At 40.0% G+C, this 72,089-nt stretch overlaps 4 protein-coding genes across 8 annotated transcripts in view; 2 read left to right on the top strand and 2 right to left on the bottom strand.

The window, feature by feature from the left end:
• Nucleotides 1-15,515: 15,515 nt before the first annotated feature.
• On the bottom strand, nucleotides 15,516-29,310 carry Lamtor3 (Late endosomal/lysosomal adaptor, MAPK and MTOR activator 3). The gene is made up of 6 exons (XM_076191507.1): nucleotides 29,191-29,310; nucleotides 24,462-24,496; nucleotides 21,065-21,123; nucleotides 20,479-20,612; nucleotides 19,516-19,664; nucleotides 15,516-16,882 (listed from the first exon to the last, which is right to left on the bottom strand). The coding sequence occupies exons 1-5, from the start codon at nucleotides 29,197-29,199 to the stop codon at nucleotides 19,530-19,532; spliced, it is 372 nt and encodes a 123-aa protein (XP_076047622.1). The 5' UTR covers nucleotides 29,200-29,310; the 3' UTR covers nucleotides 15,516-16,882; nucleotides 19,516-19,529.
• Nucleotides 29,311-31,539: 2,229 nt separating this feature from the next.
• Nucleotides 31,540-45,599, bottom strand: Plap (phospholipase A2 activator protein). Its single transcript, XM_076191506.1, has 6 exons — nucleotides 45,327-45,599; nucleotides 43,222-43,409; nucleotides 42,527-42,738; nucleotides 37,825-37,985; nucleotides 36,298-36,459; nucleotides 31,540-33,921 (listed from the first exon to the last, which is right to left on the bottom strand). Exons 1-6 carry the CDS (start codon nucleotides 45,455-45,457, stop codon nucleotides 32,460-32,462), a joined length of 2,316 nt encoding a protein of 771 aa, XP_076047621.1. The 5' UTR covers nucleotides 45,458-45,599; the 3' UTR covers nucleotides 31,540-32,459.
• A 9,539-nt stretch (nucleotides 45,600-55,138) lies between these two features.
• The window catches only part of LOC143029088 (uncharacterized), a 24,652-nt gene continuing 7,701 nt past the window's right edge, over nucleotides 55,139-72,089 (top strand). Inside the window, exons 1-2 of one of the 5 annotated variants that reach the window (XM_076191495.1) lie at nucleotides 55,139-55,168; nucleotides 61,258-64,028. In XM_076191495.1, the coding sequence (XP_076047610.1) occupies nucleotides 61,284-62,483 (1,200 nt within the window). In that variant the 5' untranslated portion in view covers nucleotides 55,139-55,168; nucleotides 61,258-61,283 and the 3' untranslated portion in view covers nucleotides 62,484-64,028. Of the gene's footprint in view, nucleotides 55,169-55,416; nucleotides 55,485-55,535; nucleotides 55,885-56,104; nucleotides 56,173-61,257; nucleotides 64,029-72,089 lie in introns of those variants that run through there. The other 4 variants (XM_076191494.1, XM_076191498.1, XM_076191493.1 and 1 more) reach the window with 4 other exon arrangements.
• The window catches only part of LOC143029091 (uncharacterized), a 1,449-nt gene continuing 321 nt past the window's right edge, over nucleotides 70,962-72,089 (top strand). The window contains exon 1 of the mRNA XM_076191505.1: nucleotides 70,962-72,089. This exon is cut by the window's right edge and continues 17 nt beyond it. Coding sequence (XP_076047620.1) covers nucleotides 70,989-71,705 — 717 coding nt within the window. The 5' untranslated portion in view covers nucleotides 70,962-70,988 and the 3' untranslated portion in view covers nucleotides 71,706-72,089.

Raw genomic sequence — 72,089 nt, 5'->3', positions numbered from 1 at the left:
TGACGGTACTGACGGTAGTGGTGGGCAGCTACCGATAGTTACGGGTTTTATCGGTAACAACCTTGACGGTAGCTTACCAGCAAAAATTCTGCTACCGTTAAGGCTCCGTTAACCGATAAGCTATACCATAACATTCAGAGAGCGGTAAGCACGTCTCGGCTTGATGGTACTGGGTGACAATACTGACGGCCCACTGTACCGCTAATTTTACTGGTTAAACTTTTACCAGCAAGTATGTACCGCTAAGGTCTCGGTAATTATTTTACCATTAAAACAGTTTTATTTTTTGGCATTTTTGTCAATTTCTCAATAGAATTAATGTTATTTCTGTGATCAGCATACGAAATTATATTAATTGTGAAAGTTTCATCGAAAAATTCCGCGTGTCGCCAAATGAACTCATATATGTATGTATATATGTATATATATATATATGCTAGTGATGAAAATGCCAATATGCTTCTGTTTCTAAATAAGAATATGAACTAATTTGTATGAAAAGATAATTGAGGAAATAAATAAAAAATATGCTAACAATGAAATCTAATATATCCTTGAGTATTCACCTTGGTCTTTGGATCACGTGCTGGGCTAATTTGTATGAAATAAGTGTTAAAACAAGGGAACATTAAAAGCAGTTTTTAGGAAAACATCTATTACAAATTAGTCAGTTTAGGTTAGTTTTTAAGAAAACATTACAATTTAGTCAAAGCTTTATATGTGTGTGTGTGTGTGTATTAACAAAACTCCCACTCCCACATGCACCCTCCAAACATACCCATGCATGCAGAGGCGGACAAAAGTTTATACAACACACCCACCCTCAGACACCCTCCTTTCACTCACTTGCGCGGTAGATAGCATACTAAAGTAGCACCAATTAAAGTACGACTTTTTCCCTTTACAATGACATAACAATCAAAACAATATGTAAAATAGAACCAGACATATAGCTTATTAAAGGACAAAAACATTGATTTTTCAGGAGAGACAGTTAAACTGGGAGGCTGGATACTGTAGATAGGCGGCATGCTTCTGCCTCTAACTTTGATAACGCACTGACATCTATAAAATTCAAAATCATGTGTTTACTGTTGAGAATCATAGCTTGCTTCCGATTGGTGCGAGGAGTTGCCTGATATCTCCATAAACACAATATCGTAAACAAAATAGAACTGGCTATCGATTTTTTTTTTTTTACTTTATTTCAATATACAGAATATGCAATGGGGTTGTGACTACACACCATAGTAGGATGAAATTTGTTTAAAGATTTAAGTCATAAAGGCGACTACTACCTCACGAGTCTTACCGGTAAAATACCGGTAATTCCGGTAACGGCATTGTTTACCGGTGATTCCGGTACTGAGATTAGCGGTATTTGCCCAGCACTAGTGCCAAGGAACTTGAGCATTCTGGACCAGAGATCAGATTCGAACTGGGAGCCTCTGTCGGTGATGGTGTGGGGGGCGCCGAATCTGGATATCCAGCCGGAGAGGAAAGCACGGGCAGTTGTCTAGGCAGATATACCCGGGAGAGGGATCGCCTCTGGCCACCTGGTGTACCTGTCGACGCACGTGAGCAGGTAACGCATGCCACGGGACGGTGGAAGGGGGCCTACAATATCCACATGGACCGCGTGGACGTGGCGCGTGACCTTTGAAGATTGGCAGGGAAGACAGGTGCGGGTCCATTCTCTGACGTCTTTGTTGATGCCTGGCCAGACGACCCGATCGTTGAGGAGACGTTGTGTTGCCTGGATACAAGGATGACTGTGGTCGTGGAATGCCGAGAACACATCCTTACGATGACAGGCAGGGATGTACGGCCGGGGTTTGCCTGTAGAGATGTCACACAACAATGGTGCAGGAGTGTTGGGGAGCTGCAGGGAGAAGGTGCCATTCAGGCGTAGGAGACGGAGTTCTTCGTCGTTACCTTGGGAGGCGGCGATGCGTGCGTAGTCGACGTGGTGGTGATAAGGGAGGATGCTAGAGGTAATCCTGCACAAGGCGTCGGCCACTTGGTTATCCTTTCCCTTGATATACTCAATGTGAGTATCAAATTGGGACAGGAATGACAACTGCCGAGACTCTTGGTGAGTGGTGGTCAAAGATCCTGTCCAGTGCATGGGTGAGCGGTTTGTGGTCGGTAAGGATGGTAAATGGCCGGCCTTCTAAGAAATAGAGGAAGTACTTCACGGCTGAAAATGTGGCCAGAAGCTCTCTGTCGTATGCACTATAGCGCATTTGAGAAGGGTCCAGTCGTTTGGAGAAGAATGCAATTGGCTGGAGCTGTCCGTGGACCCCCTGTTGGAGGACTGCGCCTAACGCTGTGGAGGAGGCGTCGGTGGTAAGGAAGGTGGGGGCGTGGGCCACCGGGTAAGACAGGCGGGCAGCCACTGTAATTGCAGTCTGGACCTGCCCAAATGCTTGGGTAGCTTCAGGAGACCACTTCACGGGTACGACCGACCGCTTGGAACGGTTCTTGGTGAGATACTTCAGTGGTGCGAGTTTGGCGGCTGCATCGGGGATGAATCTATGGTAATAGTTGACAATCTCTAGGAATTGGCGCAGCCTCTTGACGGGTGTTGGCTGTGGGAAGTCTATGATGGTGTCCACATTCTGAGGGAGAGGGTACAGGCCTGCTGTTGAGATGCGGTGTCCGAGGAAGTCGAGCGATGACACTCCTAGGAGGCACTTAGACGGGTAGATACGGAGGCCATACATTTACAGTCGGCGGAAGAGAAGGCGAAGGTGGTGGCGGAGTTGGTCGTGATTGTCAGAGGCCACCAATATATCATCGATGTAGACGGTGACAAAATTGAAGTCTCTGAGGGCGTGGTCCATAAACCGCTGGAACGTTTGGGTGGAATTACGCAAGCCAAACGACATCATTTTCCACTCGAAAAGCCGAACGGCGTGACGATGGCTGTCTTCTGGATGTCCTCTGGTGCCACAGGAATCTAGTGGAACGCCCTAACAAGGTCGATCTTGGAGAAGACTTGCTTCCCAGAGAGCTTGAAGTGGAAGTCTTGGGAGTGCGGGATGGGAAAGAGGTCGGCCTTGGTGATGCGGTTAAGTTGGCGATAGTCACCGCAGGCCCGCCATTGGTTGGGTAGTGGAGGTGTCTTGGGGACCATGTGGAGTGGCGATACCCACGCACTCTCCGATGGGCGGATAATGTCTTGGTCAAGGAGGTCTTGGAACTCCTGTTTGGCGGCGACCAACTTCTCTGGGGAGAGGCGTCGAAGCTTGCTGTAGACCGGCGGGCCGATTGTTTGAATGTGAAGCACAATGTTGTCGGGGCGGGTAGTGGTGGCCTTGCATGGAGACGTCAGCTGGGGAAAATCTTGCAGGATACGTGTGTATTCGCCAGCTGGCTGAAGGGAAGATACTTTAAGAGAAGTGACATTGGCGGTAGTTCCTGGTATGCGTCTTGTTGCATGGTACAAGCAATTATCCTTGGCGCTGACTGTCATTTTGTAGTATTATAGGAAGTCGTAGAATAGAATGGGTTGACGGACATCTGCGATAACGAAGGTCCAAGGGAACTTGCCATTCTGGAGGTCCAGGACGTTGTAGTGGCGATGGGTGTGCTGTTGTCTGCAAGCAGGTCGTACGATGGAAGGCTTGTACCTTGGCTCGGGTCTCCCGTCGGAGGCATGATGCTGACGGCTTAGCCCGTGTCCACCAGGAACGATAGGCCAGTACGGCTATCACGCACCGAGAGGAAGGTGTGGGCACGGTTAGCGGGGGTGGGAGTGCTTACCGACCCTCGCGTCTGGAGTTTCCCGACCAGCTACAAGGTTGTGTACACTTGAGCGCCTTGTTGCCGAAACGGGTATGGTACCAGCAGGGGCCACTATCCTGTCCCGGGACAGTGCTTCATGGTGTTTGATGGCGTTCCTTTTCGTCCAAAAACCGACTCGGCAATTTCTTCATGTCGGTGATTTCCTGCCGTAGCTGCTGCACACTTTGATCCTTGGCATTGTACGATGAAGGAGTGAGTTGGCTCACTGCACTAATGTCTGGGGGACAGCTGGTTGGGGGGGTTGTAACCGTGAATCCCGCGATCCCTAGCATCTGGTTTCTCACTGCGCACTTCACTTATATTATTTATCGCATCATCACTGTAAACGATGGTCCTCGCAGGGAGCGTGGCCTGTGTCGTAGCTTGTAAGGACCTATGGCACTGGTACATCCTGTCGGTGATGGAGCAGTAGGCGTCGTCGTCCTTGTCGGCGGCTAGGGCTTCCAGATTTAACTGGAGGGCCTCCGGCATCTTGGCGAGGTGTAACGACCTTGGGCAACTGCACCCTTGCCCGTGCGTTAAGGGTGGCAATTCTCCTGAAGAGTTGTGATGGTCGGTCGCCTCCGAGTTCGTTGAGCTGGATTTCCTTGTACAGCTCGTTATCGGGCCTGGCGTGGTGTTTCCTCAAGGCAGTCTTGAGGGCTGCACACTTGTTTTCCTCCGGTGGTGAACTGGCGACGTCACGGACGAGAGCAATGACGTCCGTCGGTGGTGCGGCGATGTCTGCTCCGAAGGCTTGCTGGTCCGGCACGTTGTTCTGGGTGGCTAAGTACGCCTCGGCGTTAACTAGCCAGCTCTCCAAGTCATGGGAGAAACTTGGAAGTTTAACCTGTGTGCTTGCCATCTTCCTGGTTGTCCTCACTCGGGGTCACCACTTTGTCGTGGTATGGTTCGGACAAGCCAGGGAAATGAAACTCACAATAACGCTATGGCACTCGGGTTTTTAATTAACACTAAGCTCGAAAGGGAAGGTCGTAGTCTGAGAGCGAAGGGGAACTTGAAGCTTGGAGAGGAGTGAGGTTTGGAGATGTCGTGCCCTGGAGTCAACTGAATTCTGAATTCCTAGGAAAGACCACACGCTTGCACGGGATCGGTTTCTGTGGGAGGGGAAGAATGTCTGTAAGAAAATGAAAAGAGCGTATAAAAGAGGGCTATTGTCACCGGGCGAATTATCGAGCGATTTGGGGCAGTTGGTGGTCATGGCTCGGGAGAAATGGACTGGGAGCTTGGACGGGGGCGCCGACGCCGGGATTAGGATCACCAACGAAAGTTTAGAAAATGGTAGGAGGCGTAGTAGAGAAAGGTGGAAAAACGGAAAAATCTTTAGTAGGAGGTAAACTGAAATGAGATGTAGTAGAAGAGAAAGTCAACTGCTCGCCTCGGCTTTGTTCCCCTCCTTTTAAAGGAGGCTGGTGGGAACCCGGCGAACTTTCCGAGTTCCTGACTGGCCGAGTCTGGCTGTGTATGGACGTCTTTGATAACTATGCTTGCCAACTACAGCTGGTACATAGTCTCCAGCGAGCTTTTCGAGCTCCTGATTGGCTGGTCTGGCTGAGCAACTACAGCAAGTATATAAGCCTAGCACAAGTTGTGTGGCAGTCAGTCTGGTTTTGACCAGCGGCGCGCCACTTCAGTGTACAAATTTGTTAGTGTCATAAAATTGGTCGCTCATACACAGTAATGAAAAGGTGCCATAACGATAAAAATAATGGCCTGAGGGAAACTAGAAAGAAGGAAATGTGCTACCAGGTACGGAAGGGGTCAAACAGTAGCTATCTATAAACAAGTAGGTTTCTTCCACCTTACAAGGTAGGTAGTCAGTCAAGGCCTACACCTACCTCCACCGATCCCACTCCCACCCATCAATAATTTCCCTATTATATTAGCAGTGGCAGATACAAGGTGGGGGGGCTTAAGCCTCCCCCCCAAAAAAAAAAATCTTTCATTGTCATCACCTCATTACAGTGGTTGAGAAACCTGCCTCGTGTACACAGTATGTAGCAAAAATTCGTACTAGTGGCAGATTCCCCCCCCCCAGCATTTTATGAAACGCTAGCAAGAACTGGAATAATATTCAACTCATTATTGAGGGTAAATCTTTAAAAAATTAAGATTAAGTATTGCTTTTGACCAATTTAAACTAAATCATGTGAGAACACATACTTCAGTTTATATTCAAAATCATCACATTTGTGCTACAGAGTACATCTGTTGAAAAGCATCATCTGTATTTACAAAGCTTCATCTATATTTACAAAATTCAGGTTAGCCCTCCAAAACACCTACATTTCCTGGATCCACCACTATATTTGTTCCTCATGATTGAAGGGTCATCCCTGCCCTTTACCCGGGTCAGAAGCGATGCAACAGGACACTTAATAGACAGCTACACAAAAACATGTTAAGACTTAAAACAGCATGATAAACAGCTTATTTCATCTCTTAAAAATGACAACAGAGAAGTAAAAACCATGTGATACTTGCTTTTACCAATAGTGGCGGAGGGAACCTAAGACTGGTGAATTTTATGATGAATTGCACTTGCACCTCTGATATAGAATGATAATTCTAAAAGAGCAGTGAGTATTCACTTTGGATCTTGATCGAGAAATGAAAAAATATATGTATATATGCAAATGGCACTACTAAGCTACCAGACGAGGCTGGATGACCGCATTGTGAACAGCTGCCCAGGGTGTAACATTTCACCCCATACCATACAACACATAATGGAAGACTGCATTATACACAATCATGCATGCAACACTACACTCTATAAAGGATTTGTGGGAAAACCCAGTTTCGGATGTGGCATCCCTTGGGTCCCATCACCTATTCTCTAATTATATTATCTTACCTAGCCTCAAAGTCATGTAGAGTTCCAACTTTATCTATATCCTCAAAGTTATGTACGGTTCCAACGTAATCTATATCCATTTCTAATTATCATATTTATATTTGAACTCGTGTATTGTTTGAGCTTGGACTATATCACTTCCTAAGCTATTCCAGGTATTTATGCACCTATATAGAAAACCATTTCTTCAGATCCTTTCAACATGTGGTCTTAATATTATCGTAATTAGATCAACAAAACAGAACGTTAGAGAACTTACCTGAATGAGTTCTCTAACAAAAATCGTTAGAAATATATATATGCTTGAGACTTCGATGGCTAGTTCCTTGCCGAGGTTTTATCGTCCTTTTGGAGACACGGTTAAAGCTTGTCACGGTACCAGTGTTGAAGCTAGTCACCGGGACGAGGGTTGCAGCTAGTCTGACGTACCGTGACAGCAAGTTGGTCTTGTTCGGCAGGAGTTTTATTGAGCCTTCAAAACGGTTTCGAAGTCACGGGACAACAGATACTTGACGTAAGTTCTCAAGTTCCCGATTTGTTAATCAAATTATGACATAGGTTTAAATAAATAATAAAGAAGGAGGGGAGTTTAATATTAATTAGAATTACAATAGTGTGGTACGAAGTTACAGGAAGATTCCCAATTCAAAAATTAAACGAGCTTTCGGGAAATTGCCGTAGCTCCAGGTAAACAAAGTCATTCCCGTAACCACAATTACCACAGCCTCCCCAACAACAAAAAGAAAGTGTTTAAAAAATATAACACTTTCGAACAAAATTTATAACAAGTTATTTCTTGCAAGGGACCTTACTAGGTCTCTAGAGGCCAGTGCAGTCCCACGAGTCGGCCTCACAGAGAGACACAATCGTCTTGTAAAGAGTCAACCTCCTCTGCGTCTGAGACCTCTTCAAAGGGTTCAGACTCTCTAGCCTGAACATTAGGAACCCCAGGGGATTCATCCTCAAGACTGAGTTTCCATCAGGCTTAACGACAGACTGTACGTATCACCTTGTCTTGGTCCGGAAAAGTTTCCACAATACGAACTAAGGGCCAAAAGGGTCTGGTCTTGAAGGGGAGTTTCAAAAAGGCAATATCTCCCCTTTCCCATTTTCTCGAACTGTGATATGCAGCTCTATCCCTTTCCTTTAAGCTGACCAAGTACTCTGTCAACCATCGTTTCTTGAACTCTTCATAGAAATAATCCCTACAGTCCATAACCAAGTTGAGAAGAGAAGGGTAGTCTTCTCCTGATTCCCATTCAGGGACTTGTTCCAAGTCTCCAAACATCAAGGAAGGAATGGTCCTTCCAATAAGAAAATGATTTGGGGTAATAACATCTACCTCATTTTCACTTGAACGATAAGTTAGTGGTCTGTTGTTCAAATTTTTTGAACATCAGACAAAAGAGTGGTAATCTCTGCCAGGGAAGGAACAGACCTACCCAATACCTTATACAAACATTGTTTCACTGTCTGTATTAACCTTTCCCAAGTGGCACCATACCAAGCAGCATAAACAGGAATGGTTCTATGCTTAACAGGGGAAGTTTTAAATTTCTCTTCAAATTCTGAAGATAAAAGTTGTTCAATAACATTTCCTGCTTGAACGAAAGATTTAGCATTGTCAGAATAAACAGCAGAAGGAATTCCATATCTGTTAGCAAACCTAACAAAAGCCAAAATAAACTCAGGAGTGGACATAGTATTCACAACTTCCAAATGAACTGCTCTAGTATTGAAACATGTAAAGATAAGAATGTATAACCTTCTCTCCATTCCTGTCTCTAACCCATAAATGTCCAGTGTAGTCTACACCAGTATGGGCAAAGGGCACACTAAAGGCCTGTCTACACGAGCGGGCCTGATCGGCGGGTTTGCCCGTTAACGGGCAAATTCTCGCGGGCCTGCCCGTGAATGTTGTCCACACGACCGAAGTGATGAACAGCTGGGCCTGCCCGACGATGTTGCCAGTAGCGGGTGGAGTGCTGTACGAGAACCATGGTGCCTAGCATTGTCAAGAAAAAGATTTTGTGCTCTATGATAATAGCTGTGTGTCTCAAGAAGAAAAAGAAGAAAAGGATATGGTTCACGATATTATCTTGCGTCTGGCAGGGTAGAAACTCCAGCTACCGGGCACCAGCTCAGTGATTTCGCTCGGCGGCCTTTCGGGCAATTTGATCGTTTGCCCGTCAAATATGCCCGTTAACTGGCAAGCCCGCCGATCAGGCCCGCTCGTGTAGACAGGCCTTTAGATTCACCCTAGAGGCAGGTAAAGAGGAAGGAGAAGGGTAATTAACTGCACAGGAATTGTATTTCCTACAAACTATACAATCCTTCAGAATGCTTAAAACAGCTTGTCTGGCCTTAAGTATCCAGAATCCGTGCATACGAAGGAAATTAAGTGTGGCTTGTAGTCCCATGTGCATAACCTGACAATGAACATAGAAAATTAGGATCTTAGTTAAATGATGAGATTTGGACAAGAGAAGGGGATTGACAACCTCATATTTGAGGTTAATGTTCTTGTCAATTCTGCCCTTGGACCTAATCAAACCGTTCTTGTCCAAGAACAAGTTCATTTGACTTACCAAAGGAGGTATGTCATTACTGTTGGAATTCTGCAAATAAGCCAATTCATCAGGAAAGGAATCCCTTTGCATAATACTCATCAAATAATTAGATTCAGCCTTAACAGGGTCAGCATTAGACTTCTTGAACAGAAAGACAGCCTTAAAAATCAAAGATGTGTGATGAAGTTTACTGTAGGAAGAAAACTTAGAGACATCTATCAGAGGAGGAGTGTCAACTTGTACAACAGCAGCATTGACAATGTCTCCCTTGAAACAGGAGGGAATACATCCTAAATGACCCTTTGGCCAAGTATGAGGAGGCCACAACAACCATTCAGGCCCAAGAACCCACCAATCAAATTTTTCCTTGAACACCTTAGCACTACAAGGTTTAGTTAGGAAATCAGCCATGTTATGTTCAGAAGGAACATAAGTAAAGGAAATGGGTGTGAACTTGGCCTTGAAAATTTCCAAAAGATTGGAAATTTCCTTCAATCTATTATTGACAAATATATTTTTCTTAGGAGCCTTGTTGGTCAGGATCCAAGAAAGGGCAACTTGACTATCAACAAAAAGAACCACCGATTCAACCAGTGGGGCAGACACCAGTCCTCCCTCAAAAATCGTGTTGAGGCCTTCAAAGATAGCAAGGTTGCCATCAGCTCCAAAGATGGCAAAGTTCTCTGTTTAATAGGAGCCATCTTGACCTTGGCAAATAGAAGAGAGGTATTAGACTCCTGTAATTCTCTTTCTTCTTGCCCTACATATATGGCACATCCATAGGCTTCTTTGGAAGCATCAGCAAATACAAACAATTTAATGGGAAATTCTGTAGAAAAGGTTTTCCTGTTAAAGGATAGGTTATTAACCTTCTTAAAAATTTCACACAACTTGTTCCATCTAACAAGTAACTCTCTATCCAATTTCCCATCCCAATCCACCATCTTTTGGCACATCTCTCTAATAAGGATTTTTCCATGCAAGAGCACAGGAGAGAAAAACCCTAGAGGATCAAATACAGAAGACAAGGAAGACAAAACTTGTCTTTTGGTCGATGCATTTTGGTCAAGGGAAACATCCTTGATTCTCAAAGTATCATGATCCTTATTATAAATATAACCCAAGACTTTAACCTCCTCTTTATTGCAAACTACTTCTTGATCAAGAACAGAAAGAACAGAAGTCGAATTGCATGTCCACTCCCTGAGAGGTAAACCTCCATTGAGCATGATCTCATTAATCTTCTCGACCATTGCAGGGAGGGAACAAAGCTCGTTAGTAGTGTAGACCAAATTGTCTACATAAAATTTATCCTTTATTAAGGAGGCAGTTAGAGAGTCAGGCTGCAAAGAAAGATGGTGTTGGATAATGAAATTTAGAATGAAAGGAGAGCAAATGAAGCCAAAAATTATAGTATTATACCTGAAGGGTATATACTGGTCATTAATCCTCCTAAAGAAACAGAATCTGTTTCGATCAGCTTCATCCTTCAAACGGATCTGCAAGAAGGCTTTCATAACATCTGCCAAAATTACATGATTATTGGTCCTGAAATACAACAAGAGAGAAGATTGTTCATCAAGTCAACTCCCGGGAATGCAGCTTCATTTAAGGAAGGAGCTTTTCCTACTTTGAGAGAACAATTGAAAACTGGCCTTATTCTAGAAGTGGAAAGATCATCATCCTTCAACACATGTCTATGGGGTATAAAGATTTGTCCAGGGACTCTTAGTTACTGGCTCGATAATACCCAAGGCCTCTTGCTGGTCAAACACAGCTTCATAATCCTCTCTAAGCCCCTTTTGCTCAAGTTTGTCATAAACCCTTTGAGCTACAGCTAGAGATATCTTAAGGTTAGAGGGAACAAGATCCACCAAATCCCTTTTCCACGGGATCTTCACATAGTAATGTCCATTCTTGAAGGAAATGGACTTTTTAAATTCATCTAAATCATCAATATCTGGGGTCAGTTCCTCTTTAATACCGATGGACTCTAAAGAATAGAAATTGTCAAGACCATACTCAACATTAGAATTAATAAAAACTTCCTGCAAAGGATCAAATTGAGAACTTACAGGTTCTAAACAGAAGTTGACAAGAAACTTTTCCTTGCCTAACCTTTTGGGAGGAAAATATTTAACAGTCTTACAATACTGAGTAAGGGAAGAGCCTCAGTTTTCTTTAGAGAAACTCCATTGGTCTTAAAAGAAGAATTATAGAAAACAAGTGAATCTCCATGATATTCCTCTAAGCAATTATAAGAATCCACTCCAAGGTCAGAGTCTGGTTTTATCCTCAAAGGCCTCTCCTTGCATTTGAAACCATCAACATCTTTGATTTCATTAGAAGGCATTTCAGGAATCCCCCTTATTTTCTTTAAGTAGAAAGGCTTCTCACTAGGAGGGATATATTGGGCCCCAGTCCCCAATGGAATGTAACCATTAGCAAGTTTGATAACCTTGATTGACGGGCTACCATACAAGGGGGCACTTTCTATTGAAAAAGTTGAGAAGTTTTGAATATCGTTCCCGATGATCCCCAAAACGTTCAGTTGGTCTCCCTTCACTTTTGGAAAACTTGGCGAGACAAAAAATTGGTGATTATTCATACTAAGTAGTATAGAAGACAAGGAAGGAATTTGTAAGGACAAGTTGAATCCTTCAATGGCAAAGAACAAACTAAACAAATTCATCCCTGAAGGGAGTTTTAAGTTAGCAGTGTAGTTAAAACCTCTTTTATTCATTAGAGGTAAACCAAAGGAAGAAACTAACTTGTCCATAGGAGGACTTAAACAAGGTCCAACTTTGTCCTCTACAAATTCCTTATTAATGATAGAAAACTGTGCTCCAGTGTCCAACAAAAAGACATGGGGCAGTTCTTTTTCCTCTGCTAATAGGAAGGGAGACCAAAGGAACAATGGAATCTGTTGAATTAAAAAAATTAAACACCTTCCCTTCAGAAAGTGGTGTCTTATAAGTCATAGGACACATGGCTCCATGGTGCTCGGGTTTGTTACAAACAAAACATTTATAAGGCAGAGCAGCCTTTAACCCAGGGCATTCCAAAGAACCATGTCCATGATTTAGGCATCTATTGCACAGTCCTAACCGAGATGCTCTGACTTTCCTGTGTTAAAGGGATTTATAAGAAGTACACTTCGAACTAGCATGGTCGGAAGCGGGGCAAAATTTACATCTACTTATAGAATTTTTAATGGGATTAGAATTGGCCTTAAAGCAGCCATAACTCCCTTACTGGAATCAACTGGGTTTTTTTTCAAGGAAATTTCCTTGAAAGCAAGGGAGCTGGTAGTAAGGCTTCTTTTCGGTTTGACACCAAGATCATCTGATCCCATTTTGAGTCTAACCAGAACTGACTGGTAAACTTCCTTGATTTGGTTAAAATTGGGGTAATTAGAATTAATCACCCAAGACAATTCAATAAGAAAAAATTTAGGCAATTTAATTAAAATTAATTTGCTTATTAAGAGGAGGCCCTCGCTTCCTGGCCTAGTGAAATCTACCCCAATTCCCTTAGGGTCTTGTAACTTTCAAGGTCTCTCATGAGCGAGACCTCCGGTGCATTGATAGTCGAAATCAACACCTTATCAAGAATTTCTTCCTTGTTGAAATATAATTCATCAAGAAGATGGAAAGCAGAGTCAAAACTTAAATCATCCACTGGAAGGTTCTCTACTAAAAGGAAAGCTTCCCCTCTGAGGTATCCCTTCAAATAAATTAATTTCTGACTATTGATCAGATTGGGGATACCAGCTAAAGCATTCAAAAAGCCCTTTTTAAAGTTTAAATAGGCAAAGGGATTGCTAGTTATTCTCGAAATGTTGAAGAATAATAGGAAGAGGAAGTTTTACAGAATTATCAGCGGACTTTAGTTTTTCACCCTTTTGAGATTCAAGAACTCCCTTCAATTCTTGTCTTCGTTCTTTATACGGAGACAATTGAAGAATGGACAGGCGGTAAGTTCTAGATGTCTCGATATCCTCGTCCTTTTCTTCTTCGGGGAGCATCTAGAAGATTTCCTCGTCATGATCTTGTATTTTTGAGAGGAAATTCTCAATCTGATTTAACATATCGTCAAGGACGGAAATAGATAAAGAGTCAGACTTGGCATTTAGAGCCTTAAGGTCCTTAGAGATAAGCCCCTTTTTGTGAGCTCTGTCTTCGGAGTTTTTGTAAATCTTCCGAATCGGACAACGTCTTATCGTGGCTAGCCTTAACGACTCCAACCCAAACGATTCGGCACAAATACACGAGCAAATAGTCGTGCCGAAAACAGTCTTATGGACTAAGCACAACGAAGACAAACTAAGTAAAAAATTATTAATTTGATTTAAATATTTGCTTAAATTAGATGAAGGCAACGGATCAAAAGAAACCACGACAATACAACAATAGAGGCCACCAAGAATAGAGAACTATTCGGAAATTTCCGAATGTTCACGAGAAAAACAAGGTACCAAAGCCGGCAGAATTTCCCGAAAGTTAAGTGTCCTCAAACGAGGAAATTAATAAAACCGAACAAACTCGGTATAAAGAACAGGAAACCGGACTTCGTACACACACTATCGTAACCTTATGAATGGAAACGCGCTTACGTAGCGGCTTACGACACAAAGGGGGAAATAAGTTCAAGTCGAAATCGACTTCTAAAGTTAAATGTTAAATTTTAAGTAAATTCTCATATTCAGAGATGAAAAAACTAAAGCCGAGAATTCAGATTAGTTGAAAAAAAAGCTATAGTAATATAAGACTGATCGGAATTCTCGATTTTTGTTAGAATAAAACCTATATCGTAATTAGATCAACAAAACAGAACGTTAGAGAACTTAGCTGAACGAGTTCTCTAACAAAAATCGTTAGAAATATATATATGCTTGAGACTTCGATGGCTAGTTCCTTGCCGAGGTTTTATCGTCCTTTTGGAAACACGGTTAAAGCTTGTCACGGTACCAGTGTTGAAGCTAGTCACTGGGACGAGAGTTGCAGCTAGTCTGACGTACCGTGAGTCCGTGACAGAAAGTTGGTCTTGTTGGGCAGGAGTTTTATTGAGCCTTCAAAACGGTTTCGAAGTGGGGATCATCGTAAGTTCTCAAGTTCCCGATTTGTTAATCAAATTATGACATAGGTTTAAATAAATAATAAAGAGGGAGGGGAGTTTAATAATATTAATCAAAATTACAATAGTGTGGTACGAAGTTACAGGAAAGATTCAAAATTCGAAAATTAAACGAGCTTTCGGGAAATTGCCGTAGCTCAAGGTAAACAATGCCATTCCAACAGTTACCACAGCATGGAGCAGAAACATGGAACATAATAGAGGAGTTTGAATATGTTTGAAATGAGGTGCCTGAGAAGTATGATAGGGGTTACTAGGCTGGATAGAGTGAGAAATAAAGAGATAAGGAGAACAGGGGTGGAAAAGGAGTTGGTAGATAGGGTTGATGAAAGAGTATTGGGATGGTTTGGACACATGGAAAGAATAAGTGAAGAAAGATTAGTAAAAGAGGTGTGGAAGGCTGAGGTAGGAGTAAACATGAAAGGACAACCCAGGATGAGATGGATGGATGGGGTTAAAGGGGCATTGGGAAATGTCTGTTGAGGGAAAAGACAGAAGATAGGGGTGAATGGTTGTGCATGACTGATGCGGTGATGCATGAAAGGGAGTGGGTGGGGGATGATGGGGTGAGGGAGTATGTGAGAAAAATAATTTGACACAGCCCAAAGAGAGTTCTCCCCGTCTTCTCTTTTTCTACTGCTGATTTAATGAAGCAGCCTTGCTGTGGATGTGCTGTGTCTTACAACACTGCTTCTGACCCAGGGCAGTAGGAAAAATGTAGGGATGACCTATCATCCAGGAGGACCCAAGATAAGAGGGAGGGAAGGGGGTGAATGGGAGTGGAATATGTGGGATGGGTGGGAGTGGATTTGCCTTTGTTTTTTGACTCCCTCCCTTGTAAGTGGGAAAAAGCCTTTGGTATATGTATGTATGCCTCCCTCTTTCTAGGTAAAAGGAAAGATGGCGAGTGGTTGCAAGACCTTGAAATGAGATTAATAGCAGGTAAAGTAATGTCCCCTTCTGTAGGAGGCCTCAATGTACTTCCCTACATATACTTTACCTTCATGCACACTTCAGCTCACTGGGAATACTTTTCTTTCCAACACAATCCTTAATCATGACCCTTTAAGAAATTTTCTTACCACAGACAAAATTTCACTCTAGTGGACGGCCTTCCTTCTAGAGTGGAAAATGAAACAAACTTGTCAAAATATAATCTTTCTTTATGCATTCTGATCTACATGTCTGATGATTCCTTTCATATTCATTTCTGCATAATTTTTCACTCACGCTATAATAGAATGGGTATGTGACCAGCAAAGCACATGTGGTAGAATGGCAGTTTCAAAAAACCTATCCTACAGATACTACATTAAAAAATACTCTTGAAACTTCAAAAGATATTAAATACCAGCATGTCTTCATAACAGTAGTTTAAACATTTCTAACATGACTAAATTCATAAGTTTCAAATATTCCACAAGAAACTGAAAATTTGTTTCAAATATCTGACTACAAAGTCCTATTTCTTAAACTCTCAGGCATTCAGTTAATTACTGCCTCGCGTTTCTCCAAATGTAAACCCACTGACCACAGTAGCCAGCAAGGGTCCTCAAGTCCACCCACAGATTTTTTGGGAAGAAATGACGGGCTTCTGGCTATGCTGTGCAAGTGCGGGTTTATTTCAATGCCATTGGCTGGAATCAGGTGGGGATTAGTCACCAGTTAACAGCTCTGTTTATGTGAAAACAAGGTGAAAAAATTGTGTAAGATGATAGAAAGATCTTGGCCCCAGCCTTGAGACTGAGCCCTAGCCCCTTTGGAGGAGGGTGAGGATGTTGATGGATTTTGGAGACAGGTGGTAGGATGACTTTCAAATGTCCAACTCACTGGACTACAGTGTGCAGGTATCCATCGCTTGTCCTATATTTTAGGCATGTAACCTAACATGTAACTTGTAAATCTATTCTTACTAAAAAAAAAAAGAGAAAGAAAAAAAAAATATATATATATATATATATATATACATATATATATACTATTACATGTGGAAATGCAAGGCTTGTTCAAGACAAAAAGGTGAACTACAATACTGTTTTTGTGTCAAGATGTACAAACTGAGGATGGTAATACATATATATACATATATATTTCCTCTACAAGGTAACCGAGTAATAATATATTATGTCATGTAAGTAATACAAGTAAAGAAAATTGTCACCATCACTTAAGGTAGAGTCAATTTCTTTAAAAAAGTATACAACTTTATCTTCCGTTTTCCCTACCCTATATCTTCCTATAGTTGTGAAAAAAATCACCTAGTTATGCATGCAATAATATGGAAGTACAATATAAACACTTGCACTGTATACATGAAATACCATTAAATTCATCTGCGTATATTTACTTCAATATACTTTGACTGCATCTGTATAAAAATATGACACTAATGCCCTTTAACAAATGTTATACACTTCTCTAGTTCAGATTAGCATTATAATTTTGAAATAAAGATTTTACATTAAATATATATAATTATTGTCTGGTAGAAACAACAGGTATCAAGGAGCTGGAAGGAAGGTTTTATTGACTTAGTAATCTGTGAAAAAAAGACAATCCAAATCCAATTATAGTACAAAAAAACTATTTTACACAAGAAAGAATAACTTAGTACAATATTTGAACATAAATATTAGGCAAGATATTGAGACGTACAGCCACATTTATACTTTCACCTGTTATTACTGAGGTACAACACCATGATGCTGATTTCCTTTTGCAGCTTGAATTCATCTATCTTTTTCTACCCACTGATGACCCAATTCCTCTTCCTTTGAATGTTTTGCCTTAGAATTTGTGCAGTGAAATGACATTTGACCTCCCAGTTCTTTCATCCAGTAAAGGTATCTGTGTTTCTAGACTTTAAATATAACAAACTAGTCTTAAAACCTGTTAGGCAATGTCTGAAATCTCTCCAATTTTACTATAACCTTTAACTGACACCAAACTAGATGAGAGGCAGTAAGAATCTTGTATTCCCATCACACCTTTGCCTACAATTTTTAGAACAACTTTTGCATCCAACAACAAAGCATAACCTCTTTTCATTAAAATACATATTTACTTGGTCTCTCAGTTACGTGTTTCTGCTGAAAACTACCATCTTTTCTTTTCCCTTTACTCTTAATTTAAGTACATTTATACTCTTAATTTAAGCATGGAACCTTCATTCACAAACAGCTACAACAAAAGGAAAATGTGAGATGGATGGGTGTGGAATAGGTGGGAGCAGGTACATACCTCATATGGCTACCCCTCTCATAAGAGGGAAGAAGGCTATTGGTATACTCTTAGTTCCTTCCCCTTCTAGTTTGTATCCCATTCCCTATTTCTACACTCCTTTGTATAAAATCATATATTTGTTTGCACCATTACTTTTCCCAGAAGGAGGAGGAAGGGGTGGTGCATGGGAGTGGAGTATGTGGGGATGGATTTTATGCCTTTGTTTTTTTGGCTACCTCCCTTGTATGGGACTGTTTTGCCCAATTTTGCCTCACCAAAAATAAAAAATAAGGGACTTGGGAAGGTTAAAGGGCCCAATACACACCATATCTATCTATACACCAAAAGGCTTCATCCCACCTACGAGGCATACACTCAACACCCATATATCCAACACTCATTTGCTTCCCTCTCACCTTAGCTCCCTTGCTGATGAAGGGCCATCCATGCCCTCACACACACAGTACTAATTTGACATATGGGTACTTATACACATGAAACAGAGTAAAAAGTTGGAGAAAAATGTGATAATTTGAAGAGCAACAATGAAATAATTATATACAAAAACATTCTTGTGATATCTTGCATTGCCTTGCAATATGAAATGCAAACACCTTAGCCAGTCCAGTCAAGTCCTAGATGCTAGGGATAATGTATGTCACTCTATAGGACATATATGCATTTTTCTACATTGCAGTCTTATTTTTCATGCAAGATGATAGGGAGGAAGTATACCATCAAATTCTCATGAAAACACATTAGAGAAAAGCAGTAATGAAGAAAATCAAATTAGCAATTCTCCATTCCGCTCCTGGATGTAATCCATCTTTGTTCCCAACCCGCAGACCATCACCCGGCTTTTCTACCATGCTAATCAGCATCCAGCACGGTCATCCATAAGCCTATCCAATATCAAATCTTTTTTTAATAATTTTCTTGAAACACAATGGCATTACATGTTTTGTCTAATTACTCTGTCAATTCTTAGTCAATTTATGTTTTCATTAGTGCCAAAAAAATATTTCAGAATATGAAAAACAATTATCTCACTATACCTCCAAAAGTATAACCACAGTAAGAAAAAAAAGGAGTCTCCTACATTTTATTTGATCATCGAAAGGCTTTTTTTTCTTATATTCTGTATAAAATATTACTACAAATGAGCATTTGAATCTTTAACATTCTTTTTGAGTGTCTGGGCACAAAACCTTACTTTCCTATATGTTGACCATTACATAACTGATTGTCCTGCGATTGGTTTTCCCGGAACTGCAAACTGATCATATAACAAGGTTTGTCTATGTGGTGTACAAAACCCAACCTACATTGTTCTTACCTGCCTTCCTCTTACAAAGTCACTTTAAAACCTCAACTTCGATACCTTTTCCACAGCTGCCTCTTATATGGTGCTTGTTTCCAGTTTCTATGTATTTACATACCTTTTTTTTTTATCCAAATATACAGGTGCTATGGGTCACAAAAGTATCAGTGCCAAATGTTTTCCATAAATTTTCAACAACCAATGACGTTTTCAGTGTCCGTTGTTCTGCAATGTCATAATATTCCACACATAATGCATATGTATACATTTGTGACCCATAGTCAAAATTAACCAAATGGAATGCACTCCCAGTAGAAGTGTTACACACTCAAATGATAATGGATTTCAAATCTGCATGACATAGTCCCACAATTTTTAAAAATAATCAAGACACATACTAGTGAGTACAGACAAGATTTCATACTATTCATTTACCAAATATTCTCAGGTATTACTAACCAACTATGAATACATAATTTTTCATCTTGCATAAGGCAAATAGCATCATGGTATCAAATTCCAGCACCACAATACATGAAATCACAAAAATGGCTGACATCCAATGAATACTATGATTCAACACACAAGAATGTTGCTACCTCAATGCATTCAACTAGACCTCAACCACACCAGACAACTGAGATACTAGTGGGCTAAGATGACTCTCCAGGTCCATAAGAAGCCCCGTGTTGGCCGACTCTGTGCCGAATATGCTTATCACCAGTGGAAGATGATTCAGGTGAATTACCTTAACAGGAAGAAGAAAAGAGTTGGTTGCAATCTAAAATCAAAGACAAACAGAAGTACAAGTTCAAGGTGGGACACTCCCTTGGTTTGTGCCCTGAAGAAATCTTACCCTGATGAAAAGAATGACAAAACAGAGAAGTAGAAACAAGATGATGTAAAATTTTAATCTGATCATACTAAAAACAATGTCTGATAAACACACACACACTATCTATGCCAAGGCTTCTTCCCCTTTATATAAGAAGTAACCAAGTCAAGGCATGCACCCACCCCCTACCCACTCCACTCCAATCCACCACATCCATTTCTCTCTTATCTTAGCTCCTCGTGGATGAAGGGGCTTCCCTGTCTCCTGCCCACTGCCTAGGTCAGAAGCAGTGCAGCATGACCTAGCACATCCACAGGAGGGCCACTTCACTTACATGATGACCCCTTCCCTGTTCCCTCGTGCAGTAAACAGAAAAGATGTGAAGATATCCCTTTGGGCTGCATCAAAATATCCTCACTTATTATTCCTTCCTTGAGTGACTTGCAGGCCAATCTGTCAGTTGCTGTCCGTTACCCTGGAATCAAGGGTCTTCTGCAAGAGACGCCTTCAGCAACAGATTGATTAAATGCTCGTTAGACATTCTTCTGTAATTAAGGGGATACTCCATATTTCCTCCTTTAGAGATTTATATCACACTGACCCACTTACAATCCTAAAGCACTATGCTTTCTTCCAATGTTGTGTCAGTGGTGTGGCAGATGTGAATGATAGTGTTTGTAATGATAGCAGATGTCACAATGATAAATTAACAATCTGTGCCACCCACCTGATAATTTCCATATATGCACACTATCTTCTTGTTTTTCCCCAGCCCCAGCTTTCCAGCCTGATCAGCTGCCATACCAAAAGTCGACAGATACCCTGGGCGCATACCCAGTTCAGGTGCATTTTCTGTCGCAGCTGTAGATGAAAGTTAATTTAAATTGTAAAAGAACAATAAAAAAAGGTTTTGAGAGATAACTATATGCAACAATAATTCAATAACAGCTACAACAATGAGGGAGGAGAATGAAAGAGAGGAGTGAGCATGGCTTTGTATTAGAAATGACCTATGAAAGACTTACAATAATAAATGTTCAGTAAAAATGATTATCTTATGGTGAAACTCTGACATACTAAGAATAAATGACATCTTGCATTAGAAGAAAAAATCCTTTGAAACACTAAAGTGTTGAGAGGATTTGCCCTGTGAGGTTAAAAATATATTTCACAGATGACATCAACGTCTGATGCTATCAATATTATTATTATTATTATTTTTCATTTTTAGAAGGTACCATACTAGAGGGTTACAGTAGAGCTTACAAATTATCTTCTTTGTGTATCTGGACCCATTTCAAGGCAACCCTTACCTTTTAAGAGTGGTACTCCATCCCTGTCTGTAATCACAATACCAAGGAGCCCATCCACACTGCAAAAATCAAATGTTAATATGAAAAGCATCAAAGTAAAGAGTGATCTAGAAAGTTCAAGTTTACGAAAATTAACCCCTTTAACCTATCAATAGTTAATATATTTTGTTTAGACTAAGGCCTGGCCATAGATTCAAACTGCATTAGATGCAACCACCATACAGAAAACACAGAACATTTAATATGCAGTACGCTAAATCCCTAGACAACAACACATTATCTCTTTTCTAAGTGACTTATGGTCCTGACCAAAGGCTGTTGCCAGTTTCCTGGAGGCTGCAGGTCTTCTACAAGAGACACCAGGGGCAACTGACTGATTGATTGTTCAAACTAATATCAACCAATTTTATCTAATTACAGTTCTGCAACCAATATGGTGACCAAGGCAGCACTCACCTCTTCTAAAACAAAGATTGGAGAAATTACATCTGTCAACACTGGAACAGAGAAGAGAAAGAGGTGATTTGTTGACCATTTACAGAATTATGAAAGGGATGGAAATTCTCGATAGAGACGTCTTATTAAAGTGGGACAGAAGAGAAACAAGAGGACACGAAAAGAAACTAAAGAAGGACAGTTACAGAAGAGACCTGAAAAAGAATAGCTTCCCACATAGAATGATTGATGTCTGGAACAAACTAAATGGAGAAACAGTGCATGCCAAAACTATACATGATTTTAAGAATACACTGGACGCAGAGATATATGAAAATGGGTCACTACGAGCATAGCTCTTGTCCCGTAAAATACAACTAGGTAAATGCACCTGGTGAGGAACCAAAAACAGGTACTTACATGCAGTGGCCTGCAAGACATGTCAGAGTGAATTAAACCCCTGGCATATTTTCAAAACCCACCAAGCCATTCACAGCAATCTGGAGGAGCAGCCCTGAGGGGCTAACACCGTCTTTGGACTGGGCCCAAAATCTCTTATCAGATTCAACTACTCTTACAACTTCTTCACACAAGGAGACTTGACAACTGATGGTTGTTCCCCTCTTCCTGCTACAATAAGCTAAAGATATAAAAGTCTCATGATATACACCAACAATTGCTCAATGTTCTTTTCTAGTGAGATCTATGGGACATCCCAGAGACCACTACTAGTTGCTCTAGATTTGCAGATTTCAAGTTCGTGAAACCTATGGCAGGAATTGTCATCATCCCTGGTCATCCCAAAGTGTTTCAGAAATTTATTGCATATTAGTTAAACTGACTATATATCAAAACCAGCAATTATATGATACCTATTACTTAAGATATGCCTATTAACATTACAAGTCTTTTCAGTAAAATCTACATACTGTACATACATACACCAAAGGCTTTTTCCCCCTTATAAGGGAGGTAGAAAAAAAGCATAGAAACCACTCCCACCCTACATACTGCACTCCCCTCCACCCTCTTCCCTCCCTCTTATATTGGCACCTCCTGGATGACCGGTCATCCCTGGATCTTGTCCACTGCCCTGGGTCAGGAGCAGTGCCGCAAGACACAGCACATCCACAGCAAGGCTGCTTCATTAAATCAGCGACCCCCCTCTCCGTCCCCTCATGCAGAAAAGGAGAAGACGAGGAGAAATCCCTTCAGGCTGTGTCAATTTATTTTTTGTACACACTCCCTCACCCCCCATCCCCCCAAACACTCCCCCTCATGCATCACAACAAAATCTGCATCGCAAATTATTTTAGCAGCTACTCTTGAATTTTGTTCTGCTGATGAAAACCCAAACAACATTCAAAGTATTAAAACTATTTCCATAACACCCAATCATTCTGGCTAATGCCAAATAATCTCACTGAGCTGGAAGAAAATTCTACTACTACCAAAGTAAAGTACAGTAGATAGTTCTTTCTACAGGGAATCTATAAAATTAATAAGTATCCAATACTCAGAATGAAAAGTTGCATATTCTATATAATTCTGGACACCAAAGTAAGGATTTCATTTTCAGATTTCATACACTTGGACAAGGTATTAGGTTAACAAGCCCTGTGGTGTTTGTTCCAAATATACGAATTACAAGTGAAGTTTTCTGGAGACTGTCAAAAGATTTCGTACTGGTAGGGTATAAACTCCCTTCCATGCATCACAGCATCATACATACACAACCATTCTCCACTCACCCCTATCTTCTGTCTTCTCCATTCCTTCCTCAACAGACATTCCCCTCTTTCTCAATGTCCCTTTTACTCCATCCATCCATCTCATCCTTGGTCTACCCCTCATGTTCACTCCTTCCACCTCTGCCTTCCACACTTCTTTAATAATATTTCTTCACTCATTCTTTCCATGTGTCCAAAACCATCCTGATACTCTTTCATCAATCCTATCTCCCAACTCCCTTTCCACCCCTGCTGTCCTCCACACCTAATTTCTCACTATCCAGCCTAGTAACCCCTACCATACTTCTCAAGCATTACATCTCAAACACATTTAAACTCTATAAATTAAGTAAGACTATATCTCTAAAGGGTGTGAAGAAATACAGCTTTCCATGGAGATGCATAATTACTGGGATTTCTTGATTTATGCAAGGGATACGTTCCTGAAGGGATCCCATAATGTAAAAATTGCATAAAGTGAACAGTGAAGTTTTACTATTGCTTACTTGATTTTTTACATTGTGTTATTCCAAAATCGCATATTCTAAACACACATAAGTCCAGAAATTCCCAAACTTGGAATAACTAAGAAGACAAGTTAACCCAAGCTGGAAAAAAAGTGATTTCAAATCTAAGTATGATAACCGGAAAACAAGGACATAGCCCAAGTTGGAATCATACCTGAATTTGAGGCATACATACATACATATACCAAGGCTTTTTCTCCCTTACAAGGGAGGTAGCCAAAAAGGAAAAGGCATAAAATCATTCCCACCCATTCCATCCCTGAATACACTCCACACCCCTCCACCCTCCCTCTTATCTTAGCACCTCCTGGATGACGGGTCATCCCTGCACCTTGTCCACTGCCCTGGACAAGGAATTTGAGGCAAAGTATGAAAATTGGAGAGTAAAAGACAGGAACACATAAGTGTTGCTCGTTTCCTGTACACCACAATTCAGTAAATACACACCCCACTGTGGATGTCTTTCTCTATGATATTTTTTTACAGTCTAGGAATTGTATGAAATACCTTATTTATATTGGTAAAACCCAAGGAAACAATTGTTTTTATTCTGCTACCCCCAAAACATTTTAACATCTGAAGAACTACCTTCATTTATACATAAACAATTATCTTTAAAAATAAAACAAAATAATGAAATAATATCATGTGACAAGCACAGGAAGAAGTACATGGTTAATTTTTCAATATGATCAGACAACTTACCTGTGGAGAAGACTCTGAAGATATTTCACCATTTCCTGTAATCAAAGAAATTAGAATTAGAACTAAGCACGCTATATATGAATCAGTTACAGTACTTCAATAGGAATGAAAGGGCTGAAGATGTCCCACTCCCATTCTAGACGACACCTCACTTTTTGGGAGAATGGGAAACTGGTTAGAGAAAACAAGATAAAATTAGTTTCTCACAAGTATTAACTCATGAACACAATGAAAAATGTGACATACTATTCATTCATTTTTTGTGAGAACCGTTTCACAGCTGACTGAATCAACTAAGATCAAAGTTCTTTGTTTAGCTAAATAAAGTTGATCATTTCCACAACACAATCTATCATGTATGCTATGCTCTTGAAGGGGTTAATGTAATGGTTGATCTTATTTTGGTTAACCTATACAATATTACAATTAGTTATTAGGTTAACATATAGTTAAGCCTTTATCAGCAGTAATGACTGAGTCCACGTATAGACTTTACCCTGTATGAGTACGGACTGCATAATTCTTATGCAGTCCTGCTACTATGAAAACTACTGCACTGCAAACGTTAAATATTTTGATAAAAAAAAAATATAATAGGCACCATATACTGTTTCAGGTAAGATTATAATCCTTTGCAGTAGAGTTTCCAATATAGAGTACTAACTAGATAAGTTTAATGCCGCCTTCCTGTGGATGTGCCGTGTCTTGCTGCATTGCTTCTGACCCAGGGCAATGGGTGAAATGCAGTGATGACCCATTATCCAGGAGGAGTCAAGATAAGAGGGAGGGAGAGAGGGGTGGTGAATGGGAGTGTAGTGGGTGTGGATGAAATGGATGGGAGTGGAATTATGCTTTTTGACTTTGGCTACTTCCCTTGTAATGGGGAAAAAGGCCTGTGGTATATGTATGTAATATTAAAGACTTTAGTGACAGACCCACTGACCATCTGCACAGCATTCTTTTATGACTAGAGATTAATCTCCACTCAAAGAATGTTGATCACTTTTAATTTCTACCATCACTTCTTCAATCTCTCCTTTACTACCTCAGTGACTCCATCCCTTTGGCCAATTTTCAGTAACATTACTATTCAACATTTTTATGCTACAGAAACAGTCAACCAATTACTGAATTTTGCCTCACATGTAATATCAAATGCTGGTATTTGATCCACTTAAGTAAGTCTAATTGAAGAAGGCTGTACATAATTATAAAAAGACCTATCATTATAATGACCTTCTGTCAATATCTGATGTTGGGATGTAAATTATATTGATAAATTTCAGAAATTGTTACCAGATGTCATGAATATGGAGAGTGAGAAGACTGTGATAACAAGACCTGTAGCAAAATGTTCAATTGATTACCTAGATTTGAACTTATATCAATCTACATCAAATTTTACCCTTTTGTTCAAGCTCACTGAGAGCAATGCCAAAACAGCCGATAATCTTGTGAAAGTCAGCAAGAAAACAATTGGAGAGCTCTTTTTACTCCATCTTAACCAGACCAGACCAGACCTAACCTACCCTATCATGCATGTTACCTAATCAGGGGAGTGCCCCCTAGCTCCCAGTGAGGTGTATATATTTGCAACCCCTGGAATGTGTATTACATTTTCAGGGGCAAAGCTCCCTTAAACCCCCTAGTAGGGTGCACATCACTTAACTGGGAGGTAAAGCCAAAGTCCATGTTACCTAGACACCCGCACACACCACACCAAGTGGGGTGTGCATTACTTAGCATGGTGGAAAATATACATGACACTATTTTCTTAATAAGAAGATTCCACACTATACAGCTCTTGCTCTCTCTGGAGAATAATAGATGAGGGAGTGGTGCTAAAATCAATTTCCTCCTCCTACCCCAATAGGGGAATTGAGATTTTGGGTGAGGGAAACAAGTATGATTTCCTGTATCCAATGCACCACCTTGGAGGGAGATCTTTGCAAATACAAAAAGCTATTCTTACCTAATCGAGAAACAGAGAGGAAATAAGAGCTAAACTTCTTGTCATGATCCCCACCTCTAGGATTTGTTAGCCAGTTACTGAATCAATTCTATGTGTCTGTCCTATCAATTTTAAAAGAGGCTAACGAGGGTGTGGTCACTACACTCTCTGGGAGTGTATTCCAAAAGTTTACCATTCTTGTGGCAAACCAGTTACCTTTCAAATTCGTTCTGCAGTGTGTGCGTTTGGACAATGTAAGTGAGTGACCCCTTAAGTTGCTTGTATTAAGGGTAAAGAACTTGTTGAAGGGGATGTTGTCAATGCTGTTTGGTTTGGTTAGGTTACGCATTACTGGATATATAAATTTGATTTATGTCAAAGTACAAACCTGACTGGCTGAAATGAAATAATGCAATTCATATATGCAAAAGAAGCAACTCCATGTGACAAAATCATGTGACTTGCCGTCGGCCAATTGAGAAATGGGATAGAGCTGTGGTTTGTAAATATGCAACCACATGCACAATTTGTTCCACATGAAGAACACACAGTACAGTATTTATAGAATTTTAAGCAGTAACCATTTCCATCATCTCTTTGTTATACTCTTAAGAGATTTATTCTATCTATACAAACTCTAAATAACTTATTGTAAGAAACTCGTAGTAGTACTATAATTAAAAAAAAAACAATCAATTTTGTACATCACACTTCTATGACATAATTGTTTTTAACAAATAGTTTTGTCTTTACCTTTTTTTCCATCACAATTCTATCATTTTAAAGACAAAGCACCATCAAACATGCAATATTTTTTTCCAATCCAAGGCACCTTTTCCCACAACTAAGTTTTGGTGTGACAGACTAAATTTCTATTGACCTTACATACATAGACACATTTTTGGGATAGTTTTTGGGGGCCTGTGTTTACAAAATCATTGAACATAGAAAAATATTTCCTTGCCACTTTCAAAACAATAACATTGTTTTCTCTGTAGACCAACAGTAAAGAAGAATTAGTAATTCATTGGTAGTGAACAAGTGGAACAGCTTCACTGAAAATATGATTATTAGCATAAGACTTGTAAGTATATTTAAAAGTAGATATGACCAGTTTAAAAACGTAGGGCTACACAACCCCGAAAATAGATACAATTTAGATAACACGTTTTTAGAAAAATCTGAGTGCGAGAGGGACTTGGGAGTTCTGGTGAGTCCGGACCTTAAAACCAGGAAGCAGTGCATTAGCGCCAGAAATAAAGCAAACAGAGCATTGGGCTTCATTGCTAGGACGGTAACGAACAGAAGTGCAGAGGTAATTATTAAACTCTATCTAGCGATAGTTAGACCCATCCTTGACTATGCGGTACAGTTTTGGTCTCCGTCCTACAGAATGGACATAAATTCACTAGAATCAGTACAGAGAAGAATGACCAAAATGATACAAGGACTCAGAAATTTGCCTTACGAAGAGAGGCTTAGGCACCTAAACTTACACTCTCTGGAAAGACGCAGAGTGCGGGGTGATCTAATAGAAGTGTTCAAGTGGATCAAAGGCTATAACAAGGGTGATGCAAACAAGGTCATCATAATAAAACAACAGGGCAGGACTCGCAGTAATGGGTATAAACTGGACAAATTTAGATTTAAGAAGGAAATAGGCAAGAATTGGTTTACAAATAGGGTGGTCGATGAATGGAATAAACTTAGTAACCACGTAGTAAGCACTAAAACTATCAGTTGTTTTAAAAAACGATTAGACAACTTTATGGATGGGGATGACAGGTGGTGATGGATACGGAGCTGCCTAGTGTAGGCCTTATGGTCTTTTGCAGTCTCCTTTATTTATGTTCTTATAATAAGGCTGTTGAGAAGAGCAATCCCCTAACTTTAAGCTCTCTTGCCTCTGTTTACTTTCAAAGGTAAGCATACCTTTTTCATCATCTTCAAAATTTAGTACTGCTACTATTAGTTTCAAAGGATTTCTTGTTGAGAAAAATTTCTTTGGAAAAAAATAAATCTTAGAAGCAATATATAACTAGTGATTGTGACAACTACCTGAAACCCTATTTACCGAACATACACACACATTATCTGCTTGCGATGTGAGATCAGCTCACTGGATATTTTCAGCGGTGTGCAAGGAAATTTTGAAATTTTCTTGAAAAAAATTGAAAAGTATTGTACTGGTCTAAGTATCACATATATGAAAAATATCATACAAGATGTATGGACACTTTCAAATTTTATTTAAGATGATCATGTTGTATCAAGTTCAAATTTTTAATAAAAAAGAAATCCTTGCATGTGTGGTAGTTAAGTAGCCTCTCACTCTCTTTGGTTATTTTTGCCCTTTACAAATTTCACCTTAGGAAATCCGTAAAGATTTGTTCATCTAAAGATATCTTTGTGAAGAGGTTAAGATATTTTCCCACATCTAACCTTCTCATGGAATGCAATTAAAATAAAAATATCTCAAGTGTATCATTGTTCATCATATAGGCATACGATTATATTTCTGGAAATTTGGCTCATTTCCAAATCAGATGAACGCACTACTGACAAATTGAAAAAATATATTACAATTTCACAAAATTAAATGTCTGATAAGGTAATCTTCAGAACTATAACATTGCGTTCTTACCCTGATACTTTACAATTTTATTTGTTTTAATTTCCATTATCTCTAAACAATACGAACAAAAGTATAAATATGATCATTATCCAATCACTTCAGCAATATATATTAGTTTACACATTTGTATGCACTGTTTTTACCTCGGCCATTTCGCCTGCAGCAATAACAACAACGGTGACGAAACGTCAAGTGACTAGACGATGCAGACTGGAGGCGTGTTTATCTTCACTCAACTTTACGACCTGTACTTTAGTTTGAACGCGATGACAAATAAAGGAATGGAAAAAAGTGTCGATCACGGAGGAAACTTAACATACTAGTAAATCTAAACCTCATAAAATCTAATATAAGATATGAATATAGATACTAGTCATGCACACTGAACACATAAGTATTCTAAAAGTGTGTATTATATCGTTTTTTCTTGTAAGCGAGCAAAACCCATTGATGTTAGATTAGTATAAAACAAATAGTTTATGCTGCATAGAGTAAGAGTAAAAATTGAGCATGTTTCGCTTTTAACTCATATAATCAAAGGGCTATTTCCCCTACAATACGTATATAGTCGAGTAGTGTCGACCGACTACCCACATTGGCCAGAATATGGTGTAGGAATTCCACGCACAAATTACATTAGGCCTGTTTTTCTTAAATCCAATAATTCCAGAAGTCTGTACACTTTCTTCACTTCTACATTTGTGTGTTTTAATCCAATGTGATTACTCACACCTTCTATAAAATCTCTCGTATGTGGACACAGATTTGAAGCTTTCATTCATGATTCTAGTCTTGTGTTGGTGCTTCCCCAAAAAAATCATATCCTACTACAGCTTCAACATTCCGGGTCTCAATTTACTGTTGATGAACTTATGAAACATTTTTGGCTCATGTATGCATTTATCAATGATACAATTTTCAATATTTTCTTCAGGCTCTTCTATATCTAGCTTGTTTGTATTCTCTTTTTGTACTATTGGTTCCTCTCCAGCATTCCATCACGTGCCATTCGCGATTTTTTCCTTCTACTTACCCTTAGTACACTTAGCCTATAAAATCAGATAACCAATTTCTCAGTTTTCCTCCCAGCCTTCCCAAAATTATATATATATATATATATATATATATATACAGGTAAACGTTACCTGTATATATATATATATATATATATATATATATATATGCTAAAAAACTTGACTTTTTCGTCATCCAGGAGGTGCTAAGATAAGAGGGAGGGTGGAGGGGTGTGGAGTGTATTCAGGGATGGAATGGGTGGGAATGATTATATGCCTTTTCCTTTTTGGCTACCTCCCTTGTAAGGAGGAAAAAGCCTTGGTATATGTATGTATGTAAAAAGAAACTGGTAACTTGTGTTCAATTATGCAACAGTAACCAATGGGAAAGAGAAACTAAATGAAGAACGCTTTCGTATATTACATCTTCAGTGCAAAGTACATGGAAGTACAGGATTACGAGGGGATATATATATATATATGCATACATAGGAATGCAGCAAGAAAATAAGGTGAGATGCTGGTTCCCAAAGCAGGACCAGGGTCTCATCTTATTTCCTTCCTGCATTCCTGTGTATGTATATGTATATTCTCATAATTCTTTCTTTCCATGTACTTTGCACTGATGTAATATACAAAAGTGCCGTTTCGTTTAGTTTCTCTTTCCCAGTGGTTACTCATATATATAATATATTATATACATATATATATATATATATATTGCACCTCATTTTTACAAACTATGCAAGAAATCATTCCAGGTACATTGTTCCTTCGCACAACTGGGGCACTTCACCATCTCTTTATTGGTCTAATGCAGTGATGTATTGCAAGGGCTGTAAGAATTAGAAACTGGATTCATAATGGGTAAAGAAAACCTAACCTCCATGTGATGCTTTTTTTTCTCTCTCTCCACCCCAGTGTAGAGTGAGCAGAGCAGATTGTGAGTAGGGCTGCTGCCAGAAAGAATTACTTTGCATTTTCACACATGGCAAACACTGGGTCTTTGCTGCTTCCCATGTGGGTTATAATCAAGGGCATCCAGAAATCACCATCAGCCTCTACCATGCACCATCACCAGAGGACTCAACTGTTTGTTGGAAAAATGAAATTTATAGCGAGAGTGAGACTATTGGCCTCATTTGCCTCCTAACTCTTGTTACCCAGACGCATTGCTTAGAAGTGCCAAGATAGTAGTTTGCTTTCCTTCAATCCATTTTTTTTGTCCCATTTAGAGATCTTGCATCTCTTCCTAGGTAGATGCGATGGAGATGGCTCCAAGACCTTGAAATGGAATTCATAGCACTTAATTACAGTTGTTAATTAGTGGGAGAAAAGATTCATGGTAACTGAATATACTGTCTGTATCAGCCACTACCTCACTCTTGGGAACCCACAGATGGGAGTAGATCCATACTACTAGGTGGTATAAGGTGGAAAGGACCTTTATTATATCACTATCAATAGGAAGAAGAACAATTCTTATAAATTAAAAAAGACTTTATTCATTGCTAATGCACGTAAATCATGTGATGGCAAAACCATTGGAAAAAAAGCATAATACAACATTCTGCACCGGCATAAAAACTTTTTTTTGCTTTAACAAGCATTAATGAAGTAAATATATTTGTTCAACTTGAATTTTAAGCACACACATTTGTCAGATTACTTCTTTTGCCTATAAAATATATATAAACTTCACAAAATTTACAATGAATTGACGGGACTTTCTCAATGTCCCTAAAATCTTGATCAACCTTTTAGGATGAGTTGGAGGCAGTCTGTATTACCAAATCAGTACGAATACACTCAAACAGTATTTCAGCCAAACAACAGATATCCGATTTGGACAAAACCATACTGGGAGAAATTAAAGTCTTAAAAGACTTGGAGAAAGTATGTACATAGGTCATTTATCCAACTTGGTTGCAGACACCAGAACTATTATAGTTCTCAAATACATCTTTCCAATAATCTTGTTCAACTCTTTTACTCAATATCTTATCTTGATTAAAAACAATAAAAGTGTGCATAAAAGCACTTGGATCATGTCTGTGGAGAGTTGTACTGGCTTCAGATTTGCAAAACATTTTCAACATTTTGCAAATTAGTAGACCCACCATTATTCTGGCATAAGGCCAACATTCAAACCACTACCAACTCTCATTTCAATTCTGTACACAAATTAAGGTTGTACTTGCATTCCTTTGAACAAGTTAGCCAAAAGATAGTCTTTGGTATGGCTATAATGGGGAAATGTACACAATATCACATTTCTGACCTAAGCTGTATGAAAAACAATTTACTCCAAACATGCCATATCCTATGGTTTAGAGGCATTAACAGCCCTATATAAATGAGTGATAATTTTTCTATACATCTTTTAACACCTTTTAATGTTACATCATTGACACCAGCTGTTGGGCACATTTGCCCACCTTGACAGGGTCTGTGGTATTGCAGAGCAATTGCACAAGGGGCTTAAGATCTAGGTTTTTCACTAATGGTTGAACTTCTTTATCACTTGCTAAAAGAGTACCTAGTCCTACAAGCGCACGGAATTGCGCCTCAGGATCCTTACAACAAGCTAGTAGTGTTCCAAGTCCACTTGCTACTTGACATCGGTCCTCTAACTTTCCTGCCCTGAGGTAAATCACCGAGTAGTTCATAAGTAAAGTTGCCACAGCAATCTCCATACCTTTGTTGGGGTACGGAGAGATTTCTACAGCTGCTGACACAATAAGGTCTCTATTCTGTGCTAACAAGTGGCATCCATCCATATCAGCTGCTAGGTTGGCAAAACAACGAAGAGCCAGCATCTGTGTGTTGACAGTCCTTGAGGACCGCAGGAGTTGTGCCAAATGATTCACCAGAGTATCCCCTCCAATGGTCTTGATCCACAGACTGTGCATGGCAGGGGAGAGCAAGGCAAGTCGAAGAATGTCTAAGACTGGCCAAATGTGTTCTGCAGGCCACTGGAGAACTTTTTCCAAGAGCACAAGATTATCCTTTGCTGATGAATTACCACGTGTAGGGCTTTCAACAAGGTTGTCTATATCCAAATCAGACAGTTGTAATCTACTCTCTACTATCTTGTTAAATTCTTTCATTTTGTTTAAAATTCCCTGAACATTAGAACTTTCAAAAAGGTAAGGGTTATTCTGTGGGAAATATTCACTGGAGGAAGGGCCTGAACTTGTGACAGATAACACAGGGGCTGCAGCAGTAGAGCCCTGTGGTACATACCGACCCCCACCAGTAAATGGATCAGCCCCAGCTCCACCTGCAGATGTGGATGCCCCAGGTACATACCGGGATCCTCCCGTGAAAGGATCATAGTATTCTGACTGTGTTTGACCAAGGGTATGTCCTTTGGCATTCTCAATTATGAAGAGTGCTACTTGGTCTAGGAAATCCTGACTTAATTCATGCCTGTGAATAAATCTCTGAGCAGCATGGTATGGGTCTTCAGAGGTATTATAGGGCAGTTTCAGTGTACGACCTCCATCCATATCAACACTAAACACGTAGTCATATTCTTTACCCTCATACAGGACTTTTCCAGACGTGTTAACTGATCCTCCTGCACCACCAACCACTTCACCTACTTTGGTCCACTGTTTTTCTCCAGCTGACCAGCTATAGCAGAATATAGTGTCCCCATCACGAACCATTACTGTCTGGCCATCACGTTTGCCTGGTGCTAAGAGGACCTCCTTACCGGGAAGTTCTGAACGTTTGATCCCTCCCAGATCTCCAACTGCCATGGTAGACTTGGCCACACTTTCTTCATACTCTTTCTGCTCATCTGCATCACATTTTCTTTCTTCCGCCTTGGTAAATATACGGCAAACCCCATCACTGAAAACATAGAAAGCCAATAAAGTCTCAGAACTGCTTAAGAAAGAGAAACAAGCCTGACTTACACCCATCCTTTTGTTTGTTATGCAAGACGAACCTGATGGAAGTTTACATTTTGAGTTACAGTTACTCCATGAAATACAAGATAGTTTCAACTCCTGCACTTCAGCATAGGGTCATTTCTGAAAATTTCTTTTTACTCTCCCTTCGAATGAACAGAAAGCAAAGTGCTGTTCACTGCAACCTAGTGGTTGTTAAGCTGACAGTAAACATTATCTCGTGTAACAATAAAAAATAATGCGATCCCCTTACCATTTGCCACTCATTCCTCATACCCACACTCAATCTAGAGGTAGCTAGCTAGTTAGCAATGGTCCCTGGTTTCCCTTTGATTTCTCAGAGAAATTCACTGGTATTTACACTGTGTCAACATATGGAGAACATGTTCTATGTTTTCAGCATGATGCTAGCATCTGGACATAAGTTGTCTAGAGCCTGACCCATTTTGTGTTGGCATTGTTTTAGTACTAAATGCTTTCCCAATCAAAGGAGAGTAAGGGCGAATCATCAGTCTTTGCTTGTTTGTGTACATGTAAACCTCACTATTTGTGGGTTCACTTTTCACGGATTCAGTCATCTGTGGTCTCCCCCCCATCTCCACCCCTACTGGTACATTACTGTACAAAGGTGCACTCATAGCCCCATGGACAATGATTCATACAAAGTGATTCCTGCCACAACCTATGCATCATGGTGACTCGTTGCTCCCCGGCCCCTCCCCCTGCACAGTGTCAGTCTGTTCCATGACAGCCTTTCACTTGGAGTATTTTTTACCATGTACTTACAGTGACCGTTTCATTATTTTTTGCACTGTTTCTTTGTGCTCTCACATCCAGTAGTTACAGATTTAGCACCGTGTTAACACAGTCTAGTGGCCTATCTTATGCTATCTGCGAGTACTCTGTGATAACTGTGCCACATATGTGCACAAGAGTCTACCACAAGCATGGGCCCAACCCAATGCTTCCTTCCCTTGTGTCAAGTTTACCTCTAATCACGCTGACAAAATGTGGCCAATGAACCATACATGAAGATCAGACAGACATCGCATAAATGTGTTATTTGTGGTAATATTTTTGACCCATGGAGATAACCTGTATTGTACTGTATAGTCTATCTGCTGGAAATTTGGCTATCAACATTATATTACTTTTGTGACTTCCCAGGGGAATTGATGGTGGGTACCTATTAATAGTGGTCCTACAAGATACTGTAGAATCATCTTCCCAAAGTACAGTACATCTCCGAAATCAGTCAACCCTTTACCATATGAAGGTGTAGCCCCAAGGAGCTGGTGCCCTGTCTCTGTACCAGACCTCTCTATCAACTTCAACTGTACACGTGACCAACAACACTCACAGGTTCCATGTAAGTGGTTTGATTTTTATTCATGCACAATTTTGTTAAACAAGGTTTGCTTTTTATGGTTCTAGCTGCTTTCTAAGGGATGACCCTTCATTCACTGGAGTCAAGATGAGAGGCAAGAAAGGGTGGTGGATGGGAATGGAATGGGTGGGAACAAATACATGCCTTTGACTTGGCTACCTCTCTTGTAAGGGGGGAAAAACCCTTGGTATATAGACAGATAGCTACTTAGAGGTGTTGAAATTGACTTGGGTACCTTCCAGCAGTTGTTTCTTTGCCTATGGTATGGGTTTGGGGAGCCTGGAAATTATAAAGGGTCCCCTAAACTCTGCATATTTTTGGGGTCAGGTAGACTTCCTTCCTCCACCTTTTGATAGTTCTGACAACCAGCATTTGCTACCTTCCTACTTTCAGCCAGTGACAGAAATAACTCCACAATAATATAACAAGGACAACAATCCATTTTATTTTATTTTATTTTATTTTTTCTAGAGATTTATAGGAGGGCCCAAAAGAGTATTGACAGCCACTGTGGGGCTGAATTTCCAGTTTATGAAACTTGAGACAACAATAGCAATTATTATTATTATTATTATTATTATGACCTTAGATAGTAGGTGCCATGGGTATGTTACTGTCAGTAAAAACCTGCAAGTGGTGTTCTGAAAAAAACTAAAGCATGAAGCAACAGTCTCATCAAACCACTCAACTTCACTGTCAATCTGGTCCCTCTACTCCAACTGGTGGTGGAACTCTACATACTGTGTCTATGACTACTAACCAAACTAACTGGTGTAACAGATGGTTTACTATTTTTTTTCTTTTCTATCATACTGCTTAATGTACAAAAAATTAAGCAATGTGGCTACAAACATCTTGCAAGAAAGTTACTTTCATAAACGTGTTTCTAGTTACTTGTCCCTTGTAAGAGGGAAATGCATCAAACCTCACCTGGATCCAGAAGCGATGTCCCCATTCTCAAGAGTTATAACTGACCACACGGACTGTGCTGGAAGGTGTATAGTCTGTTCACATTCTCCACCCTTCCAAACCTTCAGGGTCCTGTCTTCACTGCCTGTCACAAACAAGCCAGTATCTTGGAACACGCTCAAACTGCAATGGAAGCAGATAGATCTCTATAAATTTTGTAATCTGGATTTTTAGAGGGAAAGGGAGCTGTGCATCCTCATGACATACATATATACATACCAAAGAGAACTTTCTCCCTTATGTAGGGAGTTGGCGGAGTCGAAGCATACACCCAACCCACACCTGAAAACCATTCATAGTTCCTCTAATCTTAGCACCTCATGGAGGAAAGGTAGTTCTCATCCCTCACTACACCACAACAGTACCCAACAGATGGAGCCAGTTTACCCCCCTTAAATGAGGGGTAGCCAGTCAAGGCATGCACCCACCACCCACTCATTTGGTTCCCTTTTATCTTAGCTCCTCATGGATGAAGGGCCATCTTTGCCTGGGTCGGAGGCAATGCAGCAAGACACAGCACCTCCATAGTAGGGCCCAACAGTCTAGGCTGGTTTATACCCACTGGTTCATTCAAACAATGACCCTCCCCCCTTGTCCCTCATACATAAATAGAGAGGATTACAAGAAATCCCCTTAGGCTGTGTCAATTTATCCCCCATTCACAACCATTTTGCACTCACACCTATCTCTTGCTTTCTCTCGTTCCTGCTCAAAAGATATTCCTCTTTTACCCAGGGGACCTTTCACCCAATTCATCTATCTCATTCTCGGTCTTCCACTCAAGTCCAGTCCACCCACCTGTCTTCCACACCCTTTTTGTTAGTCTTTTTTTTCACCTTTATTTTTCCACGTCCACAAGTAACCCAGTATTCTTTGATCAGCTCCCTTTCCATCCCTACTCTCCTCCTTACCTCATCATCTCTTACTCTAGCCATCCTCTTGACCACCACCATACTTCTCAAACACATTTAAATTTCTCCTTTCTGCTCCACTTATATTTCAAGTCTGCCTCATTGTCATTAGCACAATCACCTTTTCATATGGTCTTCTCTTCAAAGTCATCCCCAGATTTCTAATGATACTTTTCATTTCCCCTTACTCTACAGTCTACCTCCATCTCCACTCCTCCATTCCCTGCTACATATCACCCTAGATACTATCCTTGGAATTCTGTAACTTTATAAGAAGTTTATGAGTGTCAATATAAGATGCCTATCTGCATTGCCACAGTATTCCAAAGGTAGTTCACATTTAAATTCTATACTCTTAGACTCCAGACCTCCAAGGAACCTCACTCCAACCTGGATGTCCAGCCCTAAAGAGTTAGCACTGCCTCTGGACCAAGCTAAATCAATTAAATCATGATTGAGCAGTGCCCATAAGTTAGCTATGAAAATAAACATCTAAAGTATAACTAATTAGGATAAAACTCAAATACCATAATTTTGCTGATTACAAGCACATATTACAAAATGAAAGATATTTTACCTGTAAATGAAATTTGTATGTCCATAGTATGTGTTGATACAGGGGCCATCGATACTCCATAACCGAACTGTGGCATCATTGGAACACGAAAGGAACAGCTTGTCGGACATGATGCTTAGTCCTCGTATGCAATCCGTATGTCCCGTGAATATGTGCACCACCTCAAATTAAGGAAGCAAAATCAATTACTTGTAAACCATTGCAAGAACAAGTCATAAAACATACAAATATAGATATTTCCTTTTTTCTGTTTCCACCTTTGTAGAATTGCTGTGTTCACAAAAGATGCTCTATCTTGCCTGCCTACATCTTCTCCATTGGAGAAGGACCAAAAGATGAAGAAACTGCCTCGTTGAGTTTGAAGCAGTTTTCTTTCACAAATGGACACAAGAACTCCACTTCCACATGGGGGTGTGGCCCCAAGAGGCCGGTATCTGGTCTCTTTATCTGGCCAAGAAAATCGGTTCACCATACCACCTCTCTCCAATGCTCTCCCTCTTTTATTCCTGTTTTTCTACATAAGGAGATTACTACCCATGAGCCCACCCTTCTACACCCCATCCTAACAACCAACCACATAGAAATCAACTCAGGCCCATAAACATGTACAAAACCAAATAACCTTAAACACGTACATATTCCAAGGGCTTTTTCTCCTTTACAAGGGAGGTAGCCAAAAACAAACTGTGCCACTCCCACCCATTTCATCCCATTCACCACTACTCCCTCTTTTCTTGACTCCTCCTGTATGATGGGTCATCCCTGCATTTTGCCCACTGCCCTGGGTCAGAAGCAATGCAGCAAGACCACTTCATATAATCAGCGACCTCCCCTCTCCATCCTCTCATGCAGAAAAAGAGATGACAATAATCCCTTCGGGCTGCATCAGAATATCATTCACACATACTTCCTAACCCTCCCCCTCCTCCCAACCACTACCTTCCATGCATCACAGCATCATCCATACACAACCATTCTCCATTCACCCCAGTCTTCTGTCCTTCCTCAACAGACATCTCCCTCTTTCCCAATGCCCCTTTTGCCCCATCCATCCATCTCATCCTTGGTCACCTCCTCAATCTCATCCTTGGTCACCTCATGTTCACTCCTCCTACCTCTGCCTTCCACACCTCTTTTACTAATATTTCTTCACTTATTCTTTCCATGTGTCCAAACCATCCAAATACTATTTCAACCCTATCTCCCAACTCCCTTTCCACCCCCTTTCTCCACTATCCAGCCTAGTAACCCTTATACTTCTCAGGCATCTCATATCTAACACATTCAAACTCCTCCTCTCCTATGTTCCATGTTTCTGCCCCATACAGTGCTGTCAGCACAATCACTCCTTCATACAACCTCAACTTAGCATCCATTCCCAGATGTATTTCTCATTACACTTTTTAATCCACCAAGGTATTTACTTGCTTCTCTCAATCTACATTATACCTCCACCTCCAATCCTCCCTTTCCCACCACATTTGCACCCAAGTATCTAAAACTATCCACTTCCTCCAGTCTCTCTCCCTTAATACTCACTTCCAGTCTGCTGCCACTCTCTCCCTTTGTACATCTCATCACCTTACTTTTACCCACATTTATCTTCAACTTCCTTCTTTTGTACACCTTCCCAAACTCTGTCACTAACTTCCTCAATCCTTCCTCTGACCCTGCCACAAGTGCAGTGTCATCAGCAAACAACTAGCCTATCTTCCACTTTTCTCCATTTCCTTTAACCATCTCCAATCCCTAACCCATTACATTTGCATTTACCTCTCGTACCACCCCATCCATATATAAATTGAACAGCCAAGGTGACATAACACATTTCTGGCAAAGTCCCACCTTTATCTCAAACCACTCTCACTCTCCATTTCTGATTCTAACACAAGCTCTACTACTCTCATAAAAACTCTTGACTGCTCTTAACAGCTTTCCTCCTATCCCATATATCTGCAATACCTCTCACAGTGCCTTCCTGTCTACCCTGTCATAAGCCTTTTCCAAATCTATAAAGGCCCAAAAAGCATCCTTACCTTTTCCTAAAGCTTTCCCACATATTAGTCTTATCACAAAAATCTGATCCACGCAACCCCTACCTGTCCTAAACCCATACTGTTCCTCACCAATTACTCCCTCTGTTCCTCTCCTAATCCTCTCAATCAAAAACATCTCATAAGCCTTCCCAACTACACTTAAATTGATCCCTCTGAAACTACTACACTCACACTTGTTCCGTTTTCCTTTGTAAAGTGGAACTATACAGGGTCTCCTTCAGTCCTCTGGCACTCTACCCTCTCTTAAATATTAAATATCCTCATCAGCCAGTCCACCATCACTGTACCTCCTTTTTTTAAATATTCTAGAAGACACACAGATGAGAGTAAAAGGGAAAAGATAGGCAGTATGTTTGTGAGAAGAAAGATGGATGTGTTGGCACTGAGTGAAACAAAGTCGAAAGGGAGGGGCAAGTTTGATTTTGGAAGCATAGTTGGGATAGTCTCTGGAGTGATGAGAGGACAAGGGAGAGAAGGAGTGGCTATACTAGTAAGTGAAGAGATAGGTGTGTGGTGGAGTGGAAGGAGGTTTCTTCAAGTTTAATGTGGACGAAAGTGAAACTGGGAAGAGAGATGTGGGTTTTAGCAAGTCCATATGGGCCTGGTGGTGAAAAGAGTGTAGAGGAAAGAGGCTTTTTGGACATGGGAAAAAAAAACAAAAAAATCTGAACATACATCATTTAGCTAGGAGAATACACAAATTCAATATAGGAAAACACATGAAATACAAAATACAAAAATACACCCATCCCCTATCCATGAAGCAATTGGAGTAACCAAAGGAAAAATATCAAAACAATGCATTACTATTAACAATCACTTCTCCAAAACAAGTTTCAAACACACAACTCAACAAGTCGAAAAATAAATATAAAGCAATTCCCCAGTATTCCCGAAGGTTCGGTTTCAAGACCTGTCGCAAATGGTGAAAGATAGCGGATAGTGGACACACCCCTTTTAATGGTTCAAACCTTATTTTAAGGCTTTTATATTGTTTTATGATGTAAATAAATGAAACTTTTATTTTAGATAGTTATTTCACAAGTACAACATTAACTTTAATCAAACTATAGTAAAACAGACGTTGTACTCATCAATAATGAAAGATTGATTTAAATTTAACCACTTCAGTACAATGACACGGCATCATGAAGTGCAAGTGGGTAAATGAGGATGCTGGCTGACATCAGCATCTTTATTATATATATATTTTTGTAGTTGTACACGAGTTAGCCCCAGATTTTTGTGAACTGGTTTGATAATGTTTTCTGTGACGGAGAGGGGGGGTCGCTGAATTTATGAAGCGGCCTTGCTGTGGATGTGCTGTGTGTTGCAACACTGCTTCTGACCCAGGGCAGTGGACAGGATGCAGGGATGACCCGTCATCCAGGAGGTGCCAAGATAGGAGGGAGGGAGGGAGGAGGGTGGACGGGAGTGGAATATACAGGAAATGAAATGGGTGGGAGCGATTTCTATGCCTTTTTCTTTCCGGCTACCCCCCCTGGTAAGGGGGGAAAAGCCTTTGGTATATGTATGTATGTATCATGACTTGAAGTAAAAGAGAATGAGTAATACAGCAGTGACTTTATATTTCATAATGTGAGTAGTGTGATGCAAAGTACATATGGCAGCCAATGCTGCGCGTGAAACGCTGAGGTGTATTGAAGTGGTTAATCCTAATTCATATACTGTATATTGCTATTTTGTTCATTTGATAAGTGTATCTATAAATTAAATCATAATATTTTTCAAGCTTGAATTAATAGGCTTCACAGATAGGCAGGATAATCACAAGGATGAGGAACAGGAAGAAGAGGGAAATGAAAAACAAGAGTAAGAAGAGGGAGATGAAGAAGAAGAAAAGGATGAAGATAAAGAGGATGAAGGAAAAAAAAAGTTGAAGAAAAGGAAGCATAAGAAGGACAACACACAATACCAGAAAGACTTACAGAAGACTTGCACACTGATACCTGAACCAGATCTACAGTATAACATGGCTCTTTGAAATCTACACAAGAAGGATAAAACAAGATAGGTCTTCAAAGAACAAAAGGAGTTTTGCATATGCAAATAAATAAAATGTTTCCTAATCTGGATGCTTAGACAAACAACTTTCTAGCAAATGTAGATTCTACTCCAAGTTTGCTAAATTTTAAAAATTAGCCATAACAGACATCTAAATCAAGGTATAAAAAAATCAGAAGTATAGGCACAAGTTCATTTCAAATCCATAAGTCTCAATTATAAAGACCACTGAGGCACTATCTAATTACAGCAGGGAAGCTCATATTCAAAATTATTTGAGCAATACACAAAGTATTACATAGGCAGAGCATGCCGACAGGAGACCTTTTGGTCCATATCTAGGTCAGATGTGAAAAAAATAATTATAAATAAATGAATAAATAAAAACTATAATAATGTAAATGATAAATAAAATACATGAATAAATGCATAGGTATAGTTAAATGATAAACAAACAGGTATATAGTAATAAATTGACATAACTAATAAACGAGAATCAAGCAATAATAAATTGACATAACTAATAGTAAACGAGAATCAAGTAAATAATAATAAACAAACGGACAAATGATAAAACACATAAATACTAAAACTACATGGTCTGTAGTATGTCAACTCACCTGTCCATTTTTCCAAGACCTAATTGTTTTATCTGCAGAAGCAGAAACTATTATGGGTGCATCTTGACTGTCACCTGGAAGGACTTCCACAGCCCAAACAGGTCCTGTGTGACCCTCAAGAACATGCTTACATTTCTGCCCATCCCAAACACGTCCTGTGTGGTCCCATGATCCGGAAACCAGTAAACCTTTCCCCCATGTAAGGCACGACACTGCAATAAACAAGTTGGACAAAATCATAAATAATGCAAGTTGAATAAAATCATTGTGTAATGATGCAATAGAAGAATGTAAGAAGCATTATCTTGAAGGTAAATAACTGTGACAAAAGTGGTTTACTTTGCCTCATGCATTTGGTAGGCTGGGGCAGGTAACAGTTACCATTAGTTATAGGCAAAAAGTGTAGGCCTTGAACCTACATGTTTCTATGCTACCATCATGCAATTGTATAGACATGAATGATAATTTTTTTTTAACAAGTATTAATTTCTGACTACTTGCATTGCATGATGCTCAAAAAAACTCAGAACTATATGATGCAAGTAAATACTTTTCATTCATTCATTCTTCTCTCTAGTATATAAAGTTATGAAGAAGATAACACATACTATCCAAAGACTCCTTTACGGTATGTACCATTATCTTTGATAGCCTTCTTTCAGTACATGAATAAACCTCACTAAAATAACTCTTACCAGAGTCTGTATGTCCCTTGAGTTGATAAAGAGGGTCTGGGCAGGTAGGAAGATAAGCAAGGATCATATGATCCTGTGATCCTGTCATAATTAATCCATCAGGGTGCTCATCGCTGCACGGTACCCAGCATGTGCTTGTTACGTATCCACTATGACCTTTGAATACTTGATGCTGTGTGTACAATCGCCTAGTTGAAATGAATACAAACAAATTACAATAAATGTGAGGGACATAGAAGAGATGGTATGAAAAAAGGAAAGAAAAAAAAAAAAGCAAATTTGTGAGGTGCAATACAATTGATGAATGATGGAGTGTGATTCTGGGGTCTTTAAATGTGGGTGGTATTGAGCTTTGCTATCAACAATTTTGTTAATCCAATATATTCTTATTGCCTCTCATCGTCTATTATTTCTTCCATGAGGTATCAGTGGTGGAATAATACTCTCACACTGGTGTTAAAGGTTTTATGCTGGGTTGTCTGCCTGGGTTGTTGGGGCTTTAATTTCATATTGAGGTCTCAATTCTAGTACTACCATTATGGTTTTTCATTGGGGCCACATAGCATTAGGGTTGGGTGGGGGGCCTATATCTTCAAATTCATTGTACTGTATACCTTTAAAGGATTTCTGACTGACACATTGTTAGTAAATTTCTGAACCAAAAATTTTGGACAAAGTCTGAATCCACTTTGTCTTACCACAAGTCTCATTGGTGATTGGTAATACAATGTCAGTGAGTTCTGGGTTACAATAACTGATTGTTGTGCCTGGGTTTGTTGATAATAATCAACAACTGATTAGTACCTTCTGTTGGGAGAGTAGGCAATTGTTGCAGTGTTACCAGTGTACAATATTTTCAAGTTGGATGGAGGGGTGGGGTGGGTTAGGAAGCTCCCTTCATTCTGTTCAATCATTCATCAATATCTGCCCTCCTTCTATCGAACTACATACTGTATATTCCAAAGTAATTTTCAATCTCAGTTAAAAGTCAACCCCCTAATTTGTGGCTAGAAAATCCAGAATTTTTTAAGTACCTAAAATAATAGTTGCCTACATTTTTATGTCTGTCTTAATATATGTGCAGCCAAGTATAGCATATCATAGCATGTACAACTTGACATACACTTTCTGGCAGCCAAAGTGTACACACACTTGTCTGTTAACAAATCTAGAGAAACCAGGAGAAAACTAAAGAAAAATTTTAGTTACACAGACCTGGAATGTACTACCACACGTTAATTAGCACAGGTATTTGTCCTTGCCTTATTTTATTTTCTCTTTTCATATTGTTTATACAATTATTTTTTTTAATTAATGAAAAATTTCCAGTCTTTTTATAACATCAGTAATTTTATTTTTTGCCTTCAGTGTGAAAGTGAAAGAGCAAGGCTAAATATTTAGAGTAAATCCACCATGATAATGAATTATCAGGAAGAGTTTAACAGGATGTGCGTTTTGATGTATACAATCATACATAAATCACCATTGCTCTTTGTTTTTTGTTCTATAATGATTTATACATAAATTAGGGCTCTGCTAATTAAAAATTTAACCTAGATTAGACATGAATTTTGTCCCTGAAAAAGTGGTACCCACATAAAAGTCGACCTCTTAAATTCAGCCTTAGAAAATGGGCTGAAAAACTGGCCTATTATTTGGGTATATATGGTAATATTGATTTTACAATATACCCACGAATCTTATGTTGCACAAGTATGAACAAATGAGTTATCTGGTGTGGAAATTTTTAGCATATCGACCTAAGTCTAAGTAAGGGTTAGTGTTATACACAGGTCTCCTGCTGCAACAAGGTGCTGTATTTGACAGGGTAGTTCCATAGGTATTACTTTGGAATACAATTATACATTTCAATTAATGTTCAAATCTTAACAGACTTCAACCTTGTGTTGGTAACATGATCATCTGACAATACTGACGTCCATACACATCCCAAACTTCTTTCAATCCACCTAATATACATGTGCTGTCAAATTTTGTCCTATACGTAATGTACATGACTGTTATTCTATATACTCTCACAAACCTCTACCTGTGTACATATCCCATGTGTTGTCAACATAATAAAATGTGTAAGGCACACGTACCCTTCTTCTTTCCATAAAATTGCTGTTTGATCCCTTGAAGCAGTAACAATGAAATTCTTGAAGGTTGTAATGGCACGTACATCTTTACTGTGCCCAAGCAGAGAACATCGTAACTTATATGCAGAGGACATTTTCACTTGTTACCTCTTCCCGGTTCACCCAATACAGCACTGTCACGGGAGAGAACGATAGTTCAGCTGTTGTTTACTTTCTGGCAAAGTTGTAGGTTGTCGTTCATCACCCAAGTATTTACTCGTTTTCTCATAACGCAAGACTACAAAAGTAAAAAAAAAAAAATATTTGAAAATCAATAAGTTGATAAGTACATAAATTTGTTGAATTTATAAATATTCTTCGCAGAGTATATCGCTTTTCATTATATTTAATTGGCAACTATATGTCTGTCAATGGTAAGTGACTTTTTAGCAAATACGTTTCTCACGACATATCGAGGAATATCCAATTGCAACATATCCATATTTGCCAATGTCAAAAACTTTGTAATGTATATAAAATCGTGCCTACAGCGGAAGTTTTAACACCGTCCCTTCATCCATGTGCAGCATCTATCCTGTCACTACATAACATACCTGTACCAATAAATCTATTAATTTTTTTTTCAATGCGTATCATAATGCTATGGACTGATTAATCAGCGGACAACCTGGCGCCGTGTCATGCTTTATCTTTTACGTTGGCCTTTTTTCATTGTTCGAGGGTGTTTATTTAGTCCATTTTTTTTTCTTTCATGTAGGAAGTCGTATATAAATAAGAGAAGTGTTAACTTCACGTCACATATTATTTGGTGTACTGTTATTATTGCTTATGGGCCTAGATGACAGTATTTTTTATGTCGCTATGTTGTGTAACCAGGCAATGTGTTGTATAGCGAAGGAAGTTTCGCACTGACAGGTGTGAAGTCGCTTCCTGCCATAATGTGTTCATGGGTGAGGCGAGAACAGCCTGTGCTTAGGTATACTACTGTTACTTCAAAATGTCAGTTATATTATATGAGAATGACTATGGAGAAATGTAGGGATTTATTGTCGGGGTTTGTTGGGTGCAGCGTTACCTTGAGTTTAGCATTACCGATTGGAGAACAAGATTTCGTCTCTCAATGGAAGTGGAGTGGAGGTACCGAATCGAATCGCCCTGTCAGTTCGTTCATTGTTGGGGATGCCAACATGATATGGCACCTACCAGAATACAGATCTGAAGTGGGATTTTGTGGACCAATGTGTGGCAGGACTTCAGTGCTTTTCGTAGTGATGTCAAAGAGGCAAGGGAGCTAAAGCTCTTGTGGATAGCCTCTTCTCTTTATTTCTAAACTATACCGGTCGTACCTATTCTTGAACATATTAATGCTCGAACTATTGACTACATTGTCCGGTAGACTGTTCCATTTGTTAACAACTCTGGCGTAAAAAAAGTTGCTTCTCTTCGTTGTTCTGAACCTTGGTTTCTTAAGTTTCCACTGGTGCCCTCTGGTCTCATACCTTTCTCTCTGTTCAATTTGAAGGAATTGACTGCAGCCAATATCCTCATATACATTAAGCATCTTGAAAATTTCAATCATATCACCGCGTGTTCTTCTTTCCTGTAGGGTGGTAAGTCCTAAGGCATTCAGTCTTTCATTGTAAGGTAATTCACTTAGTTGGGGGACAAGTTTGGCAGCTCGTCTTTGAACCTTTTCCAAAATGTTAATTTCTTTTTTCTTCTACGTGGACCAGACTTGTACAGCATACTCCATGTGAGGTCTTACCAGTGTCGGGTATAGTGCTAGAAATATTTCCTTATCCATACAGGTAAAGGCTCTCTTAATTCTTCCTAACATAGAGTTAGCCTTGGCAGCAGCCTTAGATATGTGTACAGTAGGTGATGTGTCTGGTGTCACATATATCCCCAAGCCTTTCTCTTCTGTTGTTGACTGCAGTGGTGTCACGGCGAACCGCGACAGAATAATAAAAAAAAAAAAATCGTTGTTGTATATATAGATCAACAATTCAGATGCTACAGATTGCCACCCATCTTCTGGAGGAAGCGATAATTTTTCCGCTACTCCTTGACTTCCGATGACACAAACCGAAGGATGAGGAGTTGTACTGGGCTGCAGGTTAGTCGTCTGGTAGAACATGGGACCTGTGGGTATGTGGGTCCTAGTCCGCGTCCCATTCTTGGTTGAAAGGAAACTCGACCGTCATTGGTTCGTTTATTCTAACCTCATCCAAAAGCTTCCCAAACCGGGGGAGGGAGGGAATTGAGAACTTGCGTCCCATTCAGTCTCCTACTAGTTCCAAGACTAGTTTCTGAGACCAGACTCGTTCTGTTCTCCAATACTGGTTCCCTTTTAAAAGGGACAATTTGAAGAAATCATTAATATCTTTCTTAGGCCGTCTGGCAGTGTTTACGTAGCATTTCTCTCTCTCTCAGACCACGTGACTGATGTGAGTGTGTGCAAATACATCGAAAACGTTTTTGATTCCTTCTTTCCGATAGAGAGTAGGAATATAAGTGACATAGTAACATTTTTACGTGTGTTTGTTGACGAATACAGTCCTTTTTATGGATTTCACTATAATTAATTTTAATTATTACAATAGTAATTTAAAGATATTAGAACTGGATGATGAATCAATTTCTAAGTACATCCAAAATTTTAGAGGGATAGCTTTTCTATCTGACAGTGGGAACCCATCTATGTAGTAATTATAGTTGGCATTATTTTTCCCGACGTGCATCACCTTGCATTTCTCCATATTAAATGTCAGTAGCCAATTCTCACTCCACTGCTGCAGGCGGCAAAGGTCTTCTTGAAGAACTGCTCTGTCATCAAGGCTGTTAACTCTCCTGTATATTTTTGCGTCATCAGCAAATAACTTCCCACTGGACCGGATATCATCAAATAGGTCATTTACAAAGATCAGAAACAAAACCGGACCTAGCACGCTACCTTGAGGGACACCCCTCCATACATTAAGCCATCCTGAATAAACACCTCTGATTGAAATCCTCTGTCTTCTGTTCTCAAGGAAGGCTTGAATCCACCTCCAAATGTCCCCTTCAATGCCCACAGCTTTTAATTTGTTTAAGAGACATTGGTGGGGAACAGTATCAAAAGCTTTCTTATAATCCAAATAGATCACATCACCATCCTCCTTTGCCTCGACGGCATCCTCCAAGTCTTGAAAGTACTCAAGTAGTTGAGTGAGACACGATCTTCCAGATCGAAAAACATGCTGATGACACGACAATATTTGGTTTTTGTCTAGATGTTCCATTATGATTTTCTTAATGAGTTTTTCTAAGATCTTGCATGGAATTGACGTCAGACTCACTGGACGATAGTTCAAGGCCTTCATTTTGTTTCCTTTCTTGAATATTGGAGTAATATTGGCTTTTCCCCAATCTTCCGGGATTGCCCCTGATGTTAATGATTCCTCAAAGATGTATAGAAGTGGAAGAGTGCTGAAACTGTTTATAGGATACCTCGTGAAAATATGATCATATAGGATGTGGGAGGCGGGAAGTCGTTAATAATGCATAGGACAGCGAGGATGGCGAAATATTCAGAGGTGAAGACTGAGGTGATGTTGGGGAGAGATCCAGATCGTGTTTTGTTTGGGGACACTGCTGTGTCATCTACCCCGTGGGTAGAGAGGGAGCCTCTGGTGTACAGTATATGTCGGCACTTTACAAAGGATTACAAAGGCGGAGCATGCCGACAGGAGACCTTTTGCTCCATATCTAGGTCGGATGCGAAAAATCATAATAATAGAATAATAAATAAAAATATAATAATGTAAATAACCAATGAAATACATAAATAAATGCATAGGTATAGTTAAATAATAAACAAACAGGTAAATAGTAAATAATAATAAATTCTACAACACAGTTATCTCGAAGTATGACAAAAGAAACTATATAGATTTAATATATCTAGACTTTGCAAAAGCTTTTGATACCGTCCCACACGAAAGACTACTTACTAAACTAGCTTTGCATGGAATAAGTGGTAGCCTATTAGGTTGGACTAGTTATTGGTTGAATGGTCGAAAACAGAGAGTTGTTTTAAATGGAAAAACTTCTGGATGGAAAAGTGTTGCAAGTGGAGTTCCTCAGGGTTCCGTTCTTGGGCCACTTCTATTCATAGTATATATAAATGATATAGACCATGGACTAAAATCTACTGTTTCCAAATTTGCTGATGATACAAAACTGTGCGGAGTGGCAAATGATCACTCAAACCAATTAGATATTCAAGAAGATTTAGATCAATTACAGCAATGGTCTGAAAAGTGGCTAATGAAATTTAACACAAGTAAATGCAAGGTAATGCACATAGGTAAAAATAACAGTAAGTACGATTACAAGTTATTTGGAAATTCCTTAACAAAAGTGGATAGTGAAAAAGATCTCGGCGTAATTATCAGTAACGACCTCAAATCATCCAAGCAATGTATTTCAGCCTCTGAGAAAGCAAATACGATTCTGGGACTGATTGCACAATCTTTTGATTTCAAAAGTCCATCACTCATTAACAAGCTATATAAATCGTTAGTTCGTCCACATTTGGAATATGCTGTTTCCGTATGGTCACCGAATCTCATTAAAGACATTGACAGACTGGAAAAAGTACAATGGCGAGCCACAAAACTGATTCCAAATATCAAAAATAAATCATACGAAAATCGACTAAAGCACATGAATCTGTTTTCCCTAAAAAAGCGTAGACTCAGAGGTGACTTGATACAGGTCTTTAAGATTTTAAAGGGAATTGACAACATCAAAAGTGACAAAATTTTCACATTGAATGAGAATCAGACAAGAAACAATGGTCTCAAACTGTCCGGAAATAGATTCAATTTGGAAGTAGGTAGAAATAACTTTGCCAACCGTGTAGTTAATGAATGGAATAAACTTCCTGCACAGGTAGTGCAATGTAGTTCAATTCGAAGCTTTAAGAATAATTTAGATAAACACCTAAGTAAGATGCTGTAATGATTATAATTTATCTTATATTATTTGTTTTTGTTTTGTTATCATTTGTCTGTCTGATTTTCATTTATTATTAGTTATATGTTAATTTATTATTTACTATTTACCTGTTTGTTTATTATTTTAACTATACCTATGCATTTATTTATGTATTTTATTTGTTATTTACATTATTATAGTTTTTATCTATTATTTTATTATTAATATTTTTTTTTTTTTTGCATCCGACCTAGATATGGATCAAAAGCTCTCCTGTCGGCATGCTCCGCCTTTGTAATCCTTTGTAATATAACTAATAATAAATGAAAATCAGACAGACAAATGATTACAAAACAAAAACAAATAGTATAAAATAAATTGTAATCATTACAGTTGTTGAATGAGAAGACATGGGGGAGGGATTCTTGTTGGGTGATTTCAATTTACATTTGGCTTTTTAGTAAGGTGGCTAAGGTGAAGCAGTCAGGGGTGTATTTGGAGAAAGCAGCCAAGGGGCTTGGTTGGGCGTTGTTATGAGGAAAAGTATGCAATTTCCATTACATATGGATGTGCATTATGCGAGTGTACATATATATATATATATATATATATATATATATATATATATATATATATATATATATATATTTATATATTGCTTTAATTTTTTTTTCTTCGTGGTCAACCTTGCATATATATATATATATATATATATATATATATATATATATATATTCTGCATTGGCGATGTAATACATGAAAGCGCTCTGCTTCAGCTGTTTCTTTTCAAAGTGTTAACCTTGAACTTCTAGAAAACACGTCTCCATTTTTCATTGCATATATATATATATATATATATATATATATATATATATATATATATATATATATATATCAACTTTTGGTGATTCTAATCCCGGCCGTCGGCGCCGCCGTCCGAGTTCCCTGTCCATTTCTCCCGAGCCACGACCACCAACCGCCCCTAATCGCTCGCTTAATCGCCCGGTGGCAAAAGCCCTCTTTTATACACTACTATCTTTTCATTTTCTTACAGACATTCTTCCCCTCCCACAAAAACCAATCCCGCGCAAGCGGGTGGTCTTACCTAGCAAGTCGCACCAAGGAAAGGTATCAACGCAGTTATCTTCATCTCTTTATTCACCGAATCAGGCGAGAATGTGGCGAGGCGGAGGTCTGGAGCAGGAGGTTCTCGATCCGGTGTTGGGAGAGAGAGAAGGTCTTGGAGATTGTAGATCCTCGATCCGATGCTAGGAGGTCTTGGAGCTAGTCGAGTTGTTGCTGTTGCGATTGAAGAAGCTGTTCTCCCCTAGCATCGGATTGAGGATCTACAAGCTCCAACATCTTTTCTCTCTCCTAACACAGGATCGAGGACTTCCATTCCAGATCCCAGGCTTGCCACATTCTCGCTTGATTCGGTGAATAACGAGATAAAGATCACTGCGTTGATTTCCTTCCTTGGTTGCCCTCCATACCAGAACATTACATGCAGACATACATATATGCCACTTGTAGCCTTGTAGCATTATTCTTTTGAAAAATCTTGTTGCGAAACTAGCGAAGAATAAAAGTGGGATTAAGACTCTAGTCTTTCTTCTTTCTACTCACTTCAAACTTCAACTTGTCAGAATGCATAATATATATATATATATATATATATATATATATATATATATATATATATATATATATATAAATATATAATGTGATTAGCATATGAAATAACGAATGAATGAATAAACAGGCGAATTAATCAATAAAATAATAACATAAAAAGTGCACCCATAACTTGTCTCTCGTGAAGGACGATCCCATTTATCACAGCTCTTCGTCCATTACGAAACCGCACTCAACGGTATTCAGTGACAATACCGACGTGATCTACTTTGATTTTTTAAAGGCATTTGATAAAGTTGATCGCAGTGTTTTTTGCAATATGAGAATTCATGGCATAACTGGTCAAATTGGAAGATAGATACACAATTTTCTTTCTGATCGGTACCAAACTGTTACGATAGATAGTGGCATATCATATTCTAGCAGAGTAATTAGTGGGGTGCCTCAAGGCTCAGTCCTTTTCTTATTATCTATTCGACAACCACGTCCTTCGCAAATGACACAAGAATCACGAGACAGGTAAATTCTACAAGTGATGTAAACCTGGTTCAAAAGGACCTCAATACACTGAATTCATGGGCACACCAGAACAGCATGGCCCTGAACGATGACAAATTTGAGCTTTGGTATGGCAGGAACGACCACATTCGAGCTACGACTAAATAATACTGCAGCAACACGGTGATCGCAGAGACCTCGGCATCTACATCGGTAACGACCGTTCTTTCATCACATTGGCATTGTCCATGCAGCGAAGCTAATGTGTGACTGGATACTACGTACGTTCAAGACAAGAGAGTGGCGTGGCGGGGTGCCCACTGCTTTCGGACGAGGTACCCCCGGCCCGTCCCGGCCGGCCGCGGACCGTGGTGGAGCACCGCGCGGACGGGCTAACTGATGTCGGCCGACTGCTGATCCACGGTGAAGAATGTATGATAACACTGGTAAACTATGGTGCGCCTCAAGTTGGAGCTCTGGTGCCAGTTAAGGTCCCCACACAAGACAACCATTAAGCTCGAAGCACCTAAAAAAAAAAATCATAACCAAGTTATGCAGTATTCAGCGTTTCCACCATTGGGAAAGACTTGTAAAATTGTATCTCTTCTCCCTTCGCAGAAGGCGGGAAAGGTACATAGTCTTTTATGAATGGAATATCATGGAGAAATTCGTACCAAATACAGGACTAGTGGTGAAGGTGAGTCCAAGAAGAGGAAGACCGTTTAGTTCAAGGCACAGAGGCCTCGTCCCAAAGGACAATATTTATACATCACAATTTCAACTGCCTCCCAGGAATGATCGAGACTTAAGCGGAATCATCACTGACACATTGGAATCTCGTCTAGACAGGTGGTTTGCCAGTATAACTGACCGGCCACCAACTCCAAGCTACGTCACCTCCTACAACTCTACGTGAGGTCATCCTAGAAACCATAATAGAGGAACTACTTGGTCCTGGAATGAATGGAGGCCCACCTCAGCTCTGCCAATGAGTGGTTGAATTCTTCAAAGGTATCAAATGTCAGGTACCACCCACAAGTCACCAACAGTAGCTCTGCACCTATGTCACAAACACAGAATCACTCACAAATATCAGTGGCAAGATCTAAGGATATAAGGTCTAACCACTTCAGACCGAATTTCGAGGGAGTTGGCGCAGCGGGCCCGTGAACGTCACCTGGCTGTTCAAAGTGGGGTTCTCGGGTCCTATAGCTGTCAGTTGAAGCTGGTCCGTCGTTCGGGAATGTTGTTGCCTTCGCTCGCACCGCTCCACGCAATTAGTTATATTCTGACAAATATTATAGAAAATATATATATAAATATATATAAAATATTATAGTTCCTGTCTATATATATGAATATATAATATATATATATATATATATATATATATATATATATATATATATATAAAATATTATAGTTCCTGTCTTCCTTGGCGTTTCACAGTTTTCTTCAGTGTTTCACAAAGAGAAAACGGACCCAGCCTAATGACGTCAGAAGCTGCGCACAATAATTCAAACGGTCTGACCTGTATATTTAGACCTTGATCAGTGGCGGATTCAGGATTAAATATAGATGACGCTTAAAAGGGGCGGTCTCACTAATTGCCGAACAAAACCGATAAAAGCCGAACAAACCAACAAAACTCAAACAAGGATGGTTTTTGCTCAAATGCACACTTCTATATATATATGGTTGCATTATTTGAACTATTTTCTTTAAAATGTGTGATTTCCATGTAATATGATCAAAGAGAAGTTACGTTTTTATCCTCTGCAAAATTACCTTTAACACAGCTACGATTCGTCCAGCCCGCCGTCTGATCACTAGTTGTATGGATCAAACTACACTCTTTTAAGTTTCTTACTATTGTGTTATTATTGTAATAGACTGCATATAGTTGAATTATTTCAACTATTTTCTTTAAAATATGTGATTTTAATGTAATTTGACCAAAGAGAAGTTATGTTTTAGCTCCTGCAGTATGACGTAACACATTTTAAAGGAAATAGTTGAAATAATTCAACTGTATGCAGTCTATTACAATAATAACACAATAGTAAGAAACTTAAAAGAGTGTAGTTTGATCCATACCATCAGTGATCATAGACGGCGGGCTGGGTCAAATCGTAGCTGTGTTCGGTAATTTCGCAGAGGATAAAAACGTAACTTCTCTTTGATCATATTACATGGAAATCACACATTTTAAAGAAAATAGTTCAAATAATGCAACCATATATAAATAGAAGTGTGCATTTGAGCAAAAACCGTCCTTGTTTGGGTTTTGTTGGTATGTTCAGCATTTATAGGTTTTGTTCGGTTTGTTCGGCAATTAGTGAGACCCCTCAGGGGGAGGGCGTGGCTAACCTGAATTATATAGATGGATGACGCTTTTAAGGCAATGAAATATCTTTTTTTAGGGGGGGGGAGGACATCATGTCCCCCTAGATCCGCCATTGACAAATAATGGCCTTTAAGCAATGCCCAGAGGCTCACAGTCAACAAGATTGTACACTTTCCATACCAGTAGCCTATGATCCATTAGACTTTAGTGAGAATGTGAGAGCTAACCTAAAAATAAATACACCATTAATTCGGGATTTATTGTATTGGAACCAAAGACTTTGATTGGAACCGCAATTTCTCGTGATTACTTGTTTCCTCGACCCTTGTTGAGTAGCACAAGGGGCCATGATTTCAAAATTGGTCACACCAGAACACAAGTAGAAGTAAGAAGGTATTTTAGTATTAGATGTGTGAATTTGTTGAATGAATTGTCAGCAGAACTTGTTAACTGCAATATTGATGTGTTTAAACGAGGTCTCGCAGTTTATCTCGGTGATATATTATTTGATTATACTGCATAAGGCAGTACCAATCGACACCTTGACACAGTTCCATACAATGTTGCTGCTTATGATACACTATCCAGCCAGTAGCAATTAATATATAAATGCCATGTGTAGAATTATTGGCTGGCGTATCAGCCGAGTGCGGCTTCCTTTGCCTACATCATTAGTGGTGTGTTGATGGGAAGCCCACCAGGTAAGAGAACCGCGGAAATGCGCCACTTCAGGCAGTAAATAGGACACTTTACCGCCGTTCATTTAATGAGTGGGTCCCGAGCTTTTGAAATTTTCATCAGTTAGGTTAATGTCATTAGTTTTTGTGTGCACCAGAAAGCATATATTGACGCGTATGAAGATTAAATAACGTGGCGTAATGTAATGAATTACTTGCTTTAACCCGCCATAACCGCCAAACTTGGCGAGGGGTTGCAATTGCATTAGTGATAGGCATATGAAAGTTACTGGTTTGAAGAAACGTGCCCTTGCATACGTGTCAACTTGTGGAACTTTCCAAAAGAAGGCATAGTCCAGGGCTGTAAACTAAACTGGGGAGAATCTGTGCCGATCCCTAGTAAATATCACTGTAGGAAGGCAAGGTAGGTAGGTCTGGTGACATGTCCTAGGACAATAATGTGCACTGACATTGCAAGGGGCAGGAAATTGGGCACTTCACTCTTTTGTATTACTCACCTGGTTGGCTACCCCGTTCTAGACCAGCATATTGCTCGAGAGAGATAAGGTTTGGGTATACAGGGATAGCCCACATCTTGCTGGCACGGTAGCCCTTGTTCAATATACTATACATCAGAACAGAAAGTACAGGGTAAAAGGCTGAGTTGTGTGCCATGTGCACAGAAAGTAGACAGCTAGGAACGAATATCTGGGTAATGATTAATCAACATATTCAAAGAGTGTTTGGCCCAACTGTATGTGAAGGTGTTTTTTGAAAGATGTTATAGAGTCACAGCTAACAGCATCATCAGACAGGGAGTTCCAGAGGTCAATACATCTGACACTAAAAAATCTGTGTCTGCACTAGAGATGTATGGGGTTTGGCCATCTTAAATCTGTGACCCCTGGTGGGTGTTATTGGAGATAAGGAAAAAAGATCTTGGGGTGAAATAGAAGACTGCTTGTGAAAAATTTTCCAACAATTTATGAGATCAGCCCTGATTAATCTGCCACAGACTGAATAAAGATCTAAAGTTAGCAGACGGTCTGCATAGCTAAGCTCTGCCATTCCAATTATTTGTTTAGTCCACCTGCATTGCATAGATTCCAGGAGCGTAAGGTCACCTAGGTATCCAGTGTTCCATACAGTGGATCCAGACTCCAACAGTTGTATGATGTGGGATTTAAACAGGGAGATCATGAAGTCCTTATCACGACAGTGTTGATTTTAGTAAATTATTTGCTAGACCTGCTGCCTTCTTTACAATTTTTGATATATGAGTATGGAATTTCAAGTTACAATCAACTGTGATACCCAAGTCTTTATGTGCAGTCACAATAGAGAGGGTGATGGTGTCCATTATATAATGATGTTGGGGACCTGGGTTGATGTCTGTTGAGCTTCTTTGGCAACGTAGTACAGCACACTTGTCCAGGTTGAAGCGTAGGCCCCAGGAGTCAGCAACTCTGTATACTGTACCTATGTCCCTCTGGCAGATTCCTATGTCTTCGGCTGAAGGGGAACTGGAGTCTCTTCGTAGCTTAAGGTAGATCTTCATATCATCCGCGAAGAACTTGCATTTTGAGTGGATATAAGTTGGCAGGGAGTTAATGTACACTAGGAACAAGAGGGGGCCCAAGACTGAGCCTTGGGGGACCCCACTGAGGACATTTCTGTAGGAGCTGGTAAACCCTGAAACTGAGACTTGTTAGTTAATTCTTCCATACGTTCTTTCAGTATCCAGTTTGCAATTCCGTCTGGGCCATGTGATTTCTGACATCAAGGGTTTTAATTTGGTCACTATCTGGTAGGGTGCAACACCATTTTCCACATTTTAGTTTCTGAATGGTAAAAAAATGGAAAAAGCCTGTGCGAAATAATTTTTCATTAATTCTTATATATTTTTGTAAGGACACTTTTGGGGCACAGGACAAAAGGGCAGGTGCTTGGGCACCCCCCGCTCTGCATGGGCCTGTCCTAGGACCTAGGCTATGTTAGCAAGGTAAATAGGAGATTCTAATACACAATCTCCAGTTAGGGTTCTGGGGTTATGTGAGGTCAGTCCGGCCTTTGAGTATTCATAAAATTTGATCTAGTCACGTCAATGGTTTAAGCCTTGTCACATCCACATTAACTCAGTAGTTTGTTAGGGTTATGATGCAAGAGGTCTATAGATAGGTAAATTTGACTAACCCCATTCTGATTGTACTGATCCTTGTGGGACACCGCTTTTTACTTCTTCCCAGTTGGAGAATTTTTCTCTAATTACAACTCATTTTCCTCCCAATCAGGAAATCTTTCATCCATTCCAATAATTTTCCTCTGATGCCACCTTTTGACTCAATCTTCTTTATAAGTTTCATATGTGGTACCTTATTGAATGCCTTTTGCAGGTCCAGAAAAGCACAGTCTGCCCATCCATCTCTTTCTTGTATTATGTCTATTAATCTTGAGTAGAAGAAGATCAAATTTGTTGTATATGGTCTCCCTTGTCTGAATCCAAATTGATTTGGATTCAGTATAGATTTTTCTTCCAGTTACTTAACCCATCTGTTTTTGACAACTCTTTCACAAATTTTTGCTATTGTGCTTGTTAGTGAGACTGGTCTGTAGTTTGATGGATCTTCTTTATTACCTCCTTTATAAATTGGTACAATGTTTGCCTTCTTCCAGTCCAATGGCACTTTTCCTTCTTTAAGTGAGAATTTAGATATATTATATATTTTGTCAGTTAATTCTTCCATACATTCTTTCAGTATCCAGTTTGCAATTCTGTCTGGGCCATGTGATTTCTGACATCAAGGGTTTTAATTTGGTCACTGATTTCTTTTTGTGTTACGATTATTTCTTTCATTGCTGGGGATAATTCTCTCTCTTTTTCTACACAGTTAGGTGAGTTTTCTATTGTGAATATTGATCTGAAGTGGTTCATAATTTCAGCCATTTCCAGATCTTCTTTATATTCCTTTTTGTCTTGGCTCAGCTTTTCTATTTCTTGTTTGTTTTTCAGCTTTCCATTTACATACTTGTAAAATAGTTTCAGTTCTTCCTTACATTTATCTATTATCTTTTTTTCATAGTTTCCTTTTTCATCTCTGCATATTTTTACATATTCGTTTCTTAGTTTGATGTATGTTTGCCATTTGCTTGGTTTCTTATCTCTTTTCCATTTTTTCCAAGCTTTGTCTCTTTTGTCCTTAGCTTCGCTACATCTTTTGTTGTACCAGCTTTTTATGTTTTTTCTATTTTTTTTTGTGGTACATGTTTGTTCACTCCTTCATTATGAATTTCTTTTACTATGTTCCATTTTTCCTCTATCCCTGTATCTTCATTTTAGAATTTTTCCCAGTTTGCATTGCGAAAGAATGTTTTAAGTTTCTCAAAGTTTGTTCTGTTATACATTGGTCTTCCTATTCTATGTTTATCATTTTTGCTTTGATCCATTTGTTCTTTCAATTCCATTTCTATTAGTACGTGGTCACTTTTTCCTATCGGAGCTTTGTAATAAAAAAAAATTGACAATCGCAGGTTCTGTCGTAAGTATTAAGTCTAATTTTGAGGGTTCTTCATTTCCTCTATATCTAGTATTTTCTCTAATCCACTAGGTCATTGTGTATTCAATGTTCAAGTCAAGGAGGACATTGCCCCAGTGTTCCTCTCCTCCCTTCACTATCATTTCTTTCCAACATATTTCTTTTGAATTAAAGTCACCCATAATTACTGTATTTCCTCCATCTTTCAGTATTTCGATTAATTCATCTTTTGTATCTTCTAGTAACTCGGAATGATCCCTTTCTGTCCAGGCTTGTGTTTTGGGGGGCACATATACCACTGCAAATTTTCTTTTCTTCATTTGTTTGCCTTTGACTTATATCATAATTGATTCTACATTATTTTTTCCTTCAGTTATTTTTGTTACATTTAAATCTTTCTTGGTCAAAATTAGAACTCCTCCGCCCTGTTTGTTCTTTCTATTCTAGTGGACCTTATATGCTCCTTCATCTAATGCCTCAGCACTTTTGCAGCATTCTGCTAATAAGCTTGTATGTAGAAAGTTGACAACTCTTCTGGACATCCACCATTCATTAACATTACTAAAATATCTGTACCACATCAAGAGCACCCTCCAATAACCTGATTTTCAACACTAAGAACCTCTACAATTCATAAAAATTTTGAACAAATAACCATGTAATGCCTATCAACATGGCAGAGTATGGCAGATTTGTTATCTACACTTGAAATAGTCAAAAAAGACACCTCTGATAATAATTGCACTAATACACCTAAGTATAGGACATTCCTGCCTCACATGTGGCCACTTCATGACAGGAAACAACCCTTCCACCTGCCAGTGCAAAGCTTCCCTCATAATACCACACATAGTACTAGAATGTCCAATTTACAAAAAACTGTGACAACCACCTACTGTCATGTAACCCCTCACACAACAATGACACTACACCAAATCTTGGATGATAAAACACTTCAACCATCCCTCCATAACTTTCTCCAAAAAACAGGACTCCTAGTCAACCCATAAACACCCTTGATGAATTATAATACATGAAATATAAGACGCAAGAAGACCTAAATAGGGTATGGAACTGGAGTCAGAAATGGGAAGTGGACTTTAATACTAAGAAGTGTAGCATAATGGAGTTTGGAAAAAGCAAAAACAGAATATCAGGAAAATATACAATTGGAACCAAAGAAGTAAAGAAAGTAGGATCCGAAAAAGATTTGGGAGTAATTATCACGAACGACTTGTCCTATGATATACAGATTAACAAAATTGTCGGGGAGACTTACAACTTGCTAAGATCAATAAAAGTGGCGTTTACATACTTGGACGAAGACATGATGAAAAAAATATTGGTTACATTGATAAGGCCTAGATTAGAGTATGCAGCGACATTGTGGTCCCCCAGTACCAAAAAGAATATAAAGAAAATAGAAAGAATCCAAAGAGCAGCTACAAAAATGGCACCTGCACTTGCAAACCTATCATACGAAGAGAGATTGGCTAAACTGGAGTTACCGACACTGGAGCAAAGAAGAGAGAGAGGTGACCTATTGACCATCTACAGAATCATGAAAGGCACAGAGGTACTCGATAGTGAGAACTTACTTAACTGGGACAAAAGAAACACAAGAGGACATGGAAAGAAAATAAAAAAACATAGCTATAGAAGAGAACTGAAGAAAAACAGTTTTCCTCATAGAGTTTTGGACACTTGGAACAAACTGGACAATGAAATAGTATGCGCAAAAACCATTCATGAGTTTAAAAACAAACTAGACACTGCAAGATACAAAGGCGGGACAACACGAGCATAGCTCCCCTTCCCGCAAAATACAACTAGGTAAATACAACTAGGTAAAATACATGAAATGGTAGCCCTAGATTGTCCACAAGGACAGAAACACTTGTAAACCATAGATCATAACAGCTGATCAGTCACTGGAAGAAAGGGCCATGAAATGTAATTACTTTACTCTGAGGAATAATTGTCTAAAAGTATTACTAAAAATTTAACACAGAAATGGAGATGATAAATCAGTATTGGGAGAAGGTCTAGCATATAATGATCAAATAATTGTTTTTCATGTAGTATTACTAAAAATTTAACACAGAAATGGAGATGATAAATCAGTATTGGGAGAAGGTCTAGCATATAATGATCAAATAATTGTGTTTTTCATGTAGTAGGGGCGTATGTGAAATAGGGTGACAAAAAGTACTTTTTTCATATCTGAATTGGGAGGAGAAAACTTAATTATTATTTGTTTTTAGTCTACAGGTAACTGCATTGAGTCCATATGGAATCACCAACGTTTGTGCGGCCAGAACCAGTTAAAAGCTTGGAGGAACTAAGTACTATCTGGTGTGAACAACTTTTGTCATATTATCATAAAATAAAAGTTATAGTCAAACACTGGAATGGAGAGTCTCCAAAATTTAGAGAAGGCTACCTCAGTGAATTGGCTTATGTAGATATTACATATGTGTATGAGAAAGAAGAAGAGGAGAGAAGTGAAGAGTTAGTTTTCAAGTTTTTGCCAAGTACTAAAGATGCTTTTAGTTATGTAAATGATCATCATTTAGCCATAAGGGAGATTAAGTTTTACAATTTTTTTTTCTGTAAAGATATGAAAAGCATATGCCAAGACATAAGAACAGAGTTACCTGTCCCAGAAGTCCTTTATTCACATATGACATCAAATGCTATGACATTAGTTATGAAGAACCTGTGTCCTGAGGGTTATTCATGTATAAATCCAAAAGAGGGCCTGGAACTGACAGAATTAAAGGTGTATATCAAGTACTTAGCTGTCATTCATGCATTTGGCATAATTTTTAAATTAAGACAAGGGAGTGAGGCAATGGAGGAGTTCCTGAATGATCCTCCATTTAATAATGATTTTACTAATGATCAGATAAAGAAAGGCTTTGTTTACCTAGCTAAACTGCATAAGGGTTCTTTACGTGCTGATAAACTTCTTCAGTGGTGCTCCCAGTGGAGGTACTTGCGAGATCTGCCATGGAATAATATGATATGGCAGACCTGTTGTAATGGTGATTTTTGGACCAACAATGTGATGTATAACAGGGAACAAGGAAAAGTCAAAATCCTTGATTGGCAGCTTGGGTGTTTTGGTAATCCAGTTGGAGACATCAGTGAATTGTTCTTAATGAGCACGAACCCCACAGTATTTGAAGAGCACCTTTATGAGATTCTAGGAGTTTACTGGGATTCATATGTGAATACTCTAAAAAAGGCAGACATAACTCTAGAGGAAACATTCACAGACCTTATGGAGTGTTTGGAGAAGCTATGGCTGTATGGGTTTATGATGCTTGTTGCAAGTATAGAAGATTTCACTTCAAATGGGGCAGTCACAGATTCACGTCTTTTAAAGGTAGTAGACTTTATGGACAGAAAAGGATTATTAGAAGTTCCCTCTGAATGTAAACAAGATACAAAATTAATTCAATACATTAAACCACCAGACTGCTAAGAATGTGAGACTATATGGCGAGTATGGACCAAATGAGAGACATTACGTTATGCACAGTTCCAAGAGATTTTCTGTATAACAAGGGCTTTTTCCTTCTTACAGGAGTGGTAGCCAAGTCAAAAGGCACTTACCCACTCCCACCTATTCCACCCCCATCCACTACCCTTTCATCCTTCTCATTTTAGCTCCTCATGGGTGATGGGTCATCCCTGTATTCCACTCCCACCCTGTGTGTAGCAATGTAACAAGACACAGTACATCCAGAGCAGGGCTGCTTCACTTAATTGGCACCGCCCCCCTCAGAAGATACAGAGGAAGAGCTAGAATATTTTGAAATAGACCAATATTCATCCTTGGCTAAAGTAGTAAGCAAAATAGTAACTACCATCCAGAAGGCAAGTAAAAAACATAACCAGAGGCTTAGAAGAAAGAAAAAAATAATCAACCCCAACTACTCACATATAAATTAAAAAAGTAATGTTACAGATTTAACAGATAGAAAACTGGGAAAAACTAACAAATAAAATAGGTGGAAAGACTGACAATGGTAAAATATGGAGAGCAGTTAAAACCATAAAGATTTGAAAATTAAAATCCCCCACTCCACTTATGAAGTTGAGCAACTAATATCTAAATATCACCACCTAAACAACACTGCGGCATCATCAACAAGTATTTCTTCAAAACCAGCTTCAAACACACAATACCAGAAAATACCTGATATAAAATAGGGAAATCATAAAAGAAATATGTTAAATCAAACTTGATGAGACTGAATCCAACCCCCTTTCACTAGACGTTATCTCTGTTTCTTTTGGGGGTGGAGGGGGGTTACCGATTAAATGAAGCAGCCCTGCTCTGGATGTACTGTGTCTTGCTACATTGCTACACACAGGGTAGTGGGTGGGATACAGGGATGACCCATCATCCATGAGGAGCTAAGACGAGAAGGATGAAAGGGTGGTGGATGGGAGTGGAATAGCCTTTTGACTTGGTTACCTCCTTTGTAAGAGGGAAAAAGCCCTTGATATACAGAAAATCTCTTGGAACTGTGCATAATATAATGTCTCTTTCACCCTCATATAGAGGGGGCAATAAAGAAATAAAAAAAAACTCCAAAGCTAAAGGCCCAGACAAAATTTTTTTACATCCAGCTCAAACACCTTTGCCAAGTGGAAATAAGAACTTTAATTGAAAATTTCAACTACTGGTTGCACAACATTCCAAACATCTGGAAAAGAGCTCGCATAATACCAGTCTTGAAAACAAAAAAGCCACCTGAAAACTCTGGATCATACAGATCAATTTTACTAAATGTGTTTGATAATTATGGTAGAGGTCATGAGAATGGATAGAGTGAGAAAGTATGAGGTGAGGAGGCAAACAGGGGTGGAAAGGGAGCTGGCACATAGGGCTGCTGAAAGAATATTGGGATGGTTTGTGACATGGAAAGAATGAGTGAAGAAAGATTAGCAAAAAAAAGAGTGTGATGGGTGGAGTAAAATTGAGGGGAACACCAAGAATGAGATGCATGGATGGGGTGAATGGGGCTGTGCCGTTACGAGAGGTAACGGGGCTTTTTTATATGTCCGTGTATCCCCATGTTTACATATCCTTTTGTCGTAAGGCTCGTTTCCCCTCGGAAGAGGTTTTTAAGTTTGTTTTTTCGTAATGTTTAATTTAAGTATGCTGCGAGCAGAAGCTTCGTCTGCTTAAGAATACTATCGTTGTAAGTTGTCTGCAAGCTGTGCTGCAAGATAGCATCTCATTATTTGTACAATGTTCACTTTAAGAATTAGACTTAAGAAGGTGTGTAAGAACCTGTTGCGGTGGTGCGATGTTACGTCGCGCCTCCAGCCAGTGTGGTTTGAAACGCCTTCAGTTGTATACCCCGCTCCCTTCGCGGCCTACTCGGTGAGTTTTGAGCTGAATTTAGTTTTAGATCTGGTATATTGTTTCTTGTATGTCATAATGAATTTAGCCTTAAAGCTGCTCGTATTTCATGTTCAGATTATTTGTAATTCTGTATAAAAGCTGTTAGTAACGAGCGTTGCTCTGGTTTGTTTACAGTTTTTCATCTCCTCCTCCTCCTCCTACTACTTCTACTTCTACTCTTCCTTCCAATTACTGTGTGCTGCCATGGTTTCAACGGAAGCACCTGTTGTGTGAAGAAGAGAAAGTCGTGTTTTCTATTGCCAATAAATGTTAGCGACGAGTACCCCGTGGATCCTTAACCCCGCGTTGTTTACGTTACGTAATCCAGAAAAGAGGGCACTCGTTACGCTAACCCCCTATGCGTCGCAGAGTAATCTGTGACGCCAAAATGAAAAACGATGGCCATTGGCGCTCTCTGCCAAGAAAATCGCTTTCGTGAAGAGGTGAATGAAAAGAGCCGCTGCGAAGGAGTTAAAAGTTAGCCATGCAGTATGCCAAGTCCATCTTGAGGATGTGGCCAGACCACGCCCTGCACGCCGTTGCCACGTCTAGATTCCCCTCGTCGTCACCACATGAACTTGATGTGTCGCCTTCCTGGCATAAGTTTACGTGTGTGCGCTTGGTTTTTGTAGCGCAAGTAAAAGTGTAGTGTAGCGCAAGCCAAAGTGTAGTGATCGTATCGGCGCGCGAGTGTGATGTGGCAGTCTTAGTGATCGTATCGGCGCGCGAGTGTGATGTGGCAACAACGTATGGTTGCCAAGCCCCAACAGTGTTTACATAACACCACGTCGCAGTTAAGCATGTGTTTTTCCTTTGAAGGCAAGCTACCTTGCCTAAATCCTGTCATATGTTAATATAAGCATGCGACTAATGTGCATTTTTAGATTGAACCAAATGTAGGGTTTAATCTGTTGTTGTCTACCTCAATAGTCGTATAGTTAGGAGTGTGGTAACGTACTCCGTGGTTTTCGATTAAGTTCGAGTTTCCTTGTCTTCTTTATCATATTACTGTCTTGTCTCTCACTGTTTCTCTCGCTTGGCAATATGTCTTCCAACCACAGTATAGATGAAGGACCCGTCTCTGGTAGGGTCAGAGTCCTCACGGCTGAAGGGCAAGAGGCTTTTCAGAGAGCGTCTGATCAGCATGAAGAGAGGGTAAAGGCGAGTAGAGAAGGAGTACAAGCCTTATTGGAAGAACCGAATCATGGTCCTTGGTTGTATGAGGCCCACGCTGTGTACCAGGATACTGTAAAAAGGTACCTGGAATTCTTAATGCGTGAACGTACTCCAGAAAGTCTGGCTCGTGCTGAATCAGTGAAGCACGAAGACAGGGATTTTCAGGCATCTTTTCGTCAGGTAATCAGTAACTATGCTTCCTCTTCCTCAGTTGAAGTCACGGAAGAGGAACACCACACTGAACCGTTTTTACAAGATGACCCGAAGTCCAATCAAGTTCCTTTATCCCTCGTCGACCACTCTGAGCGTTGTATGCCCCCTTCCATGAAGGGCAGTTCAAGAAGGTCGGTTAGGTCAGGTCGTTCCAGTAGCACCAGTGTTAGTGTTGCAAGGAAGCAACGAGCCAAGGTGGAGACCGCTCGTATCAGAGTTAAGTTTGCCGAACAGGAGGGTCAGCTTATGAAAGAGCAGGCTGAAATGCAGGCCAAGTTCAAAGTTATGACACAGCAAAAGGAGTTGGAAGAAGCCGAAGCCGAACTTAGGCACTTAGGACCTGACGATGATTGGGAAACATGCAGTGACTGGGACCAATTAAAAGGTACAGTCGCTACCCGCACCCAACTATATGTGGAGCAACAGGGTGGTATAGTCGATGTTTCCGCTAGTCAGAAGGATCTGGTAGGCTTGAATCCTGAAAGCCCTGTTTTCAAGCCCTGTTCTGATTTCAGAGTTAACTCACAGCCTGCTAACAATGTTCCATTCAGTTTTGAACCTCGTATGGAAAAGGTAAAGGTGAGGTCTGTGCAACCTGCGCAGCAACCTGTTGCTAACCATGTTTCTTATGTGTCACCACCTGTAGTAAAACCTCCTCGGAGTGCATCTCCTAGATTGGGGACAACCTCCAATTCTGCCGATTTGAGCAAGTTCTTCTTGCGGAAGGATTTACTTCTTAGCAGGCTGTCTACGTTTGATGATACTGCGGAAGACTATGCTGTTTGGAAAGAGAGTTTCAAGGAAGTCGTGCAAGAGTTAGGCACCTCATGTAAGGAGGAAATAGACCTGTTAGTTAAGTACCTAGGTCCTGAGTCTAAAGAATGGGCCCGTACAACCAGAAACTCAAATGCCAAGAATCCAAACCTGGCGTGCAGTAGAATTTGGGAGCGCTTGGATGACAGGTTCGCTGCCCCTTCGATCATTGAGACTTCAATTAAAAAGAAGCTCGCCAACTTCTCTAGGATTTCACCTAGAGACACCTTAAGGTTATACGACCTGTGTGACATTCTGTATCAGATAGAAGCCTTGAAGGCTAACCCTGTATACAGTACACTGTTTGCATATTATGACGCCTCGTCAGGCATCAATCCCATTGTCGCAAAACTTCCACCCTGTATACAGAAAGCGTGGACTGGCAGAGCCATGAACTACAAGACTGCTCACGGTGTGCCGTACCCACCTTTCTCCTTCTTCATTGAGTTTGTGAAGGAGATGGCAAGGGTCGAGAATGATCCATGTTTCTCTTATCAAAGCCTTGGAGCCGATGGTTTTGTGAAACCAGAGAAGCCACCTCCCTCTAAGTTTCCTCAAGTACGTGTGAAGAAGACTGACACCATGTTGTCCAGTGGCAGTAAGTCGACCATGGGCGCTGACAGGTCTGTTGGCGCCGCTAGTCCTACCGAGCAAAGAAAGGCAGAAAAGGGAGATTTTTGCGTCTACCATGATGCCTACGTACACCATTTGGATTTCTGCAGGGCTTTTCGCACCATGTCAGTGAGCGAGAGGAAGGTTTTCTTAAACGATAAAGGAGTGTGCAACAGATGTTGCAAAGGTAACCATCCTCCTTCCAGCTGCAAAGAGAGAACTTTCTGCAAACTCTGTAAGGCCCATACTCATGTGACTGCCTTACATCACGATGAACCCAGGTCGAAGAGGAGTTCGACTCAAGCGGTTACACAGCATGGAAGGGAGGTTGCTCAAGATAAAACACCTCGCTCCCCTGTAGTCAATCAAGTGCCGCTTCCAAATGTTCTTACCCCCATAGTAAAGACTCAGGGAGGGGAGGATGCTGCGGTCAATTCCAAATGTACCTTGATATGCAGTAACCCCACTTCCACGAGTAAGTCCTGCGCCAAGACCTTCTTGGTAAAGGTCTATCCTGAAAGTAAGCCAGAGCTCGGAGTGTGGTGTTATGCCATCCTAGACGATCAGTGCAATTGCTCTTTAGCAAGGTCTGAGTTTTTCGATTTGTTTGACAAGCTGAGCAAACGGGTTTCATATCGTCTAGCTACCTGTGCAGGTGTAACAGGCGCTTCTGGGCGCACCACCAAAAATTACACCATCGTGTCTTGGCATAACTCACAAGAGGTACATATCCCTCAGTTAGTGGAATGCGACAGCATTCCCAATGTAAGAGAAGAGATACCCACCCCCGCCATAGCTCGTGGTTATCCCCATCTGTCCGATCTGGCCGAATGTATTCCACCTCTGGTTCCTGAAGCTGAGATTCTACTCATCATTGGTCGAGATGTGCCTTCAGCTCATTACATTTTTGACCAGAGAATTGGACCTGTCAATGCCCCTCTAGCTCAACAGACCAGTCTGGGTTGGGCAATCATTGGGGAAGTGTGTCTCCATGGCACTTGTAGGCCTCCTGTCATTAGCAGTTTCAAAACATCCTTTGTACATGATAGACGTCCCTCTATAGTCGCACCATGTGGTAACCAGATTCATGTTTCTGAAGTAAAGGATGATTTGTTCAAGGTAACCAAAGATGATGACAAGGCCGCCCTGTCGATTGAAGACAGGAAGTTCTTGGATGTTATGAACTCAGAGTTCCGCAAGGATCAAAGTGGTCATTGGGTCGCGCCACTGCCTTTCCGTCCCAATGTTGTAGCCACCAGTAATAATAGAGACTTTGTGTGGCACCGCACACTGTCTCTCCATCGGAGCCTCAGCACAAAGCCGGAAAAACGTCAGCATATGATGGCCTTCATGCAAAAGATGTTAGATCGTGGGCATGCTGAGGTTGCACCACCATTGAAGTCTGATCAGAAGTGCTGGTATCTTCCATTGTTTGGGGTGTACCACCCTAAGAAACCTGACAAGATCAGGGTTGTGTTCGACTCTTCTGCCAAATCCAGAGAGTTCTCCCTAAATGATATGCTGATGTCAGGTCCTGATATGACAAACAGTATTCTCGGGATTCTTCTACGTTTCCGTCAGGAAGCTGTAGCAGTGGCAGCTGATGTAGAACAGATGTTCTACAATTTCAAAGTGAAGACTGAGCAAAGAGATTATCTCAGATTCTTCTGGTACAAGAATAATGACCCTGATGAAAGGTTGATTGAGTATAGAATGACTGTTCACGTTTTTGGGAACACGCCATCTCCCGCCATTGCCACCTATGGCTTGCGTAAGTCTGTAGAAGATGCCTCTCCTGAAGTTCGCTATTTCATAGAGAACAATTTCTACGTGGATGATGGGTTAGCATCTCTGCCAGATGCGGAGACTGCTTACAAGTTAATCCAAGACTCTAAGTCAGCACTTCAAGAAGGAGGACGCCTGCGCTTGCACAAGATCACTTCCAACAGTAAGGAAGTGCTGGAAAAGTTTGCCACCAGTGAGCTGGCTGATAACCTTCAGGAGCTGAACCTAACTTCTGACTCTATGCCTATGCAGTCTAGCCTGGGCCTCTTATGGGACATCCAAAGAGACGTTTTCGTCTATAAGTTCATGGATTCAGACAAGCCTTCGACAAAAAGAGGGATACTGTCTGTTGTAAATAGTCTGTTTGACCCCATGGGATTCTTAGCTCCAGTAATAATAGTGGGAAAACTACTCCTAAGAGAGATAACCAATCTAAAGTGTGGTTGGGATGAACCCATACCAGCTAAGATCCATACCAAATGGTCCAGATGGCTAACGTCCTTAAGGGACCTCAAGGATATAAGCATCAATCGTCAGTTTGCTAGTATTTCTTTGTCTCAAGCTCACAGGATAGAGCTTCATACCTTTTCAGATGCTTCCAGAGTAGCAGTAGGAGCTGTATCATATCTTAAGGTTTTCAGTGATACCAAAAGCTACCAGGTGTGTTTTGTGAGGGGACAAGCTAAAGTAGCTCCCAACCATGGTCATACTATTCCCAGGTTAGAGTTGTGTGCCGCAGTAATGGCAGTTAATCTCAGCAATTCCATCTCGGATTGCTTGGACAAACCCTTAGACGCAAGACATTTCTATTCTGATAGCATGATTGTCTTGGGCTATATTCATAATGAAAGGCGTAGATTTCAGGTCTACGTGAGTAACAGAGTAGACCACATTAGGTCGTCCACCGAACCTAAACAATGGCATTATGTACCTACAGATTGTAATCCAGCAGACCTGGCTACCCGTGGTCTTGAAATAACCAACCTAAATCAGAGTGATTGGTTGTCAGGTCCCTCAAGCTTATTTGAGGATGTTGTATCCACCAGTGGAAGTTTTCCTCTTGTAAGCCCTGAGACAGATAAAGAAGTAAAGGTATCAGACTACACAATTGAGTCTGAACCCCTTGTTAGTGCAAACAAAAGCAATGTAGAGCCTGCAATTGCGTCATTAGCTCAGAGGTTCTCTAATTTCTCCTGTTGGAGGAGACTTGTAAGAGCGGTAGCTCTCCTTAAGCATATAGCCCGTTCTTTCAAACAAGGTAACAAGTGTTGTTCAGGTTGGCATATATGCAACAAACATAAGTCACCCGATCAACTAGAAGATGCAGCTGATTTCATTGTTCAGACATACCAAAAGGATTATTTCTCGTCTGCCATGACTAAATTGCAAGGTGAAGTTTGTTTACCTCCTTCCAGTCCCATTGCATCTCTGTCTCCTTATTTAGACCAGAAGGGCCTACTTCGTGTAGGAGGCAGGTTGAGTCAAGGCAGTGATGTACTTGGTATGCTTGCAAGGCCTATTATTATTCCAAAGGAATCCCACTTAGGCTTGTTGTTGATCCGTCACTACCATGAGACAGTGCACCACCAAGGGAGAGTGATTACAGAAGGAGCCGTCCGTACAGGTGGTTTCTGGATTTTGGGAGGGAAACGTACCATTTCTAAGGTCATTTCCAAATGCGTCACCTGTAAAAGGGTAAGAGGTAAGGTGTGTGTTCAGAAGATGGGAGACTTACCCGTCGATAGACTTACTCCCAATCCGCCATTTTCCTATGTAGGAGTTGACCTTTTTGGCCCCTGGCATATAAAAACTCGGCGCACTAGAAGTTCCTTCCTCGAAAGTAAAAGATGGGGCGTTCTGTTCACCATTATTGATTCCACATATATCCACATAGAGACTGTAGAAGAATTGAGTACTTCTTCCTTCATTAATGCCTTAAAGAGATTCATTTGTATTCGTGGCCCAGTTAAGATGATGCGTTCTGACAGAGGCACGAACTTTGTAGGTGCTGTCAAAGCACTGAACTTGCTTGCCATTACCGATGAAGGTGGTGATGTCAATAGTTTCTTGTCAAGTCAAGGTTGCACTTGGTTGTTTAACCCTCCTCATGCTTCTCACATGGGTGGAGCATGGGAGCGTATGGTGGGGATAGTCCGCAACATCATGAATGTGATACTGACTAACCATCACCCCAAGGCATTAACACATGAGGTGTTAGTAACCTTCTTTGCAGAAGTATGTAAGATCGTGAATTCCAGACCTTTAGTTCCTGTTTCCTCGGACCCTAGTAGTCCTTTCATTTTGTCTCCGTCCATCCTTCTCACTCAGAAAACTGATATTCCTGTAACTCTTCCTGAAGAGATAGATATTAAGGCAGTATACAAATCTCAATGGAAGCATGTCCATCACCTTGCTGAGGAATTCTGGAAGAGATGGAAGAAAGAGTATCTTTCCTCTTTACAACCCAGAAGAAAGTGGGTCAATTCCTCTCCAAATGTAAAGGTGGATGATGTAGTGTTGGTAAAAAATCAAGAGTGTCCCCAAGGACAGTGGCCCTTGGGTATTGTAAACAAAGTATTCCCTGGCAAGGATGATTTAGTCAGGAAGGTCCAAGTAAGAGTTGTGGTAAACAACAAAGCCCATGAATATGTAAGACCCATTTCTGAGCTTGTGTTGCTAGGTCAATAGTTTTGGTAATTTTTCCCCCTAGAAAATTAGGAAGGGAGTGTGCCGTTACGAGAGGTAACGGGGCTTTTTTATATGTCCGTGTATCCCCATGTTTACATATCCTTTTGTCGTAAGGCTCGTTTCCCCTCGGAAGAGGTTTTTAAGTTTGTTTTTTCGTAATGTTTAATTTAAGTATGCTGCGAGCAGAAGCTTCGTCTGCTTAAGAATACTATCGTTGTAAGTTGTCTGCAAGCTGTGCTGCAAGATAGCATCTCATTATTTGTACAATGTTCACTTTAAGAATTAGACTTAAGAAGGTGTGTAAGAACCTGTTGCGGTGGTGCGATGTTACGTCGCGCCTCCAGCCAGTGTGGTTTGAAACGCCTTCAGTTGTATACCCCGCTC

This window comes from Oratosquilla oratoria, chromosome 10, assembly GCF_046742065.1.
Source record: "Oratosquilla oratoria isolate Oo_2021 chromosome 10, ASM4674206v1, whole genome shotgun sequence".
NCBI classification, from domain to species: domain Eukaryota; kingdom Metazoa; phylum Arthropoda; class Malacostraca; order Stomatopoda; family Squillidae; genus Oratosquilla; species Oratosquilla oratoria.
Note: the sequence above shows the minus strand (reverse complement) of the source record. Positions and strands in the feature narration are given on the sequence as shown.

Excerpts from the sequence above, each read along its gene's own strand:
- Lamtor3 (XM_076191507.1), bottom strand. Across the intron at positions 21,124-24,461 it reads CTTCAGAGTCTTCTCCACAG|TGTGGATGGGCTCCTTGGTA; the intron begins GTAAGTTGTCTG and ends TGATTTTTGCAG. Across the intron at positions 19,665-20,478 it reads GCATATATGGAAATTATCAG|GTAATTCACCTGAATCATCT; the intron begins GTGGGTGGCACA and ends CTTCCTGTTAAG.
- Plap (XM_076191506.1), bottom strand. The coding sequence starts at position 45,457 with ATGTCCTCTGCATATAAGTTACGATGTTCTCTGCTTGGGCACAGTAAA. Across the intron at positions 43,410-45,326 it reads ATTTTATGGAAAGAAGAAGG|GCGATTGTACACACAGCATC; the intron begins GTACGTGTGCCT and ends CATTTCAACTAG. Across the intron at positions 36,460-37,824 it reads CATACAAATTTCATTTACAG|TTTGAGCGTGTTCCAAGATA; the intron begins GTAAAATATCTT and ends CTTCCATTGCAG.